Source organism: Phyllostomus discolor, chromosome 4 (assembly GCF_004126475.2).
Source record: "Phyllostomus discolor isolate MPI-MPIP mPhyDis1 chromosome 4, mPhyDis1.pri.v3, whole genome shotgun sequence".
NCBI lineage: Eukaryota > Metazoa > Chordata > Mammalia > Chiroptera > Phyllostomidae > Phyllostomus > Phyllostomus discolor.
This window is the reverse complement of record NC_040906.2, coordinates 171913870-171985958: the sequence shown is the minus strand read 5'-3', so window position 1 is coordinate 171985958 and position 72089 is coordinate 171913870.

Here is a 72089-nt window from a genome sequence, read left to right as displayed (position 1 = left end):
CATTGCCATACTAAAAATGCTGTGGCATAAGCTCCTTTTTTTGCTTTTATGTTGGTGAGGAATAAAGAATGTGGGGAAACACAGCTTCCTATTGGGAGCTAAAATTTAGAAAGACATGCAACAAGTGCAAAGTGTGGATGATCCTAATCAGAGGGAAAATGGTAAAATATTACAATAGAAAGTTGTTCATAAGTTGATTAATACTATGGCAAGTACAATATCTAAGTGGTTCTGTAGGATGTGATACATGTTAGGAAATATTTTAAATTTTATATTTTGCTGTGCAAAATAGAAAGGGTTAAATTAGTGGAATAAAAAACATGACTTGGTCATTAGAAAAAGTGTACTTTGTCCAACAAGCTATTTGGAACATAGATGTGGTGAAGGAGGAAAAAATGGGCAAAGTTGAAATTCCTGAGACTTTAAGAGAGAGGAGAACTGTAATGATATGTAGAAGGAGTCTGTGCAGAGGAAAAAGACTGAATTCCAACTGGGAAAGATTTAGGTCAAAGGCATCAGGTTCGTGACATTCTGAGCGCTGACATGCCTGCTGTTTCCTCCTGGCACTTTCACAAGTGGTGTAAATAAAACAAATATTTCTTTCTTATTGACCTATCTGGAAGGAATCCAGGTTTGGGAGACGATGGAGTGGACGTTATATAGCACTTTATTGCGTAAATCTCTCCATGTCATCTTTTCATGTCACAGACTTTTTTTTTAAATGGTTGCCAAGAAATTCATTGTAAGATCATACCATAGTTTATTAAGTCAAACTATTTTTTATAGTTTTTATAATGTTGTAGGCAGAATAATGGCCCTCCAAAGTTGTGTACCTCCTAATCCTGGGAATTTGTGAATATGTTAGGTTACACGGCAAAGGTGAATTAAGTAGCAGATGAAATTAAGGATAGGCTAATATGTGGGAGAGAGGGTAGGTGGGGCAGGGGAGAGCAATGAGGGAAAAATAGGGACAACTGTAATTGAACAATAACAAATTTAAAAAATAAAAAGATTAAAAAAATGTATCACACATGTTCATTAAAAAAATAGAAAAGGAAGGTTATCTTGGATTTTGGGGGTGGGCCAGTGACCTCAAGGGTCATTAAAAATGGAAAAGGAAGAGAGAGTCAGAGAAGTGGCAGCATGAGAAAAAGGCTTGGCCAGAGGATCTGAAGTTGCTGGTTTTGAAGCTGGAGGGAGGGGACAATGAGCTAAGGAAAGCAGGTAGTCTCTAGGAGAGACAAAAGGCAAAAAAATGGATTCTCGCCTAGAACATGCACACAGGACCCCACAGTTTGATCTTGGCCTTGTAAGATCTACCATATTTTTTGGACTATGAGATGCACTTTTACCCCCAAATTTGGGAGGAAAATGGGGGTGTGTCTTATAGTCCGAATGTAGCTTACCTAGCTCACTGTGGGGGGCAGGCAGCCATGGAGCAGGGTCACAGGTTATTAAATATTTTACCACATTATATGCTTTAAACTTGTTTTTTTCTATTTCCCTCTTCTAAGACCTAGGTGTTTCTTATGGTTCGGTGCATCTTATAGTCCTAAAAATACGGTATGTCAAATACTGACCTATAGAACTATAAAATTACAAATCTGTATCACTTTGCTCTTTCGTCACATCAGCAATAGAAAACTAATACAAGGTTACTTCAGCTATCTAGAGGCTTCTCAGATGTTGGTCTATACCTGCTCCAATTAGTAGTCTTTCAAAATGTGTGTTTTACTACACAAGTCTTCTTAAAACTCTTAAGTGGCTTCAGGTCACACTCAAGGATAAAATTTAAACTTTTTCAAGGACCAAAAGGCCCTGCATGACCTAGTCTTTGCTTACATACTCTCGAATGCCCTTCAAACTATTCTTTTCTTCGTTCTGTTATCCCATCCCATTCACTGTTAAGTTCCTTAAATAAGCCAAGTTCTTCATATCCATAGGCAGTAGGTACAGTGGTTAACCACACAGACTCTAGAACCAAAGTGCCTGAGTTTGAATCTTTGCTCCTCTGCTTACCAGTTGTGTGACCTTGGGCAATTCACTTTAACTCTCTGTCTCTTTCTTCATCAGCAAAATGGGATTTATGGAATATATATACATAAGTATTTATATTTATGGGATATACACACACACACAAACACAGGGTCCTGCACAAAGAACATTCCTTTTTTGTTGCAAAATCATAAGCATGCAATTCTGTAACATAACAATGTCATACTCAAGCACACCATATGACATTTCAGGTGAAATGTTCAAATTAAAACTATAAATTATTACACCCATATTATTACACTACCAACCACACTCATGCAGACATTACTTCTGTGAATATATTTAATATTTAATATTTAATGTACAGTACATGTAATATATAATATATGCTATACATTATATATATACATTATTTACAGCATGTGAAACAGGTCTCCTGGGACACAGTGAGTACTAAGTAAGTGTTTAATGTTATAATGTATAAAAAGGCTTGTTCTTGGACCACTCTTCTTCTTCTCTTTGCATAGATGACCCTTTCTCAACTATGAAGTCTCATCTCAAATGTTATCTCCAAGGGTCCTCCCCTGATCACCTTATATGGTCTGCATTCCCTCTTTCATGGTACTCATTATCTATTCATTACTGAGTACCTATTTCCTTCAAGGCACTTATCATTAATTGAATTATTTCTGCATTTGTTTGTTATGTATTGAATGTGCTTCTCCCTTTTCATTGTAATTCCTGTAAAGTTGGGAGCCATGTCTATTGCTTTAAATTTTTGTGTGCCCAGTCTGAGCCTGTAGTTGGTATGAGCATGTTATAGGATTTTTTGTTTTCTTGGACAGAAGATGCTTATTTTTATCAGCCCCTTTCACTTGGAAAGGGTCATGTTGTAGGCAATGGCTGATGTGACATTCAGTTGACAGTGTGAGACCCTCCTGGACTCTCTCCTATGTTGTAGAAAGTCTTAATGTAGCGTGTTGGGCTGAAGGTGCCAGAAGGTGGAAGCAGGCTGAAATGCTGAGTGATTGCATAGAGGACAGCCTCCTGGGAGAGTTGAAGAGACTCTGTGTGAGGGAGAAATACATTTCTGTTGGAATAGACTCTAGGACATGGGTGGGTTCATCTGTTACTGCAGCATGACCTAGTGTATGGGGCTGGCACAGTTGGTGCTTGTTTGCTAGGGCTATTGTAACAAAGCACTGCAAACTCAGTGGCTGAACTGCAGGCATGTATTTTCTCACAGTTCTGGAGGGTTACAGCCTGATATCTAGGTGTCAGTAGGGGTGGTTCCTTTTGAGGGTTATGATGGAAGGATGTGTTCCAGACCTTTTTCCTTAGTTGCAGATGGCTGTTTTCTTCCTATGTGTGTGTCTCTTCACATCATTTTCTCTCTGTGCTGTCTCCAAATTCCCCTTTTTATAAGGATGCCCACCATTTTGAATTAGGGGCCCACCCTTCTTTTAATCTAACTAATTACATCTGCAACCATCCAATTTCTGAATAAAGTCACATTCTGAGGTGCTGCTGGTTAAAACTTCACCATTTGAACTTGAGGAGACATAGTTCAAATCATAATAGTGGTAATTATATACACATACTGAGTAGATAAATAGATGTTTTTCCCCTAGTATCCATTACCTCATATTCTCTCATACCTGAAATTTTCAAAAAATGTGAGTATCATAAAACCTAAAAAATTTAACCATTTATGAATGAAACCTGTCCTGATGACACCACCCACCCATGGCTGCTTGTTTCTGAAGACTTGTTCTTATCCACAGGGGCGCTGTCTAACTGCCACCTCTTCCTCTGCCCCTGACTCTTGTTCCTGTATTCATCCTGAGTGGAGAAAAGAGGGCTCCTGGGTTTACCATTTACTTTAACAAGCAATTTATATTTTTGAATTTCAGGTTTTGTATCTATAGTATAAAGCCAATAATACTTACATCATAGGATGTCTGTGAATATTTTAAAGAGATAACAGGTATTGTGTCCAGCAGAGGTAGTCACATGATGGATGTCTGAATGTTAGCTGTTAATCATACTAATAATGGTAACAATAATAATAACAACTGCTAACATTTACTGAGTATTTTACTCTGTGCGAGGAACTATTCTAACTGCTTAATAAATATTAGCTGGTTTGATTTTCCAATTAGCTTAATGATGTTGGCTCTGCTATTTCTCTTCATTTTTAGATGAAGCTGTGCACAGAGTGAGCAATCTGCCCAAAGACACAAATATTGTAAGTTGCAGAGACAGGATTTGAACTTGTGTAGTCTGGGCCTAAGACAATGAAAAAAAAAACAAGCTTATTAAAAATTATATACAAAAAAAAGGAAAAAAAAGAACAAAAAATAAAACAAAACAAAAAAGAACTGAAACAGCTGCAGAAAACTTGGGAGCTAAAACACTGAGACTGCCAAAGTTTTGGTCTTAGAGGAACCTTTTACTTCTATCCAAGTGGAGTTCTGTGCTTTTAAAGTTGTGAGAATTGGCGCTGTGACCTCAGGGAACATAGATTTTTTTTTACTCTGTGCCTTCCTACTAAAAGTTTAAATCCAATTCCATCTCCCAGACAGTTGCTGGCAGGAAGAATACATGATGAGTCAGCAGATTAAAATGACAGGACTTAACCATCTGATAAAGGCTTTGCTGTGGCAGAGCCGGCAAGGTGGAGGAGGTGATACCTGACAGTGGGTCTCAAGGTCAGGGTTATTCTGGTTTCTTCTTACAACCCCAGTGTCTGGTCAGCATTTGATGAATGTTTATTGAACTGATTAAGACTAAGTATGTTCCATCCAGTCCTGTCTCATCTTCCCAGAACTAACCTGGACCCAATCCTTCCTTATAATCTGCATTTAAATCTCTGTATTGGATGACACTTGTTATCTTCTAAGAGACAAAAAACATTTGAACAAGGAACTCTAGATCAGTGATTCTTAACAAGGGGAAATTTTGTCCTCCAGAGGACATTTGACAATGTTTATAGACACGGGCTGTCACTTCTGCGGGGGACGGGTTGTTCTACCCAGCAGGTATAGGTCAGGGCTATTGCTGACTATACTACAAAGCCCAGAACCACCCTCCCCACTCCCTGCCTCCAACAAAGCTAAGAGTTGCACGCCAAGAGTAAGATGGTGAGTAACTGTTGAAAGCACAGCACCGTGGTCTCCACAGTTTCTTCCTTGTTAGGTCAGACTCCGGGCAAGTGAAAGGATAGAAGTTCCTCTAAGGCCTCCCTAATTGACCCATGTGTCAATTGTTGATTCATTTGAAAAACTGGCAACTTCGGCAGTGGTTGTAATAGGATATGACAGTAAAAGTAGTTCAGGATTTAAGCTTTTTAAGCAACATGGCTTGTGTTTATATCCCTCCCTGTTCAACATCTAAATTTTGCACTTTGATAAACTCTATTTACCTTCTCTGGGCTTTAGTCATTTCATTACTGAAATGAAGACAAGATATCTGCCTCATGTGGTAGCAGCAATGATTATGTGGACTAATATTTATGAATGGCTTAACAAGTTGTAAGTACTAAATAATGCTACCATATTAGTAATAATAGTAATGATTGCTATTATTAAAATAGTATGGTACATCAGAAAGAACATAAAATTTACAGTTAGAAAATGTTTTCTCATGTAACATTGGGATAATCAAATTACAGAGGAGTATAAAAACTAATAATAATGATAGCAATAATGTTAACATGCATAATACATACATAATCATATTGTGTGTTCTAGGCACTGTTTCAGATTCTTTGCAAGTTTTAGCTGAGTTAATTCTCACAGCAACCCTGTGATGTGGGTGATAAGGTTTAAATGCATTGTAAATCCCACAGTAATGTTGATTGCTCCTGCTGATCACATATTTTAAAGTTTTCTCCCACTGTTACATCTTTAGCTCCATGTGATATCCTGTGAAACCATTAGGTGATATTTGATGTCCCTACTTTAAAGGTATTTTACATCAATCCTGTTGTCCACTGAAAGATACACATACTAATTATTTAATGGAAACAGACACTACCATAAACTCCCCACCAAATGTCAGACCCAGGGCTAGCTCTTTGCTGTCTTTACCCCGGTCTAGGCCCTGGCCCAGGCTTCAAGAACCTTCCTGACAGAAAGCAGACATCGGTCTCAGCTGTCCTTGCTATATCCCTCTCACATGGGTCATAGGGAAAGAATATGAATGACATGGGATTTTGTGATGCTTTCACTATCATGATCAGAAGAGTCAATGCCCACCAAAGAATATCACCCCCATCTCTATTTCAGTTCTGACACTTTTAGAGAAGGAGGAGGGGGAAATACATCTATGCCACTGTCTTCCCCCATAGCTCCACCGATCATGTGGGTGGTGAACTGGAGTGACCGGTGATGACTAGAATCTAGATTCCTTGGGTTCCATGCTGGTGACATACTCCTGTCACACAGTTGCCGCACCACAACTTCTGTTTGATATATCGTTGCATAGTGTTTTGCGAATTTGCTTTGTGGTGACTTAGGAGACTAAGCAAGAACCTCTCTGCCAGATCTGGGCAAACTTAGTCTGGATGCTGAAGGGAATGGAAAGAGATTTTTCCCCACTCTGTATACCCAGGAGAAAGTATTGTTTATACCCTTTTTGAAAGCTGAAAGGACAATCACATTGATGTTATTTTAAAAAGATTGTGAATTGAATGAGTGACGTTTGACCCAAGACAGGGAGAAAAATTTTATCATACCATCTTTTAACATTCTTTAGATGCTGATTCATTAATGTTTTAATTGCTTAATGTTCCAGCAATGCAATATCTCTTCTCATTTTCTTATTCAAGTAACAGTTTTAGATTATAAAACATGTCTGGGATTCTACATGCAGTAGTATGTACTGTCTGGTTATAGTTGATATTTTAACAAGATTTCTATTAGGGAAGGAAATATTTTGAGGTAAAAAGGAAATATTACTGTAATAGTCTGGAATCTAAAAAGTCCCGTGTGGTTTACTCTTCTAGTATTGTAATTTCAAAGTTCTTGTTCTTCCTCTGACATAGATTATTACATATTTTTGGTGTACATTCAATCCTGAATCTCTTATTTTATCTAGAATGTTTCTCCCATTGATGAATAAAGACTGAAACTATGCTAACGAGGCACACATAGTTTTAAATAAATGATTTTAAAAAGCCCCTATGGGGATTTTTCTTTTTGTTTGGTTTTCTTTAATTATAAAAACATACTGATTTTCCAAATATAACTTACTATTTTTGTAAATGTTTAAATAAGAGAATTGATGATTTGTTCCCTTGAATTAATAGTGCCCATTGTGCTTTTATGGTCTGTTGATTTATTGGTGATTGTCTAAACTCTATCTTTGTTGTATAGATATTGTACAAATGATTTTTCTTTGCCTATAATTGGTTCCAGATAATAATACTTGATATCACACCAGGAAATGTCTGTGTAATGTAAATTTCAATGTTAAATTATTTATTGCATATAAATTTTCTATCAGAAGGGGATCAACACACTGAATCCACTAATTCTGGTCTAATAGAAAGTTAATGGCTTATTCCAACAGATTTTGCAAGAACAAAGGGACATGCTAACCTTGATAACAGTATGCAATTAGCCAAATGCCTAGGGAATAGGTTTTCTACAGTCCACATTAAGTCTGCAGAACTACAAAGGTAGTGGCTTCTTTCTAAGCCATATTCCTTATTGGATTATTACCATTAAACCTGCAGAGAGATGGAGCTGAAAATCAGTAATGCATTTGGGTGGCTAGAGGTCTTCTGAGACAAGTTGTCCACTTAGTGAATGCCTAATACTAGCACACGGTTCATACTTCCTTCATACTAGGGAAGTGTGCATGAGAAGTCATTGCGTACTTTTCTAGCTTGGAAATTAGATCTGAGCAGGAAGCATGATGACTAGTAATGCAGATCCAAATTATTGGCTCCTAAACACAGAATTTGGAAATGATTCCACTTTCTTTTGGTAAATTAGAAAGCAAACAGCTATCCAGCCAGGCAGGAAGGATTCTAACTAGGCAGGATTCTAACCCAGCTTCTGCAGGATTTTAACCATGACTCTGGCTTTATCAAAACTAAAATCGTCTGCTCTTCAAAAGACATTGTTAGGAGAGTGAAAGGCAAATCACACACTCATATGACATTTTTGCAAACCACCTGTCTGATAAAGGACTTGTATCCAGAATATATAAAGAATGCTCAAAATGCAATCATAAATAAAAATAATACAATGTAGTCAAAAGATCAGAAGAGAAACTTTATCAAAGAATATTTATACATGGAAATAAGCAAATGAAAAGATACTCAACATCAATAGATTGTAGGGAAATGCAAATTAAACCCAGGAGACACAACTATATACCTATTAAAATGTACACGATTTAAAAGACTGACCTTGCCAAGTTTTGTGAGGATGTGTAACTGTAACTATCATAAACTGTTACAGAAAATGTTAAATGAGGCTATTGTTTTAGTGAATTGTTCTTAAGAATTTGATTATGTACATACATAATATCAAGCATCCTACTCTTGAGTTTTTATGCAAGAGGAACGAATGCAGGTGTCTACACAATGACTGAAATGTGAATGTGAGGGAGACTTTATTGGTAATAATCAGAAACTGGTATCAGCCTGCTGATGAATAGGTGAATGGACAAATAAACTGTGATGTAGGCATATACTGTAGTATTACTCAGCAATAAAAATGAATGAATGATTAATACACACAATTAGCATTGGTGAATTTTAAAATAATTATGCTAAGTAAAAGAAACCAGACAAAAATGAATACATACTGTTTGATTCCATTCATATAACATTCTAAAAAATGCACATTAATCCAGAGTAGCAGAAAGGAGATCAGTGGCTGTCTGGACACTGAGACTCAGGAAGGAACAAGAGGTGGACCTATGCTGGGCACATGGACAGTTTTTTGAGGTGCTGGATATCTTGATTGTAGTTTCAGTTTCATAGGTATATATAGAAAGCATGTCAAAACTGACTAAATTGTGTACTTCAAGCATGTGAAATTCATTGTGTGTTAATTATACCTCAATAAAAGTATTACAGACCTTGAAGAGGCTCTTAAAAATTCATGCTTGAAGAAACAATTTTTTCAAATATGTGATTTTGAAAAAAATGTCTTTTACTTCATGAATTTTTCCTTTATCTTACAATTAGACGTATGGCCATCTTTCTGTGTCTTACCTATCTCTCTACTTACCACTTTCTTCTGTGTTTAGTCGTTGATGTTAATTCACTTAGTTTTTGGCCAATAGTGAACATGTTACCTGTGCCAGTCACTGTTCTAGCTTCTGGGGATACATTAGTGAAAAAAAAAACCAACAACAAAAACCAACTACCAAACAAACAAAAAACAAAAACCAGTGACTTCCCTAATGAAGTTGATGTTCTAAAGCAGGGGTGCCCAACCTCTGGGTCCTGGGCCGTGGACCAGTATGGGTCCAGGTCTGTTAGGAACCAGCCTGAACAGCAGGGATGAGCTTGCATATAATGTGCTTGAGTTATCCCAAAACCATCCCCCATCCCCCATCTGTAAAAAAAATGCCTTCCACAAAAACAATTCTGGTGCCAAAAAGGTTGGTAACTGCTGTTCTAGAGAAACACAGACATTGATACATTTCAAAACAAATTACTGAAACTGTTGTTGAATGTGCTATAGAATGACAAGTGAAGGGCCTTAGGAGAGGTGTCGCAGAGACCTGACGCAGCCTACGGGGTGCTGGAAGTCTTGCTCAGGGAAGTGACACTTGGTGTGAACTCCTGAAATAAAGGTGTGGGCTCCATTATGAGCTCAGAATACATTGCTGGTCTCCAGGTGGATGTTCTATATATGTTTTTGAATTAGGTGGAATATTTCCTTGTATTAAGTTTAATACTTTGGTAATAGTTTGTTTCTCCCCTTTTCAAGGTAACCTCTGAATATTCAAAGCACTATTTAACAAGTCAAAGTGGATTTAATCATATTAAAATTATATTCACCTCTTTACTTTTTTGTATCTCTTTTAAAATGTCGATATATCTCTCTTTATTTTTTCCTGATTTTTTAATTCACCAAAAACTCATGACAAAATTGTACTAATTGAAGACAGATAATTGAGGGGAAAATGTGCTTTATTAAGGAGACTATTTAAGTTACATGTTTACTTTCCATGCTGTACTAATTAATTTTTATTGATTTATATCTTTGAGATGGGTATTTTCTTTTCTCATAATATATTTTCCCCTTAAGCTCAAGAAACGCAAGACTAGAGAACCAAAGTGCTAACGGCAGCTTAGTCTCTCTGGACGCCCTTACTCTTCCCAGCCTCACACCTGAATGACCAGCCGATAACTTCCTCTAGCCAACAGGCCTGCATCTGGAGACTTCATAAAGAAAATATTGTATAAGTTTTCTTTTTCTCACTATGGATTTGTGTCAGGTGTTTTTCAAATAAATTTCAACTAATATTTACTCAAGGTTAATGCTCTACCCAAAATGTTTGTTGTCTCTCACCTAACCCAGACAGGTAAATAAATTCAGGATGCTGTCTTTTTGAAATGATGAATTAAAAATTAGAACTGAAGCTATTTTAGATATGATAATATATTTCAATTTTAAGACTTGCTTCTAAAATCTTACTTTTAATTTTCTTTTGTGGACTTAGATGCTCAGTCCCAAGCTGTAACTCACTTGGAAGATCAGGTTACAGCAGAATTTGCTCTGTAAACTCTGAAACAGCCTTCAGCCCAAAGCAATAAAACCAGAGCTGATCTAAAGATGGGTGTCGAGAAAAACAAGGAGCCTTACTTAATACTCTTCTGCACCAGAGCCTGGAGCAAGGTAAGATGAAATTAGATGTTACTTCCATATTACCAAGGGGGAAGAGAAAAATCTTGCAAAAGAACCATCAAGGAGGTTGGAGGTATAGAACACTGAGAAAAAAAAATTTTAATCAACACACATTTTCTTTGCCTCTCCCTTCCTGATGAGATTCTGACATGCTTTCTAAGAGGATGTCCACCTTATCTCCTTCCCAAACTACTTCCTCACCCCCTTTAATGCTTTAATGAACCTCTCTTACTGAAAGAGGTACTTTCCTAGACCTCATGCCTGTTGGATGGTGAAAAAAAAGGCTAGGGCTACAACATAGCAGAATCAGAAATGGGTAACTCAGTAATCTCAGCTCTGCTGCATATCAGGATCACCTGGGGAGCGTTTGAAACATAGTAATCCCTCCCACTCCCTGCCCCAAAACTGATTTAAATGTTCTGGAGTGAGTCCAAGTACTGTACTTTTAGCAATTTCCTTGCAGGCAGGGTTGAGAATCAATGTTATAAAACTTACCATTATCCTGTTATTCAGATTTTAAACAAATGTTTTTATAGTCTTTATGACCAACACCCCCTTTTTAAACATCCTTTCCTCTCAGTGCTGCTCATTGATCAAATTATATTAGACCAAAGGAAAAGATATAGAAAACTGTTTGTCACCTCTCTGGACACTGGTGTAGCCACCGGCCTGATAGTAATTGCTGTGAGGCTGAAAAAGTGACAAGCCAAGGCACCGCATCCCCATCCCCGCTGAAAGGGCTGCATAATGAGTGATGGGTAGTGGAGTGGCCTGGCCTAGGGCTTGTCTCCGAATGGACAGTCTTCATGAAGGACCTTTGTTTATTGAAAAAAAATTCTCTCTCTCTCTCTTTCTCCCTCCCTTCCCTCTCTAAAAATAAATAAATAAAATCTTAAAAAAAGAAAAAAAACGAAAAAAAATTATCTGAGAACTTGGAGGTGGAGCTATTCATGATATGTGTCCTATAAGGCTATATATATAGCCTTGGATGCTGAAAGAATGCTAGTAGGGAAAAAAGAAAACACCTGACTCACCTCTGAGTTAGAAGTTCAGCAGACTAAGCTTAACGAAACATGATGGAGACAGTAGTGGCAACCAGCGCGAAGGCATCATTGCATAGTGAGTGGGGAGGTATTAGGTTGGAAAAGAAAAGGCCTGAGTTCTCCTCATTGTTTTGTCACAAATGAACCTTGTTACCTTGAGAAGTTCCTTTGGCTCTTGGTGTCTTCTTTTCCTCCACCTAAGACTCCTGGATAGGATTAGATGATATCTAAGATATATTATAGCTATAATATATAATCCTTCAAGGTATATTGGTAAGTGTTTATCTATTGATAAATACAAGAGAGATGTTGGAGAAGACAGACCCCCTTCACCTATTTAAAATGGTCACAGACTGTTAGAGCTGCAGCCGAGCCAGTCACCCATGCAGTAAGCACCTCTTGTGAGTAAAGGGCTGGGTGAGGATGGAGAGTTGAGCATTAAGAGAAGCCCGTTATGGTCCTTGTCTTTCCCAGATTGGCACTACATTGAGGGGCAGAGGAATCCACTGGCTGATTGAATGTCAGCACAGATGAATGATTTAACAGAGGTTCAAGTCTCAATGGGGGAAACAGAGGGAGAAATAAAGATCATTTAACTCCATCATGATGATTAGGAACAGCTTTACAAAACTTGCTTTTAGTCGTTGAAGGCATGGGACACATTCATTTGTGGTGTTGGACACTTTTGGAAAGGTACCTTGTCCTTTTGTTTTGTAAACCCTGTGGGTTAGCCTGGTACCTGTGTTGGCTGGGTGCTCATTACATACTTCTCCTGATTGATTAGAGAATCGAAATTGTTGGTGGTATTGCTTTCAAACCTACGCTATCCAAAAGCAGCATTAGCAATGGCTCGATATCCACTATACAGATTTGTTGTCGTATTACGAAGAGCAAAGCCATCTGGTGGTGCCTCACCCCAGGTCTCTTGCTGTACTGCACTGGATTCTCATACAGGAAGTGCATAGTAATGTCAATGTGTTCTGATGGCACTTTCACAAGCCGTGATGAGGGTGTGGTGATCATCAGACTAGAGTCTGGATGAGCAGCCTCCTATACCTCACACAGCTTCTCCCTAATTGTGGCAGCCACTGAAACTGGGACATTGAGCTCTGTCACTGGAGTGTGGTGACAGTGCCAGGAAGAATTATAAACAGAATGTACCCGAAGAAGCTGGTGGTGCTTGTGTGTGCCAAGAAGAACAGATGGTACCACAGAGGGTGTTTAGGAAGGCCATTAGGACAACTTAAGTTATCGGAAGACTGTGACAGGAGACTCCTGATGCACAACATGACGCGTTTAGGCAGTGGAACGACAAGGAAGTGGGTGCAAAGAAAGGAAATGAAGTTAGGTGGAAAGTCAAGATAAAGATAGCAAAGGCATATTTTGTATTTGCAGTATATGACAAAGTCAAGAACTCAAAGCAATGATACGTACTGTTTTTAAAACTGCATTCATTGGGGCAAGAAGGAATATAGATACAAAATGTTGGCATAGAAGCCTCTTCTACTAGAAGGGACCATCTAGTTTCCAGCTAATAAGGATACCCAGGTGTGACCTGTAGGAAGGAACATCGAATGCAAGGAAGTGGATATGAAACAAGTTCATTATAAAAATGAGCCAGTTAAATGCACAATTCCCTGCTGATGTCTGAGGCCCAGAGACCACAGTAGAGTGTCTGGACACTGGATGATATTAGCTGCAGGAGACTAGAATCTGGATGTTATCGAGATTATAAACCAGAAAGACGTGAGCAAATTTCGGGGGAATCAGAATCACTCCTCACACTTCTCAAGACTTCAGTTCATCTCTTAGTCCTGGTTCTTAGACCCCCTACTACTCACCCAAACTCATGCAGCAGAAGGGCATATACTGAGTATAATCCTTTTACTGAGATGACAGCATTTACAGTGATGCTAACTTTGAAATTAAGAAATCATAGAATATTAGTGAACAGCTCTTATGAGCAAAGGCCTGTGTGTAAGGAAGGGTTTGGGAATGAACACAGAAAGGAGCCAAATATGGCCCCTGCCCCTCCCAAGGGACATGGGAGGGCAGAAGCACCCACTCAAATGGCCAAGAGAAGTCAACTCAGATGAATGGTTTAATAGGCTGCAATGTTCAGCAGGGAAATGAGAGAGAAAAATAAAAGTCTTCTAGATCAAGTTCTTTAATTAATGGATGAGGACTGGGAAGTCCAGATGGTCCCACAGCAAAGTGGTGGCAGAACTAGAACTGGAAACCGTTTTCCCTCAGGGAACTCTGTGAACGTGCCCATCACCCTGTCCTCTGGTTTGGCACTGTAGGTTCTGAGATTATAACATTCGCCAAATTATATCTTAAATGCAGGAATTTTAAATGGAACATTTTTGTTTGTGATTAAACTTATTTATACCTCATTGAGTTTCCATCTGGAAGGGAAGGCATGAAACAAAACCAGACAAAGTTATATTATGTGATATAATCTTATTTCTCGGTCAGTTTGCAGACCACCCTGGCTTGTCCATATCTGAGGCTCATTTCTCTCCAAATGAGGAACCTGTTTGAAGAGCTCACTTCAGATTAGTGAGAACCTTGTTGTTCAAAGTGTTGTCCCTGGACCAGCAATATTGGCATCACCTGACAACTGGAAGAAAATACAGAAGCTCTGTTCTCCCACAGACCTGCTGAATTAGAATCTGCATTTTAACGAAATCCCTTAATGAATACTATGCACATTAAAGTTTTAGAAGCTCTGACTCTGATTCCTCCCCGAATCCAGATTTATAGTTCCCAGTACTGACTTTATGTCTCCATCTGGCTGAATCCGAGGCAGCTTTTATCCCCCTGCAAATGGAATTTATGAGCATTCTTCCAAAGGGGCTCTTCCTATATTTTGAACTCAGTTCATGGTGTCACTTCACTACCCAATCCTAAACTCTCAGCATCAGGGTCATTTTCAACTCTATCTTTTCTTTGTACCTTTCACATCTGTCAGATCCAAATCGAATTATTCCTATCCCTGAAATGCCTCTCTAACCTGCTTAGACTTTCCTTATCACCTCTCTTTCTTTGGTTCAGGAAGAAAATCTTCCCAAGAACAAAGCCTTTTTTTTTTTCAGTATCTTTACTATTTTCCCTGTACACCATCACCACCATCACTATTTTCACCCCATTTAATTGCCCTTAAAAAAAGTATTTCTACTTTTTTTCCCAACTATGAGCCATCTGCCAAAACTGCTATATGTATTTTCTGAGAGCTGTGGTGAATATCAAATTCTTTTTGTTTTATTTTTCCTAGCAAGACACACACACACACACATACACACTCCATCCCCACCCCTTGTATCTCTCTCTGTCTGTCCTTATATAGAGAGAAAAGCAATTGCCCAATCAATTACTCTTCAAATTGAAAAATCGTCTTTTGTTCTGAAATAATAAGAGTACTTTAGTTATGGTTGTGTCATCATATTAATAAAAGAAACAAGCTCTGTTTGCATTGGAACTTGGCAGTTTAATAAAATAAATTATATATTCTATCCAACAAAAAAAAAAACAAAAAGCAAATGAACAGAAAAACCCAAACACTCACTCTTATGGTTTCCTTTCAAGAGAGATGTTGTTATTAAAAATTATTCAGACAATAGCATTTTTTAAAATGAAGTTATTCATTTAATAAGTTTGAATACTACTATATGGGAATGATGGGTTATTTTATAAGGGTAATACATTTAGGACTTTTTTTTTGAAGAAATGGTTTAACATGTGCTATATTGATGTTCCTACTTTGTTTTAATGTAATTCCTAAAATTATTGGAAAGCAAAAACAACAAAACAGAGTTTACTGGGAAATCTTGGTGACTCTTGCATGAATTATGCTGCGTCTCTAGCATTCACTTGTAGTTTTCAGTTGAATCTTTTTGTATAAAATGCACTGGAGGAATTATGATGACTGCATTACAAGCTTCAGAGGGAAAAAAGCAGACGATTTTCTTCACTTGACATGTCAAGGATTTCATCTACTCTGCCTGACCTTTATACCTTTTCCCTATAAGTCATGCCTATGGTTCTCAAGCGTAATGACAACATTGTTTTATTTTCCTTGCTATATGAAATTTGCTTTAAAATGGTTGTTTTGTTGCTGAAGTTCGGTGCCTATTTATTTATTTAATGAAAAACTGCACCCTCTATTGTGACATTCACACATTAATGTTTAATGCAGTGAGCATGAAAAATATATCAAAGGTATTGCTTGTGATAAAACCTGAATCAGATCCTGATCTGCTCAATATGGACAAATGACTCTAGAGTGGTTTTCCAAGGCCACTGCTTGCTCCTCAAGATTTTTAGCCCCAAGCTGAAAATCTTGTCCAAATGAGTTCATCATATCCCTCAGGATTTATTGTATTAGGCTGGCTGACAATGGGTAAGGGACAGATTTGCTCAGACCAACAAGGGCATGCTCTTCCAATGCAGTGAAAAGTAGCCAACACTCCTGGCTTCACATCTCCATTTCCATCTGGCAGAGCTTTTTATGCTTAAAGCCTAAATGAAATTCCAAGCTGTGGTTATGCATTCATTTTCTAACTGAGAAAATACTTTTGTGTTTTTTCTCTATAATAATGCCTTTTATTTGTATAGCAATTTGTGATCTGCACACTTTTCATTTCTGTTATTCCTTGTAACCCTCCCAATAACCCTGGTAGTTATTTTCCATTGTTCTCATTTTTATGGAGAGTAGTAACACTGACGCTCAGAGAGCATAAGTGATTTTCCAAGGTCACATAGGTGGTAATTGAAATCAGAACTCAAACTCAGGTCTTTTGACTCCAACTCTAGCTAAAGGCTCTTTTGACTATAGAACATTTTATAATAGTTTGGGATACCTTGACCTTACAAATTGTAAAAGGTTTTCAGAATTTCTTTAGAACATGGTTTGAAACACAGGGACATTTGTAACAGGTGTTTTTCTTTCAACTAGAACCAACAGTGAGTCATTTCACTGTTTTCCCTTAGAACATTCTCATTTTTCATTTTATATACAAACATTGTTCATTGCATTTGATGGTACTTTGAGAAAACTTGTTTTAATATTAAATATTTCACTGGTGAATACTCCAAGGGCTATGCCTGGCTCTATAGATAACTGCTGTGTGACCTCGAAAAGGTTACTTAACCTTTTTTATGTCTCTGTAAATTTAGGGTAAAATCTTTCTCTGACTTGGCAATTGTAATGCATAATTAATTAGAGCTACTAGAGTGAAATTAAAGACTTTGCTACTAAAAGCAAGGGAAATGCAATACGAAGTCGAAGTCGTATGGAGGTGTAATCACTGGTGCTGACTGCTCTGAGCCAGTGCCCCCAGATTTGGGGCTGAGGTCACCCTGCTGTCATCAATGATGGTAGGTGACACAGCACAGAACTGGAGCTCTTTTTTTAAATCTTTTTTTTTTTAAGTACAGTTTTGCCCTTTCTAGTACAACTCCACATAACACAGAAACTTTCTTAAGGAGTGATTTTATGTCTTTTCTTTGTGCTCGGCCCCTCGCCAAACCTCTTCTACATGTTTGTATTTTATAGTATACCTCTTGAAAATCCTTGTCTGGTCGCCAGAGGGACATATTTAGAGTTTTTGCTGTTCCTCCCTCATTTTTTCTTTTTTCTTTTTGGTCAGTTTGTTAATGGTTTTATAGTGGTGGTGTAGTTGAAGCACCTCGATTCAAGAGTTCTCTGCACAGTCTGTCCCATCATGGAAATGGTTCGGGGATATCTTTTCTCTTTGTGCTGTTCAAATTCTACTGCCTGATGAAAAGAAATTACAGAAATAAGGTAATATGTTTGCAGTTACAGAGGTAACAAATGTCAGGGTCAGAATTTAAGTCTCCTGTTTTCTGATATTATAACCCTTGGAGAACATACAACAAAGTAAAAACAAAACAAAACAAAACAAAAACAGGTATTCACAGGTTGTATGGGAGGACAGAGGACAGGTGGCTTGCCTGTGAAGATGGCTGGTTGGTAATCACAGTGACTCACGAAGGAGTCACATTAGAGCCTCATGAAGGGGTGAGTGTCTGAGTAGAATCTGAATGATGGCAGGTCCTCAGCAGGCGACAAGCAGGGGGAAATGTTGCTGCGTATGGCAGTAGGGGCAGCATGCACAAGGGGCAGTAGAGACTGCTATGCAGTCTTGTTTGACTGAAGAACAGGTGCCGTTAGGGATCCTCGGTCAAACCTTTGTGGTCTATAAGGAGGAGTATGATCTAGACCCCTGACACTGCAGGGCTAATGTGATCATACTTGTGCTTTTGAGGAATCATTCTGTGGATGAAGTGAACAAAATGAATGATAGAAAGAAAGGAGATAATAACATGGAGGAGGCGTCCAGATTGGAGACACATTTACAAGGTAGAGACCCTGAGACCTGCAGAGGTTCAGAGCCATATTCCTTGGCCTGGAAGAGCCAGTAAGAAGTTATAATGAGGAATACATTCTGTCACCATAGCTCACTTAACCACTTACTCTGTGCCTGCACTTCAGCCCTGAATGTGGCTGAAGAAAAACACGGAACCATTTAGACTAGTCCACTTTAAGTTCATGAGCCACTGACAGCTAACACAGGCTGCTTGGAGCTGTTTGGAACTCCTACCACATTTTTTGTCTTAACCTGCTAGATAATTTAAATTTTTATTACAGGATTTTTTTTTGTTTCAGTCATTTTAATGAAAGAATTTTAGCCCTTTTATCCCATTTTTTATGAAGTACTTCATCATGAGTCTCCTAGGAATAAGACTATTCTCTAACATTAACATAATAACTCTATTATTGATTACATGTAAACCTTAGACAATGATATGGTATTACATATTATAGAGTCCACATTTAAATTGCTCCAATTACTCACAAAATGTCCTTTATAACTGTTTTTGTTTGTAAATATAAAACATAGTTAAAAATCTTTTATTAGTTTTGACTTTCATATTTCTTCAGTCTGTTTTATTCTAGAAGAGTCCTTTAACCTTTCTTTGCTTATCATGACATTACAACTCCCAAATAAGTTGTTTTGTAGAATCTTCCTCAATCTGGATTTGCCTGATTGTTTCCTAATGATTAGATTCATGTTGAACAAGTCTATGACGTAGGTGATGTGTATTCCAATTGCATTGAATCAGGAGACACGTGATGCCAGTTTGTACATTAGTCTAATTATCTCTGGGTAAAGGTGAGTCCGCCAGGTACAAAGTATTGGATGAAATGATACTCTGAGAATGTATAAGTATCCCACTTGTCAATATCCTTCACCTGATGAGTTTAGCATCCACTGGTGAACTTCTCGATCAATATTTTATTGATGGACATAAAAGGATGATTTTCCAATTTATTCTGTCCTTTACATTTATCAACTGGCACTGCTCTGATTAGATAGTTTTCCCTTTCCTCTTTTTTTGAGTAAAACTTTTTTTGCATGTTTAGATTTAATTGTAACTATTTATCATCATTCTTCTTTTTAACTTTTGAAATTGTTTCAGATTTGCTAGTGAGAATTTTTTTAAGCTGACTTGATGTCTTTTCACCTTACCTCACTTCTTTGTTGGCAAGAAATGTTGCTTTGCTTTCTCTGGCCTTGACATAAAATCTGCCATTTTTTCAAGGATGGTGTGTTCATTTTATTTATCCAAGAGTTGTTTAACAATTAGTTTTAAAATATCCCTTTAAGACTTTACAGCTTTATTTTTAATTACTAGTTCTATTACACTGTAACAGGGGATTTTTTTTGGTTGTTATTTCTGCCTTATGGAACTCATTGAAGTTTTTCCTGCGACTTAATATGTAGTGAATTATGCTTCATGTCTACTTGCACAGAAAGTATATTCTCTACTTTGAGGATATAAAGTTTAATATGTGTATATGTATGAGTGTGTGTACATATATTTTTTCTGTTGGATATATACACACACATATATATGTATACCTGTGTGTATGTGTGTGTATTTATATAGTGGGGCAAAAGTAGGTTTACAGTTGTTTGTATGAAAAATAATATAATAATTAATATATAATAATACAAAAGTAAACCTTGTGTTTTACATACTCACAATTGCTGGGTCATAGGACAAGCATATGGGTAGACTTAGTAGATACCAGCTAACAATTTTCCATGGAGGGTATACAAATTTACACTTCACTTGCAATATTTATAGGGCTTGTTGCTCCATAGTCTTGATAACATTTACTATTTCTCATTTTGAGCATTCTGATTAGTGTGTAGCATCACACTGTTGTTTTAATTTGCATTTATTGGAGGAAAAGATTGAATGTAATGTCATATATTTATTTAAGTATTGAGTGAAATACATATTTTACTCTTTTGTGAAATTAGTATTTTGCCTGCTTTTTTTTCTATTGAATTTTCTGTCTTCTTACTAATCAGGCATTCTTCATATATTCAGAATACAAATCCTTTTATGATTATATATATTAAAATACTTTCTCTTTTCTTTGTTGTTTTTCACTCTCTTAATGGTATCTTGATGAACAGAAATTCTTAATTTTAATATATATAATTTTTTATATTATTTATTAATAATAAACAATAAGTTATTTACTAATAATTTAATATATATAATTATTTCTTTTAACACTAGTGACTTTGTATTCTGTTTAAAGATCTCCCTCTTACTTTAAGGTCATGGAGAGATTTTTTTCTAGAAACTTCATTGTTTAACCATTCAAATAATATCTGTGATCTATCTGGAAATAACTTTTTTGCATGGTGGCAGGTAGAAAATCGTGTTATGGATGAATTTTGGATATATATTTATGAATATGGATATACAATTAGATCAAGCACCATTTATATTTAAAGGATTATTATTTCCATGTTTTGCCCTGTCATATTTTTAATAATGTGGACAACTATATCTCTGTTCTGTTTTGTTGGTTAGCTCATTTATCATTTTGCCAGATCATACTGTATTAACCAGTTTAACTTCTTAAAATACACATTGATAACATTCAGTTTTGCCCTCCTTTATGCATGCTTTGATTTTCTAAAAAAATTTTGCTTCCATATGAATTTTTAGAAATTTAAAAGTTATATACACACACAGACATTTTACACACTCACATACATAGATTTGCTGGCATTTTGACTGGAGTTAGTTTGAATCTGTAAATTAGTTTGAAGGGAATTAATATCTCTACAGTATTACATCTTCTAATTCATGCTCATGATGTATTTCTCCATTTGTAGAGATCTTTACTATTTCTTGATAATGTTTCATAGTTTTCAGTACACTTTTTGCATATTTTTGTTTTGTTTGCTCTTTGGTATTAAAATTTTTCTTTTATTATAAATTGCATTGTTTAAATTAAGTTTTTATTTACCTATTTTTTAATTTTTAGCTTTTTTAGAATACTCCTTTCAGATATTTCTCTTGTAGAGTGTAGAGTTGAAGTTCACTTTTAAAAATTAGTCTGTAATTTTTTAATTTATCTGAGTTGTCCATTTACATTTTCTATTATAACTGATATCTTTTGTTACAAATCTTTAAAATTATTTTATTATATTTACTCATGTTCTTTTTTATTAGCTACATTTTCTCCATGTAATCTGCTTTCTTCATGTTTATTCTCCATTTCCTCATTTTCTTTCTTTGAGTTTGTTTTTTCCCCTTTAAGTTTCTTAACATTTTGTTCTACTTATGTCTTTGTACATTGTTACAAACAAGTTTAATGCCAGTGTAATTTTCTTTTGCAATTGTTCTTTTATTCCTATAAGGCCAGAGGATTTTTTCTTCATTTTCTAAGTCTAATAGGTTTAATATGTTTTAGAATTGGTCATTCATGATAAATTTTCCAAGTAGATGGTATATTGTCTATAATGTATATATATATATGTAATTTTCTGTTTTCCAAAAGTTTCCCAAAATGTAGCTTTAAATATTTATTTTGTTTCATTGCTTTGTTTCAATTTTTAGGGAGCTACAACTACACATGTTTTGAATTATCTTTCTAAACTCTAAATAGGGCTCAGGGCTTTGGGTCCTTGTAAGATAAATGGAGGTAATCTGACTTCATCATCCAGCTGTCTGGGCAACTAGAAGAAGCAGTTCCCCATAACCTTGAGAATGAGCCTGATAAGCAGTTCTCATAGCCTTGAGACTGGGCCCCATAAACTGTTCCCATAACCTTGAGTGGGCCCGCATGCATAGTGTGAAGCTCTGTTGTATAATATTTGTTGGCACCTTGCCGGCTTTATCTGTAGTTAGTATATAAGAGAGTTAGGGGCTTCCTGCTGAGAGAGGAGACAAGCACCATGCAGGGACAGACAGGTGACATGCAGAGACACAGCACCACACAGGGATAAACAGCTTGCAGCATGCATGCATACTCCCTACCCTGAATAAAGGCATTTTAAGCATTCCCAATGGCTCTGAGAAATTCTTCCGTCTGCCTGAATGCTGTGAACCTGTCCAGCCTTGACTGGTCACAACACAGTTCTCTTTTGTATTTTATCAACACTGCTTGCCTGGAGGTTCTCATCCAGTGCCATGGTTTCAAATGCCACAATGCTGCAACTCTCAGAGCTAATGCTCTAATCTTGACCTCTCTACTGAGTGCTAGACTTATCTGTGCTACTACCCTCTGACTTTTGGAGATTTAATAAGCATTTAAAACTTAAGATGTTCAAGATGAAATTTTTATTTCTGCCCCTGATCCTACTATAGTCTTCCTCGACTCAGAAAGTAGCAACCCCAGCCTGCTTGAAAGTACTTAGGCCAGAAAAATTTGGAGTAATCATTGACCTCTTCTTCTATTCGACTGCCACATCTAATCTATCAGGAATTTTTTTGTTCTATCTTTGAAATATATCCTATGCTCTTTTACTATCCCCACATTATTTTAAGCAATTGTTACAATACCCTCTGACTGGCCTGCCTGCTTTACTTTTGCCCCCTGTAATTTGTTGCTCTCTAAGCGTCCTGACTGATGCTTTAACATTCAAGTCATACTATATAACTCTTCAGGTCAAGATCCTTCAAAGGCTTCTACTTTCAATTGTAAAATTCAAGGCCATCCCACAACCTACATAGTTTAGAGCCTGTTGTATCTAACTTCGTCTTCTATCTTATACCTTTGTTTTAATCACTGTGTCACCCTGGCCTTCAAGCTGCCTTCAGTCTCACCAGGCACACTTGGCCTCCAGGCCTTTACATGTGATGTGCTTTCAGCCTGCCATGCTTTTCTCTGAGACATCTTTATGATCCATGCCTTTAATCCATTCTGATCTCTCATCTGTGAGGCCAGGGAAGTCTTTCCTGATCACCTCTACTACCTCATGTAGAACTCCTCCTTACCAAGTTCTTATCAAGTTCTTTACCTGTTTTACTTTTCTTTATAGAACTTATCACCACTTGGTGTGTATGTGTGTGTGTGTGTCTAAGAACAATACTTGGCAAATAGTAAATCTTCAGTAAATATTTGTTGAATAAATAAAATTACCTTATTAAAATGCATATTTTTCAATTAAATTTTAAAATGTTATCATTAGACAAGACACATTTGCCAATCTTAGTCTGGTGTTCTATGAGTTAAATTCATTTTTATTTAGATTAGACTGAGCAAAAGCACTGAGATCCAACAACCCACATTCATTTCCTTAAAACAGTTTTCCTCTCTCATCCAGATGACACTTCTGGTTAATTTGAGAACCTGGGTCCATATCTGAGGAAGCTAATATTACTACTTAAATCAGAATACTTAAAAATATTGAGCTCACTACATTAGCCCAGACAAGATTTTCAAAACAGTCGTTTCTTCTGAGAGAATAATACTCATACCAGGATACTAATAATTTGGCATCTAAGGTAACAAATGGAAACTATTCTGAAACTATACTAGTTCTGAAATTGCAGAAATAGTATGTTTTAGAAATATATTTGATTTTTTACATTCCACTTCAAGAAGATCTCTTAGCTCATTATTTCTACCTCAACTTCATGCTCAATAGCTGTTTCTCTCATTCCCTTAATTTGAATTTCTCTTTGATCATCCTACTTCATGGTTGTCACTAATCTAGTAAATATAGATGAGAAATGTTATGTATTTTGTAGGAGTGCAGATACTAATGCAAGCTGATTGCTGTCTGGGTCATATAAATGAAAGTGCTGTATAAGTCAAAATGTGCTACATATAAATGTTAAATTTGTTATAATTATTATCATTATTGTGGACATAAACCTTACTCAATGAACTCAGGAGGGCAAAAAATAATGTTATTTCTTATCTTAAAAAATCAATTTAAACTTATCTTGGAGCTCCCCTTTTGCTTAGCTAGCAGAAAATTCAGTCTTATCATTGTGTTCCTCCCCATCCCCCTCAGCCAGATTTGTGCTGAAATTCTCAAGTGTTTGCCAGGGTCAAAGCACTGACTTGGGTCCACTGGTCAATGGCAGTTAGTCAAACAGTGGTTAGTGATGAAATTGCAGATTCCTTTCTGGTTGGGTTGCCTTGCTACTTCTGTGCCATTCTTGGGGCAGAGCAATCTGGGAGCCTATGTGGCTAGAATGGAACCTTCCCATGTCATAAAACATAAGAAGAGTCCTTGCCTCTGAAGTCGTGGTGTTTTATCAGTTAAGAGCTCAGAGTTTCTGGAATGAAATTGGCTCTAGAAAGTTTAAGCAAAATAGATACATTATATGGTAGTAAGCAGCTTAAGGAAGGGGCTGGGGAAAATGAGTTTGCATGCTTTGCAGCCAGCTAAATGCCCAACCACATTATGGGACCATTCTAACAGGAAAGGGAGACATTATTAGGCTATAGAAGTTTATCTTTTGTTTTACTGCTTACTGGTAGCATGATTACCTTTGAGGCAATGAACTTTGAGCAGAATTGAGGCTCTAATCCTGCTGATTTGCCAGGCACCTCCAGAAGATGGTTTGGTCTATCCCATCAAAGGTAACTACCAATTTGGTAGGGGAATAGAAAATTCTCTGAGAAATATAGTATTATTAGATTTACTTAGTAATTTGCCTCAAGTCAAGCTGAATGAAACCTTAGTGTTGCCTTTAGTGATGGAAACAAAATGGCTATGTTATGCATATGCTCTTTATCACTTACATGGACAATCCCAAATAACTCTATTTCATGGTTCAATTCCCAGAGTCATCTGAGGGAACGTTTTGCAGCTAGCTGATCTTGGTTGACCAATCATCTTGAGGTCTGTCCAAGAACAGATGTGCTCTAGTAACCATAAGGCTTTTTAAAGGTTAAAGCCCCTAATTTGTAGCTACTACCCTCAGGAATTTTTAGGATAAAGCTTTCTGTGTCCTGAAAAACTGTGGCTTGAATGTAAGTTTTCATAGGTTTAAGCAGGTCCAAATCGGCTTCCTTAGGAAAGTCTTGGCCTTATCTTCAGATACTTTTGGACTTTTCAGCCTATAAAGGTAAAGTGGCAAGAAGAGCAATTTACATAGTTAATTTTCTATGAGAAAAGTATCAGCTTTCCCCCCTAAGAACTTCTTATCAAGATAATATAAATATCTTTTGAAATAATATAGGACATACAGGCTTCAGATACTTGCCATTCAGCCACAGCTGTGGTTTCTTTTTATTTTTGTTTGCTTTCTTTTTGTTTTGTATAGTGTTTTAAACAAATTTAAGTTAGTTGTTAAAACTTAGGCATTGAGAAAGTTTACACAGAAATCAAGACTTGGGTTTTCTCTTGAGAATTTGGAAGCTTTGGCACTAGCCTTGAGGCTGCATGGCACGTGGCAGCAGAAGGCAGGAACTGAGCAGGTGCTGACAGCCGAAGAGCTTAGATGAGGTTCTGGTCTGGGTCTCCTCAAGCCTCATGGTTTCTTACCGTGTTTCTCCCAGGTCACTCACTCTGTTACCTTTCCCTTAGGTCGTTGAATTTGCAGCCTCTATGGTTTTTAAACCATGGATGTCAAAATGTGCATACCTGTATTTTTCTAGGGAGAAGATTCATAATTTTCATCAATTTTTTACAAAAGCTTAAGAACCATTGGTTTGGATGCCCTCAGTTTCCCTTCCCTCCATACTTTAATGGTCAAATTATGTATGTATTTCAATGTAAATGTTTTAAGTGGCCCTTAAGGTTTAAGTACAATATAAATGATGTAATAGAAATAATGCTAATGATAGATGAAGAAGGAGAGAATATCACCTGGGAGCAGGCTTGTTCTCAAAGCATGTTCTAGTCTTATTCTACATCTGTAAGTCACAGTGTTCTCAGATTTGCCCTGGGACACCACTGATGGACTGTAGAACCTGCAATTTAACAACATTCATTTTGTTCATATTCACTTGGGGGTTCCTCATAGTCTAGCACTCTTCACCTAGGGAAATGTCACTGTAACGAACTGTCTGAGAATTGATTGCTAAAGGGAGGAATGCAACACTTTCATGAGGGAGTCTGTTGGTAGCTGACCAGCCAGGAATGCGGCAGAGACTTAAAAATAGAGAACTGAGGAGGATGACAATGAATATGCACTTCACAGAGCATAGAGAGAAATGGGTAAACGATGACACTTAAATTTTGTTTTTATAAATAAGCACTCAAGCTTGATTACTTTATTATTTTAATGTTCTTAGTTTTGTTAAATTCTGTTCTGTGTTTTGGCGGAGGTTCTGATTCAATGCTATAAATATAGCGATCATTGGGCCTGTGATAGGCGTCAGCAAAGGGGCTTCTTTAGTGACGGCTGATGTTCAAAAGTGACTCACTCCACTTCAGATTCTCTGGCACCAGGTGAAAAGACCTGGCTCTGAGAGTGGGAAATGACTGCTTGAGTGTGCCAACAGCAGAGGGTTTTGCTTTTCAGAATGGATAAAGAAAGGTTGGGTTCAGAGCGGAGAAGAGAGGGAATTTCAGGGGAATTTCAGGGGAAAAGGGGAAGGGTTTACAGGAACTAGTATAAAGGACACATGGATAAAAACTAGGGGTGGGTGGAAATGGGAGGGAGGAGGGGAGGGCTGAGTGGGTGGGTTGGGATGGGAGTAAAAGATAGAAAATTGTACTGCAACAACCATTAAAATAAAATTTTAAAAAAGTAAAAAAAAAGGAAGGTTGGGCAGGGCAGCAGAGCAAGGGCCCTGGGGTGCAGAAGTGGGGCTCTAGGCTAGAGAAGAGCGTGGGGCCTCTGGGGCTCCTAGCCAGGGCACAGGAGCCAGTACACTTCCTGGCTCTGGCTTGATGTGGAGCTGGGCAGAGAGCTCAGCAGATGCACTTCTCCCTATCGTTTCTGTTACTGCTGCTTTCTTCTCTGGTCCTGTGCCTAGCGTCAGAAGCAGGGAGAAAGTCCCGTCTCTCACCTCTGAATGCAGCTCCTTCTGTCAAACTTCAGAGTCAATTCTAGGGTAGAGTGCAATGAATTTGACTGTGTCCAATAATACTCGCAACAGCTCTGACATTTAGATAAGTATGAAATTTTTCTTACCGCCTTAAAAATGTTTATATGGAATTAAAAACTACCCATATAAGGTAATCTTCTTTTGGTTTGTTTTGTCATAAGCAAGATGAAAATGTGCATATATGAGGTAATATAGAGAGGAAGAATAGAGGAAAATGGAAACTAGAAATTAGAAGATCTGCTTTCCAGTCCTATTTGGTTGCTAACTTACCACATTAGGCCTTTTCAAATGTTAGAGTGCACGTGGGAATATTGCTGACATGTGGATTCTAATTCCGAAGGTCTGGGGTGCACCTGGGGTTCAGTATCTCTAAGAAGCTCCTGGGTGGTGGACCCCAGGCCACACTTGGAGCTGTGCGGTCTGAGTCACACACTTGACTGATACCTGCTACCACTCCAGTTCCCTTAGTTCTCAGGTAAAATGTCACCTTCTCCCCGCATCTTCCCTGATCATCCTAACTAAAAGTTATTTCCCCTCTGTCACTCTGGCCACATAGCTGCCTTCACTTGCTTCATTGCCTTTACTCTGTAAATACTGACATATGTACTTATGTATTTATAGTTTGTCTCTTACCAGAAGAGTTTAGGCTCCATAAGGGCAATGAACTTTATTTCTCTTTTTATTTTACTGTACTTTTTTATTTTCTTATTTTATTTATTATTGTGTTCTTGTTATGTAAAGGAGTGCCTGACATGTAGAGGAGTATAACATTAAGTGAGTGAATAAATGAATAGATAGATGGATGAATGAATGAAATTCCTCCCATCATGGAATATGTGACACCTTCCTTGGAGTCTAGGGCTTTCTGAAAGCTTGAATGATCCCACATTTGGACTAATTATAGGCAAGAGCAGTGTGGGTCATTTCTAGGTTTAACTTGTGTAGAATTTGGTGGAGAGAGACTAAAGGGAGTCTGCAACTCTGACTGGTCTGGCTCTTGACACTTTAGAATTTCCATATCACCATGGTAAAGCTAATCAGAGTATAATCTTGCCTGGGGGTATCAAGCATTCTTAATTTTTCTAGGTTTTGAAAGATAGTTTCTCAGGATTGCCTGGATAATTCAAGCTGCTTCAGGGATCCTTCTTCCAAATCATATCAGCTAGTACCAGAAGATGGGAAACCCTCCTGCCCATTTTGCTTATTTTTATCCTGTCTCAACATAGAAGAAATATTGTACAGACAAATTGAGTTACAGTGCCAAACAAGGAAACCTCCTGAGGACACAATCATAATTGCAGCTCTCAGGAGTGGAAGCCATATTAAGCAGATGTCAACCAGAATTGTAAGGTACAATTTGTAAAACACCAGAGCAAGCAAACAACAATTGTAACTGCAAATTAAGGAATTACTGTTTCATTCTGGGTAGAAAGGAGGCAGGAGTGCCTATGGGATTGCCTCTACCACATCATCCTGAACAATGGTAACGTTCATCAAAGTGGCCATCCTCAAATTTCATTTACTTAGGAAATCATTTGTGTGAACACGTTTTAAAGTAAAATTTTCATCATTTTCAGGTCTTTGTATTTTAAAACATCCCCCAATAAAGGTCCTTTCTTCTGTATGCAGTATACCACAGAAGGCAGTAAGTGCAAAAGAGTCTTAGATGATTCAGAGAATAATTTCCTGCAGTATTATAACTCCAAATTTAAAACTAATTATTCTAACTAAATGAATCATACCACAAAGTGCTAGGAAAGAAAATATGAGATTTGAATTAGTCTTTGTACTTGCCCCTTGCTAAGGGTGAAAAAGAGAATGTTATTTTATTTCAGCTAGAATCTATGACTCAGGTATACTAGCAAGGCCATAATTTTATTCAATAGTTTTTTCCTTTCTTCAATTCCATAACATACCTGCTAATTTTCTCACTCGTGGAAAAGAAAGTTATAAGATTTGTGGATAATTGCTTCTACCACAGAAGGCTCTGAACCATCAGTGACAAGAAGCTATGTCACATTTCCAGATTTTTCTTTTTTGAAATCACTGCAGGGAAGTAAAAAGAGAAAGAGCCACAATGAGAATGCAAGCAAATGGTGGGTCTTCTGGGGGGCATTTTCTCTTCTCTTAGAATCTGTTTGAGCCACAGAAACTGGGGAGCACTACCAGGTAAGTCTTACGGATTTATTGGTATGGAAGTTTGTTCTACATGTCGGATTATAACATTCCCGCATGTAGTACTTTTTCACCTACAAATATGAACTAAAGGTGACACTATTGACATTATTTTCTAATATGTACTTGTTGAGAAACGGAAAAATAAATATCATATTCTCATAAAGTGACCACTTTACCAAACCTAGTCACATGCCATATGTGTGAAAAAATATTTTTAATGAGAGAAATTTAAGATGTGGAGGATAACAAGGTAATAAATAAATTAATAAGCTTCTTCTGTTGTGAAAGCCATTATAATTGTAGGCTTGTGTGAAGAGAGTGCCCTCTAATGCAGGAGGTGGTACACTAAGAGCCAAGACAGTGCCATTGACCAAAATAGCAATAGTGGTGAGATAGATAAAACACACACATGCAGACAGACAGACAGACAGGCAGACATATAAAGGCATTTTTCAAAATTCCTAATGACAAGACATTTTTTTTCTAATGCTTCAAAACTCTATGTTGTTAGGTTCAGTGTATTATTGTAAGAACACAGCTATTGGCCTTTACCAGTGGTTGTATTTTTAGTCATGCAATAAATATTGCATAAAATAAAATAGAGAATTTTGCCCAAATAGTCAAAGGCCATTTATCTTTCTGGCTTGCTTCACAGAGCTGAAAGAAACATGACAGGAAGTGTGCTTTCCCTGAGATACTTGGTTAACAAAGCTTTGCTTCAGTGCTGGTAGTTACACAGTCTTGTCCAAGGAGCATAAGCCTTATGATGCCAGCCATGACTGAACAGCTGCAGGGATTTTAAAGTTATGGTGACAGGAGAGTATCAGATGAGGGCTTGTAAGTCACTGGGAAGGGGCCCTACTGTTGGTAAAATAAATTAGATCATAATATTGGAATACCATTAACCACCAGTCAGCAACTGTGCAAAGAGAAAGAATTGTGTAGTTTATTTCTTGCTGTTGATGAAAATGGCTACACTGTTTTGTTTGTTATCTGGTTCAGGGCCTGAGCAGACAGTTTGTTCCCCACAATGACACCCTCTTGGGGAGGAGCAGAGGTGGTTCAAGTATTATTTTTCAACATGGTGACAAATGTGTTTTCTTATACTGAGTATGCAGAAAGTGTGACCAATATTTTTGGTATACAGAATGGTAAACAAATGAAAATGCCTTGTTAGCTGAATAAAAAGACATCCTATTAGGTTGTTTTCATTACATGGCCAAAATCAAGTGTCACATCTGGCCTATTGTTCAGTCACTTTCCAGTCGGGGTTTGTAAGTGATGCCTTCGTGCCATGAAATGCATGTTGAGAGGGCTCCTTTCCACTCTGCTGGGGTTGCCCCCTTGAATTGACATTATACAGTGCACATCACTGCCGCTGTCACTCTCACAGCAGGAGCTGCGCATTTTGGGCCAAACCTTTTTTACATGGATGTCAGATGCCTCCAGCCAGTGCTACATGCTCAGAATTCAGATCTTGTGTTTTAGAAAAACTCCGCCCCCACATTTGGTTGTTTGATTCTTTAATATTTGCTTTTAAACCATCATCAGTGTTGAATATTTGGAGCAGGCTAATACAGTTTTATAGCAAATCAACCATGAGGACTTGGCTAGGGACAGTTCAGTATTTCAACATCTGAGGATACAAGACTTTTTACTTCCATTAATTTACATATCATGTGTGTATGATATATGTGTGATATATATTATCGTGCTTGTATAGAAAATGGGTCAAAGATATTTGTATATAGATACACTCACAAACACTCACTCATACATATTTGGACCACCATTTTCTATATAAACATCTTTTGTTTTCTTCTTTCTAATATAGCAAATGCTTGTGTTATGCATATTATCTTCACATGACCTTAAAAATCAGATAGCTCTAAGATCTATAATTAGTTATAATATAATCAGTTAGATATATTGAGGACAATTTTTAAAATATTTCTATATTAAAGGTCAAAGTTCTGCCCACCAAGTAATAAAACCCAGAAACTTTGGCAAATACCATAATGAGGTCTTTCTTCTAGGTCTGATATTTAATCATGCAACATCGGTCTTACAGGTAATAAGGGTGAAATTTTTATTCAGTGCAGATTTTTCTTCTATGAAGGAAATCACTAGATCAAAAACATTTTTCCCCACCCAAGCTACCATGAAAAAGGCTGACTGATAGAAGATGTCACAAACAGGAAGTATGGTGCAAGAAATGTGCAAGAAATGCATGCTCATGTGGTCAGTCTGATGTAGCCTGCTATCTTAAAACATAAGTGACAGACACTGGGGAGAAATGTGGGCAGGCATTGGATATCAAGGACATCCAGCAAAGTTTACTGACGGTGGCAGGGTGAGGATGTTTCAGAGACAGAAAGAGCAACACCTAGAACCTGAAATCAGGCCACATTCTGTAACATAGTCAAGCTGACAAATGCTGTAATGGGGAAGTATCATTAGGTATGAAGGACTAAGATACGGTAACACGATTGATACCAGACTTGGGTGACCGGACAAGACCAGACAGAATGCAGACTTACTGTGACTTCAGGTGGGTTATGGAAGTTGTTGTTGAGGAAGGAAAAGATAAAAATTCCCTTCACAATTCTGTGAGTTTCCTTGTGATGTGGGTCAACCATGGGCCATGCGTGTCATCTTTGTATCCCTGACACCTACCCCAGTGCCTGACATTCAGTACATGCCTAACAAACAATTGTCATTACAAGATATATCAACTTATGGATTCCAATGAATGATGTGAATTTGATCTTGATAAATCATAGCCATAGAGGTATATCGTATTTGATGTCTGAAAAGTTTTGATAAAATATAATACATTAAAAAAATGACAAAAACTCTGAATATAAAACAGATTTCTTTTGGTCAAATGATGTTTTTAGAGTAATTGCAAATTGAAACTTAAACTTTTTCTTATGTTAGAAGTTGGGCTGCTTGCCTTGGCTGGTGTGGCTTAGTAGGAAGCATCTTCCTGCAAAGCCAAATATCGCCGGTTTGATTCCTGGTCAGGGCACATGCCTGGGTTGTGGGCCTGGGACTCAGTTGGGGGCATGCAAGAAGCAACTGATTGATGATTCTCTCACACATCGGTGTTTCCCTTTCTTTTTACCTACTTTGGACCTCTCTAAAATAAATAAATGAATGAGTGAATGAATGAACAAATAAATAAATAAATGTTTTTTAAAAAAATTGGCCTCTGAATGTAATAACATTTACAAGTATAGAAAGGAAAAATTCATTACAAATAGAACATTTAAGGATAATATTACTTATTTTTTAATGTAATATATTTAATAATTGTCACAAAGCTTAAATATTCTATTGAAATTAGATCACTAAAGACAATGATTTATTCTCTCAGCTCTGAGCCTTTGGGAGAAGGAAATCTGGTCCACATGTACGCTGATTCTATCTTGTGTCTCTAACTTTTATCTGCAGCATTTAAATTTTTTTGTCCTTTCTAAACTAATTGGTTTTTTAAAAAATCTTGTATGCTATCTCTTTACAGTATATTTAGTGGCTCTGGTGAGACCTGAGGTTTTTTATTTGTTTATTTAGCATACTTTTAGAAAGAGAAAAGCAGCTATATTCCAACATCAGATACAGTTGCCACTAAAAAAGGATGGTTATCATAATATATTTTTTCTTAAAGTGTGGGTTTTCCCTTTGTGATTTTGCTGTTTTTAAAAGTCATAGCTACAAACAATATAGATAAACCAACTTTTCATATGATTTTATAGAGGTTCCTATTTCTAATGTCTAATATAAATTGAACATAATAGGCGCAGGGATTGGAAAGTTGCACTTCTGCCTCTCCTTTTTGTACAGTAGTATGGTTACATTAATCTCTTTAACTCATAAACAGTTATACACCAGAACAACTGTCTGACTAATAAATATTACTGATTACCTCATTCAGTGTGACAAAGCACTGTACAGGTGCAGGAGAAGCATAAGGCAATGCTGTCTGAATCCATGGTGCGAATAGATACTAACAAAGTCAGAGGACATTGGCATGAATCTCCTTGGCTTAAGATAACTCATTTTGATTTCCTCTCATTTTCATTCTTTTTTATTTTATTTTTCTCCCCACCTTAAATTTCTTCATCTGCAAAAGATTAAATTTGCAATAGAACTTAAGTTTCTAGCTGGATCATTCTGTAGTTTGATAAATCTGAAGTTTCAATTCATTCTCTTTATTGCATTTTTAGTTATTTTATTATTATTATTATTATTATTATTATTACCACCAAAGGCTTTGCCATTCTTTATTACTCATCCTACCAGTTCATTTCCTTCTTATAAAAGTACAGGTAACACTGACTCCGTTAAGGTAACCAGGCACAAGCTTGCTCAAATAGTCACTCAGCAAACACATGCCACATGTCTACTGGTGTGAAGCTCTGTACTCCGTTCTGCGGAGGGTATGGAAAGCAAGCAGTTCACAATGGTGAGGCACTTACCTTCCAGTCCTGTGGACTCCATCCTTTTAAAGGTAAAGATTCCCCTTTTTTTTCCTTTTGAAAACAATTAGTGTTTATTGAATACATACCATGTGCTAGGTCCGTATGTGCATTTGCTCCATGTTAAGGTCTTAGTATACATTATCTCCTGGTGTGTTTGAATTGAAGTTAAAAAATTGTAGCATGTCAATTTTCTAAAATTGTGGTAAAATAGGTATAAAATTTACCTTTTCAAAGACTTTAAAAAAAATCCTCACCTGAAGAGGTACTTATTGATTTTAGAGGAAGAGAAAGGGGGAAGGAGAGAGACAGGCCGAGCCAGAGCCAGACATCAATGTGAGGCAGAAACATATCTCAGTTGCCTTCCGTACTCACCTTGACCAGGGATGGAATCTGCAGCCTAGACAGTACCCTGATGACCTTCAGTGTATGGTGGTGTATGCAAGCACCACTCCTACCAACTGAGCCATCCAGCCAGTGCAACTTTTCAAACATTTTTAAGTGAACAATTCTATGGAATTAATTTCATTCACAATGTTGTATTATCACTACTATCTACCCCAAATTTTCATTAATCCACACAGAAACCCTGTTCTCATTCACTCCCCATTTTCCCTTCACTCCAGCTGCTAGGATTTTATAATCCATTGCTGTCTCTGTGTTTGCCCATTCTAGGCATTTCACATAAGTAAAATCATAGAAATGTGTCCTTTTCCATCTGGCTTATTTCAATTAGCATTATGTCTTTAAGATTCACTGATATTAGCATATATTGAAACGTTTTTATTTTGTCTGAATAATACTTCATTGAATGTATGTGCCACATTATGTTTAATCATTCATCTGTTGATGGTCACATGGGTTGTTTCTACTCTCCTCTGATTGGTCAAGCTTCCAGTTATTTTAATTGTAGATCTACTCTGTGTCCTGATATTCTCATATCTTCCCAGTGCCAAGTGCTGAAATGAAGCTACCTTCTCTCCATATTTGTCTTCATCTTTATCCTATTCAGAATTAGCTTTTAAAATGCCCCCTTTGTTCCTTTGTTTCTCTTTTTGCTAATGACTGTCCTAGTATATGCATAACTGTTTTTTCAGAAGGAATAATTTTAGCATGCCAGTGTGTTTATATAGTCACCTTGGTTATTACAGTTAAAGAATGTAGGTATCAAAGCCATGATTAAGATTCATTTGAGTTGAATTTCTTCCAGAATTTATTGTAGTGAAAATATAAGTATAAATTAGTTTCTCTTAACTCACTATCATTTTCCCCCCAAATAATAAAGGAAACTATAGGATATCTACAGAGTTTAATGAAATACTAACATTAACCCTTGGAATACTTACTTAATCTCATTGCTGTGTTTATTTTTGTTATAAATACATTTTAACCTTTTATGAGATTATTCTAAATATGATATATTTATTAAAACAAATTGAGACAGGAATGACTAAGGCTGTGCCCATGTGGGAAATTCTTCCACAGTCATTGAAGTTCCCATAAACCCTTATTACCTAACTAAATTTAAGATTTATTTTACCAATCAGGTATTAGTAAATGGGGCTTGGAAAATAAGCATTCCGTATACTTTATTCTCAGGAGAAATAATAGTTTAGACCAGGAACATCAATGAATTAAATTTAATGTGGACGTAGGTAGCAATAATGATGGAGTGCCAAGGTCTCTAAAATGCTACATGCTATTTTTCATTCTCTTTAATTTACACATGAAGGCTTAAAAAGCTGGGGGCAAGCTGCTTCAAAGAAAATAACATCACTGCTAAACCAAAGCTAATGCAAAATTATTTGAAAATGAGAGTTGTTTTTTTTTTTGCACATGATAATGGGGAATGCAGAGCTTTTATGTAAGAAAATATAAGCTTCTCTGTAAAGGACTTTTCCCTCCTCACTGTTCATATCAAGTACACCCAATTCATTTTTTATTCAGTCTAAAATTGTTAAGGCTTTGTAGATGATTTTGTCATAAGAAAGTATGGTGAAAAAATATATTAAAAACAATTCTGTGTTAACAAGAACAGGTTGAATTTAGTTTAACAGTTCTTCTATTTCCACTTATTTTGTGTATTAACATGCATGAAAACATATTCAAATGTTATTTTTCATGATTTTTGAGTGATGAAAGTAAGAAAGGGGAGGAGAGTTTGTGATACTATAAATTATCATTGGAAATCTGATGCCCGAGATTGTCTATACATGTTAGGGGAGTCAGCACAAAGGACAGTTGGTCCATCCTTTTGATTGTCTTCATAATCAATACTGATTTCTGTGGTTTCATTGATCTGGCCACAATTCACACTGTGTCTTAGCTCAAAAAGATTCAACACTTTTTATCACTTTCTCTACCTGACTGCCTTGCACAAAGAAGATACTTGCTAAATTTCTGAAAAGACAACATGAAAAAAGTCCATATTTTTGATGTCATGTCCCAGAGAAAAACATGGCTGAATGGTACTCTACAATCCAATGCTATTTGCATTGTTTATTCTCTTGACTTAATTTCTTTAAAAAAGTGAAATGAAGCACAAAACAACAACATCTCTGTTTGACACTTCTCTGTTAAATATTCTGTGGATGTTCAACAACCAGCATAAAAATATTTTGTGTTTATGAGTTAATTCAATGATATCTATTGTTCATGATAAATATGAGGCAGGTCCAGAAAAAGTCCAGTCATTGTTAACAGAAGGAGAACAGTTTGCATGACATACTGGAATACATGTGTGTGAACAATGACAACTTTACTGTACTACTCAGTGGGAGTGGTGGATGCACTGCATGGCAGTAGCAGTCAGAAAGACTCAGCTAGTAAAGCAATGAATCTGCATCAAATTTTGCATTAAGCATGGATATTCCTCTGCAGAAACTATTCCAATGATTCAGAAGGCTGTAGCTATGGGCAGCTGGCATTGGCAGTTTCATCACGACCATGTGCTTGCTCATGCATCATGTCTTGAGCAGTATTTTGGTGAAACACCAAATCATACAGGTGATTCAGCTTTCCCACAGCCCAGATTTGGAATCCTGTGACTTCTGGCTTTTCCCAAAACAAAATTACCTTTGAAAGGGAAGAGATTTCAGACCATCAGTGAAATTCAGGAAAATACAACAGGGCAGCTGATGGCGACTGTGTGAAGAACTGTGTGAAGTCTCAAGGTGCCTACTTTGAAGGAGGCTGAGGTATCCTTGTCCTATGTACAATGTTTCTTGTATCTTGTATTGTCTTCAATAAATGTCTCTATTTTTTATTACATGGCTAGATACCTTCTGGACAGACCTTATACATAGAGTAGGTTTATGAACCTGGGTTCATGGGCCCCAAGACTGCATGTCAGGTGGTGGTGGGAGCTTCAGGGAGTCTGTGAAGATTCTGAAATGATATGCAAATTTTGGAATGTAATTTTCTGGGACAATATGACTTTATAATGATTGAAAAATTCTTATTCTTTGCAACTGTTCTAATCCCCTTGTGAGATTTTACTCACATGATCTCATGACAACTCCAGGCTGTAAATGTTCCCACTATCTTGGTGTTATATATTAAAAGTGATGTGTAGATATTTCATGTAACTTGCCTAGAGTATCACAACCACTAAGAGGTCATGCCAGCGTTTGAACCCGGAAGTCTGGCTCCAAGGTCTGTTCATCAGCACACACACACTGTGCTATTTTCTAGTAAGGAATATGTTTTCAGCTTTTCAGATTTTCACAGGGGTTTGCAATGAAAAGATAGTAAATATCTACTACAGTAGAGAAGACAACTAGATCACAGGAGTGGTACTTTCATTAGAGAGTCTGTTGCTGAAAGTGCAGGGGTTTTGCTAAGGAAAATAAGGTGTAGTCACCCGGGGTCATTTAGATGTTAGGCATTTTAAGGTCTGTTGATAAATATCCCAAACATTTATTTATTTAGCCTGGGCATCCATGGTGTTATATGGCATACTGCCTACAAGAAAATAATAAATTGTGATAAGAATCAGGTTAAAATGGATTGAGGAAAATCTGGAAGAAACTTAAAATTTAATTAGAGACCGTAGAGTAAGGAAAATATATTTACCTAAGTTGAACCTACAATTTATGTTGTTCAAAGTAAAATGCAAAATATGATCAGTTTCATGAATCACACTGTTTCTAAGAAAATCTACCACTTCTTGAGAGGGAACAATACATTATTTGGTTTGAAGTCTGTCATACATTTTCTGCATGAGCGAGCACACAGTGAATACTGAACATTTTTTTAGTAGCATCTTCTTAGTAAGTGTAATAGTTGCTGTGATAGACTAAATTGTGCTCCCCACCCCCAACCAAATTCATAGATTCAAGTCCTAACCTCAGTACTTCTGAATGTGACTATGTTTGGAGACAGGGCCTTCAGAGAAGTTACTAAGGTTAAATAAAGTCCGGTGATTGAGCCCTAGTCCAATATGATGTGTGTCCTCACAAGGACAGGAGATCAGTAGAGATCCACGTGAGAGAACGCAGGGAGAAGACAGTCCTCTGCATGCCAAGCAGAGAAGCCTCAGAAGAAACCAAACCTGTAGACACTTTGATTTTGGAATTCAAGCCTCTGGAATTATATCAAAATAGATGTCTGTCGTTTAAGCCACCCAGTCTGTGGGATTTTTTGTTTTTATGGCAATCCCAGTCTGTGGGATTTTTGCAGGTTATAAGCAGGTTCCTTAAAATACCATCTATACTTCAGCATCTCTTCTTATATGCAGCTGAGATGTAGTGAAAGTTAGCTAAGGAAATGCCAGTAAAATTCTGAGGAACCCCAAGCAATGCAGCAAACACAGTGCTTCTCTGGGGCACCTTTATTTGGGGATGAGATCTAGACTATTCAGAAGAATGAAAGAGCTCTCTGTGTGGTGGTGGTGGTGTTGTTGTTTGACCTTTTGATAAAACATATTGCTCTGAGAGCACTTAAACTTCATGGTAAGGAATAAAATGAAATGCTGTTTCTGTATTGCTCATTAAGGGTTAAGTTAAACTATTGGGTAAAAGACTTACCCTTTATGAAAATGGAAAGGCCCCGCCAAATGATTGAGTTCCACCAACTAGTCTGTGGTCATCTTGGCTCGTAGCTGTGAGAAAACCCTCGGAGGAGCCAGAGTTTTTATCAGAAAGTGTTGTGACTTAAATCTGACACAGAAGAAGAAAATGAGTGCATGTTAAAGTTATACACCATAAGTTTATACGAAGTATTTTCAAAGCAAGGGTGACCAGAATCACCATGAACAAAGAAAATCTCATTAATGTAGGCATATAAATGCAAATAAAAAAAACAGACAATGTGATTAGTTGCATAAAATGGTTCAGCATGAAAGTGTCATAGTAATCAATGAATATTATAAATAATTTCACTTTTTATACCTCTATTATAACATGTCGTCAGGATTGTGATTAGCTGTTGAATTGGTTGTGTCCTCACTATTCAGTCACCTTTTCGAGAGCATGGATCCCATTCAATTTGATTTTGTTTATTATCAGCGATGCTCAATTCATGTTTGTTGAGTGATTAAGTACATAAAAATAAATAATGAACACATGAATACTAAAATTTGTATAGCAATTGGATTCTTAAACTTTTCATTTAATAATAATTATGTCATTCAATAATAATTAATAAAAATTTTGTACCCTTTTTTCCATAACATAAAATTTGATGCAATTTTTTTTAAAAAATCACTTTTTGAAAGATGATTGAAAGATGAGAAAATGCTCTCAGTATAGTGTTTAGTGAAGAATAAACACTATATTTTTTTATAGTGCCTCAGTCCCTGAGGACTACTGATATTAAACATCTTTTCATGTGCTATTTACCATTTAGGTATCATTTTTTATTAAAATTCTCTGTTCACATTGCTACCTATTAAAGATTAGGTTGATTGTTTTCTTAGGATTTAGTCTTTTTTTTAAATTTTTTAAAATTTATTTTTAGAGAGGGAAGGGAGGGAGAGAGAGAGAAACATCAATGTGCGGTCGCTGGGGGTTATGGCCCACAACCCAGGCATGTACCCTGGCTGGGAATCGAACCTACGACACTTTGGTTCGCAGCCCACTCTCAATCCACTGAGCTACACCAGCCAGGGCGGATTTAGTCTTTTTATACCATTATCAGACATGTGTTCTTCAAATATTTTATTCTAATCTGTGGCTTTGCTGACCGTCCAACTGATGGGGCAGTTAGAGGCTCTGCCCAACCACTCCCCCCAAGTCCTTGGAATGTGCAGTCTGCTTGCCTTCTTGAGCTAGAAGCTGCCCAAGGAGGCAGTCTTGATGAAGTAATGGGTTGTTGAGACAATCTGGATGGTGTACATAACTGAACCCGGTTAAAACCTCCATATGAACTTTTAAGATTTTGGCAGGCAGGTGTGGAGATCTACTCATCTTTCAGCTGCCCAAAGCAAGTTCCCTTGCTTATTAAAACTGCCACTAGCCCACCTGGAGTGGCATGCCACTTTTTTCAGGTCTCTCCTTATCCTTCAGGTATGGGGTTAGTTTGTCTTTTTATTTTATTACAGGTTTTATTTGAAAAGCAGATTTTAATTCTGATGAAGTCCAATTTATCAACTTTTACTTTCTGTTATCATATTTTTGGTGTCGTATTGAAAATATTTTTGCCTAACCCAAGGTGACAAAATTTTTTCCATGATTTTTTTACTAGAACTTTTATATCTTTAGGATTTGAATTTAGGTCCATGATCTATTTTGACTTAATGTTGGCATAGAGTGCAAGGTTCATTTTCTTTCATATGTATATCCAATTGTTCCAGTACCATTTGTTAAAAAGATTCACCACTGAATTGCAAATTTATATTCAAATTTACTGATTCTTTTTCTTTAGCTGTACTGTGTACTGGTGAACTCATTGAAGACATTCATCTGTTGCTGTATTTTTTGTTCCTTGCATTTTCTTGTGATTCTTGTAGTTGACTTTGACTTGTTTTTTTACTTAAATTGTCCACCTCATCATTCCTATCCACCTTACCCATGAGAACCCTGTATGTATTGATCATAATTATTTTAAATTCTCTGCTTGACAGTTCCAATAACTGTGTCAACTGAGTCCAGTTCCCCTTAACAAGGTTTTTTTTTCTTTGATGTTTTGTGTATATTTAATTTCTGACTAAATGCTGGAAATCTTAGCTTAAACAGTATAGAATTAGGTAAATAGTATGAGGGGGGGACCCAAAAAATCGGTGTTTATTTATAAAAAATTGTGTATTTATTCTTACATGTTTAAACTTCAGCCACCTTCAAAGTACTCACCGTTTGATGCAATACACCTATTTAGATTTTTTTCCACTGCTCAAGACAGTTTTCAACTAGTCAATTTTGATGCCTTTTACTGCTTCTGCCATTTTTTTGTTTCACTTCTTCCACATCAGCAAAACATTTTCCTTTGAGGATTTTTTTCTTCTGGGGAAACAAAAAAATAAGTTACTCAGCAAGATTGGATGAATATTTTTATTATTATTAGTCTCCCTATTAGACTGTAAGCTACAAGAGGGAAAGACTACAGGCTTGAAACATAGTAGGTGCTTAATATTTATTATATAAACAAATGACCAATGGATGAATAAATGACAGTTTTTGCATAAGCAGTTCTATGTATAATTCATTACTTCTTTACTAAATATTAATTAGCTTTTAGAAGACCTGTTGGAAACTTCTCTAGGTACTTCTTCTCTGATAGATTTTATGTTGGGTTTTGGACCCATACTCAGAGTGGAAAGAGGCATTTGGCTCCAGGTGAGGAAGAAATATTCTGACTATAATATACAATGAACAAAGTAACAGGTAGAAATAGTGAGGAAATTCAATCAACAGATTAATTTGAATAACAGATGCCAGATAGCCAGTTGGTTTGATGTTTGCCCCTCACTGAATTGACTTAATTAACAACTGGTTTTCATACTGCCCAGCGGTCTCTGTGTTGTTGACACAGGATTATTGTCATGGTAAGCAAATGGTCTCCCCTGGGAAAGGGAGTCTGATTGCCCTCCTCCTGTATGTGCCCCAGGTTAAAATTTCTCATTGTTTTTTAAATATCCATGACTTAATGATTTTGCTCTTGGTGTGCAGTAAAATTTTATCCTCTTAAATGTTCACACATGAAACATAAAATATCTTGTTTTTAAACTTTAACACGTATGTATGTTTTACAATAAACTTCAGTCACTTTGGATATTGTATGAATTTATAAGTAGACAGCAATGAGTTATGTAGATTTAACTCTCTTAGTTTCTCATGGGCTTATAAAACTTGAGGCAATAAGCTGCTATTGTCTATGAAATCATACAGTGTAATAAAATTATTTTTCTCCCTGATATTTTTCTGGGTTTTTTTTTTTTTTGGTGGGGGCGGGGGAGGAACTAATATTAGGGAATAATTTCACTGGCATAATATTTTTCTTACTTCACTCGAAGTTACAATAACAATAGGTTAAGGTCATTGTATTCATCCTCTGATGATGATTTTAGCACTATTGATTTATAAGCTTGTGATGTTTAAAAATAACATGGGATTCTATTTTCCTCTTATCATGAGTGAGTATAAGGAGGTATAGCAGGGGCTGAAAATTCTGTAGACTGTCATGTTTATAGGTCTAGTTAAGGCAGATGATGTAAACGATGGCAGCCAGCTAGATGTAGCAAACAGAACCCTTGCCTTTTAAATGAAGCCCCTGTTACCTGGCTCCAGCAAAAATGCAGGATGCAAAGACCTTCAGACTTTCTGCTTCTGGTTCCTATTTTTTCCTTTTAGCTAAGAAATGAATCTTAACTTAAAAACAAAACAAAACAAAAAAATGCCCTCATACCTTAAAATCAGATGGAACAATGTGCAAACCCTGGCTTTGCCACTTAAAGCATTTCTCTCCAAGACCATCAAGCTCTGAGCATTCAGTGAATAGTAGTTGTGAATAGGAAAACTAGCACAGCAGCAATGAATAAAAAACTAGGACAAAGTAACTTCTGTATTGCACAAGATTTCTTAAAACAAAATATCTAACTATATACTCTGACCAGAATGTAGGGGTTATATGTGTTCACATACATATGAGAAAACAAAAAAAGGAGTTACTAGCATTTCTGGAGAGATACAGATAAAAACTGTGCAAAGCCTAAAGAGTAATGACAATAAAGCACATTTTCTGCTAATTCTGTGAACTTCCCACCTCAGAAATGAAGTGCCATGCTCATAGTGTCCCATTAAAATACATTTGTTATTTGCCCATGCTTGGCTACCTCGAGGGTCTTTCTGAGTGATTGAAAGTAATCTGATGAGTTAAGGTTCTAATGGCATGAAATTGCTTAATGTTCTATCTCTTCCAGGTAGCTTTTGCATGTTAACCCAGGCCTTCGATGCGTTAACCTAGTGGAGTGTATAATAGGATTAGAATGACCAGACTCAAGGCCTCACACCTGAAAGAGTGCAGCAGTCAATGTCCATAGATTAATGTGAGAGTTTCGGGTATGAGCAAGGCCGGGGACAAAGCATTTTGAAGAAAGAAGACTTTTGAATTCCCTTCTAACCTATGTGTGGGTACTACTTAGAATGCTCTCTAGTCTAGGTTGAATATATTATCACAAAAGTCATTAACAATTTGGTGTTTTTCAAAATGTTTTTTATCAGTTATGTTGGACTTGCACAGGCAGATTATTAGAAGACAAAAAAGAATTCATGAGACAATCTCTCTTTTTTAAGCTCCATTTTTCGCTGGTATTTTGTGCTTTCTCTAACCCCATGAGTATAATCTTACAATGAACATTTCATTGGCTTTAATAAGCAGTATTTAATCATCTTTTTCAATCGCAGGACATCTCCCTTCCAAAGGTCCCCCAAGATACTTTGGGGATACCACACACATGACCTCAAATCCATCCAACGTGGTGTAGACCTTGATCTTGTCTTCTGCTCTGCTTTGTCTCTGCCGTTAAGTCCAAGATAACTGGGAAGCTGTGTCTTACTGTTTCTTCCAGTGACTTGCATCCCACTGGGAAACATTTCTTTCATTGTGCACTAAGTAGCTTAATTAGGTACTGCAGTCACCTCCATGCCCCATCTCTACCTCCTTTGGGCCCTGTATTTTGGACAGGCATTGCTCACGTCACTGCTGCTGAGGTGGGGCTGCAGTGTCACAGTCCTCTTTGGAGTCCTTGGACCCCCGAAGTGAGGTTACATTCTCAGCAGCGATGGGCAGGTAACCCACTCCTCCCTTTGCTGTTCTACTTTGTGCTTTGTGCTTCAAAGCTTCAAAGAGTTTGAGATAAAATAATTCTCTCAATTTTAATTGTAGATCCTCTTTTCCTCAAGTCTATTCAAGCATAAGTTAAGGAATACACTTGAGTGAGGTATCAAGTCTTGTTTGGAATAGATGATCTTTTTTTTTTTTTATCAGCAAAGTATTTCTTTTGACCATATCTGTTCACCTGACTTCCCTTTCTTTAGGAAATGTTCTCTCTCTAGTGGGGGTGTCCAACCCATAGCCCACAGGCCACATGCAGCCCAGGATGGCTATGAATGCAGCCCAACACAAAATTATAATTTTACTTAAAACATTATGAGCTTTTTTGTGATTATGTGTTGCAGTGTATTTAATGTGAGGCCCAAGACAACCCTTCTTCTCCCAGTGTGGCCTAGAGACGCCAAAAGGTTGGACATCCCTGTTCCACAGACTGTGTATCCTAAATAACACCAGGCAGCTACTCTGCTGACTGTCAGACACAGCCACACCCTGGCAGGGACACAATTTGCAGTTCAACTTGGGTTCGTGCACACCTTCTATGGTGATTTTTCTTGGGACCAAAATTGGGTCTCTGTACTTAGATTTTCTAATTTGCACTTGTTTAAGTGGAGAGAACTTGTAGGAGTGTCTCTCTAAAAAACAGACTTTTCCCCTCGATTTATCAATATCTTTAGAGGTATTTTCTACTGTTTTGTACAAATGTTCAGCTAGACAATGAACAGCAGAATAAAATTATCTTTCTCAAATGTATGCTGTCCAAGAGCAAGCACAGAACTTTAATGGAGAAGATAAAAGACCCAAAAGAGTCATTTTCATTTTTTTCATCCATAAATCAAAATAGAATCTGAAAGCCATCTAAGATCTTATGTTCTAACTGGCAAAACAGAACAAAACAGAACAAACCTCAATACTGTTTGTGTGATCTGTATTGATAGCCTACATAACAACCATTCTATCTTCATCCATGTATCAGAACCTTTTTCTGTGGTAATAAGATCAGCCCCAAGGAACAAATTCAATTAATTATGTCTACTCTATCCCCTTTAGGTAATGGTTGACTTAGGGATAGGTGTATGGTTCAGTCTGACTAAAGAGATAAAAGGAAAATACAGGAGCCTTCTGGAAGATTTTTTTTTCCTTCCTTATCAAAGAGGAGTTGCAGATGAGGAAGGCTCACCCTCAATGCTCTGACAGTATTTATGCTTTCTGTAGTTAGATGTGGACAATTTTGGATCAAATATTTGGAGTGGTGGCAGCCATTTTAGGATTCTGCGATCGAGTCCCAGAGCAGCGGTCAGACCCAGTACTAAGACTCTCGGAGCTGCTGAGAAACTCCCCACCTGCTAACCTCCAGAGTTCACTTTATATAAACAGGAAATACCCTTATTTGGAGTAAGTCATGGATTAGCCCATGACAACCTACAGGTCAAATCTAGTCCACTACCTGTTTTTATGAATAAAGTTTTATTGGAACATAGTTACTGCATTCACTTATATATCATTTATGGCTCCTTTCACAGAGTTAGGTAGCTGTGACAGGTAATATGGACTGCAAAGCTTAAAATGTTTATTATCTAGCCCTTTACTTAAAAAATATGCAAACCCCTATAATGAGTCAATATTGCTGGAATTATCTATTATTGTGACTTCATTGAAAGTAATGAAGTAATAAGACCTAACTCTAACCATGTACATTTGTTGAACAGACAACCACATTTTATACCTTATATACTTTTTAGAATGCAAGTTTTTTTCTAAATGAAAAACAGATTAAAAAATTAATATCAAGTATTTAGGATCTTATGTCTCTGTTTTAATTCACTCCCAAACTCCAGCTGATTTTGCACTGAAATGAAATCATCATCTTAATTTAGTCTAGTAGGACTTAAAATAATTTGACTTTTTTCTTTTCAAATGAGCTGTTTAATGGAAATGTGTTAAAGGCCCATGATACTGAGAAACACTATTGTTACAGCCATTTCAAAGTGACATTTTTGCAGACTACATAAAACTTTTATAGAGTTACTAAGTAGCATCCTACGGCCACCCATTTATCCTTTCTGTAACAAAAGAACTAATCATGATCAAATCTCAATTTTTTAAAAAGTTGCTTTTTTAGCATATTGCCCTGGAGCCTAAATAAGTCAGATTGCTGCATACTCTTAAAAGGACTTAAACGCCAATTTCTATACCTAGGAATTATAGTCGTAAATTAGAGTGAGCTTGTGATATTTCTTGGGGGTATTTTTTTCTTTCCCAGAGGTATTCTTTCCTATGAAAATAATTAATTAAGGCTTACTGTCTCCTTCCTGTTTCCTAATGTACATGACACAGAAATATACACTTAAGATGAACAATATTAACGTGTTAGTCAGAGTGCAGAATAGGGACTGACTTATTTTCTCCGCTGTCAGTGGGCCACCTTTCTCTATGCACTGCCTTCCCCTGCTTAAGCTCACTTCCACCTTTTGTGATTAAACTGTATTGAAAGATTTCTTCCATGATGCAAGAAGATTGTTTTCTAATATTTATTTTACTATGAGAGAAGGATATGCTCATTCATCATCAGAAATGTTGTTAAAAACAGCACTTCTTATCAACCATTGATGATAGATGAGAAGATCTTTTCTTAGTATGGGAGAGAATATTACACAAATCTTCTTGAGTTTTACCACAAATCTCTCAATAAAATTCAGCTCATCAGTTTGCTGAATAAGAATATGTCTTCAGTCATAAAAGGTATAGTGACAATGGAAGATGGTTCAGAGAAGATCCTGTTTTTGTCCCCCACCCCCCACTATGCTTAGGCTTAAAGTAGATAACAAGCACAGAAGCAATCCTATTTGTTTTTAACAGAGGAAAATGCAGGCTGATAAAATTTGTTGTAAGTGGACAGCCTGTCATTGCATAATCTCTAATATTTATTTGCTGTCAATGGAATGAGTGAACAATTCTAGACATTGGGAGATTTTTAAGAGCTAGAGGAAGCTACAGTACATGTTAAATAAAAGATAGGGCTATGCCCATAGAAATGAGTGTGTTGCTGCAGTGCTTTACTGGTTATTGAGCACCTGCCGCATATTGGATGCTGATGACCCAGAGGTACAGCTGTGCACCGAGCAATGCTCATGCTACTATGGAACTCACGTTTAACTTATCCCAGGGGTCCTCTGTTTGTCACGTGAGAATCTAGCCAATAAGTGGAGTAATATTTCAAACATGCACAGATTCTTTATAGGTTGGCAAAAATATGCCTTTCTATTTTTATTAAATGCTATTACATTATATGGTAAAGAAAATGTTGAGGAACAAATTTGAATCAGATACTATAGTCTGAATAATTTCACTGCTGCTAATCATCCTCACATAAGGATCTAGAAAGCTAATCTTGAGCCTTAGAAGCATTAGTAATTCATGACTGAATTCGTGTCAGAATCTTCATTCATTTAGCTGATCTCCCAGGGCTACTATTTTGCAGATCAGGTGTGCAGCTGGCAGACGGCATTGCAAAGTTAAGTTAAAGCATGATGCAGATGGAGAGTAAGTGAAAGCTGTCATCACAGCACTGAGCTACACACCTTCGAGGGTCACCAACGCTGGCCTGGGGAAATTGTCACTTTACTATTCTTCCTGGAGATTGGGACCAAGAACCAAAAATCTCAGGCTTTTTCACCAGCTAAGAAAAAAATGTTTGAAAGTTATGGGAGATAGAATATCTGAATGTTGTTGAACTTGCTGGGGAAATTTCGGCAATTCAAATTGTTTTCAGCGTAAACAAACAAGATGCTTTGTGGTGTCTAAGGTCAGCCCAAGGTCTTCCTCTTGTGTCCATTGTGTCCAACCTGCATTTCCACTTCCTATAGTGCCATTTGGTTGCATGTATTTGTTGCCTAGAATCTCCACAGGTGCAGCATTTTGTCTTCAAGCCTTCGCTTGCAACAAGGAAACAATACATTTAAAATAAAGATTTCAATGAAACTTTTACTGTGGTAGGAGTCCAACTGGACATACTATTAAATTTCTTACCACAAGCTATACAATGTCTGTAATGGAAAAGAAGGGGAAAAAACCCCAAAGGATATATCAAATAAAATAATTCAATGAGCAATTATGACAAGGTATATAACTTTGCATTGTCATGATTTACTTTTAAAACCTCTAGGATATGTATGAAAGATTACCTACTATTTATGTGAATAAGCCTTTATATGGCTTGTGCTATAAAAAAGAAGTGAAAGTCCTTCTGGACTCATATGGCAGCATATGAAAATATGTGACGTTCTATTAATCAAAATGTAATATTTAGCCATAGTTTACTACTTAAAATTAAATAGGTACAGTAGTTAAATAATCCAGGTATAAATATTGGCCCATAAATCAATCTAGTTAACCCAGGGTTTCTTAAACCTAGCACTTGTTACATTGGATCATGTAATCCTTTTTCACGAAGGGCTGTCCTGTCCCCTATGGGATGTTTAGTGGCATCCCTGGCTTCCACCCACTAGATGCCAATGAAACTGTTCCAAGGCTAACAACTCACAGTGTGCTCAGATATTACCAAATATTCTCAGGAGGGAAGCACTACCCTTGATTGAAACCACTAAGTTAAATGAACCCTTTTTAATCCTACTAGTATAACACATGCTATGATAACGAGAACAAAAGAGAGGAGAAGTTGTGAATGGAGTATAATAATTACTTGTTCACATTTGTAGAAAATAATTGCAGTCTGAAATATGTTACCAATTTTAAGGATGAGAGTACAACAAATTCTAGCGTAGCATTAAAACTAACAAGAGTATAATTATATCTTATTTCTATTGTTGGAAAAGTACTTAAGGTTCTTGTAGCCCTGGAGAACAATATTAGTAATCTGATCACCATGCTGTAGGTTATGTAAGAGTGCAGTAAATATAATTGTAGAATTGTATCCCCAAATATAGAGATAATAGTTTCACTGTCTTCTATACTTATTAGAAGACATATAGGCTATTATGTAGGGTTCTGGTAAATCAATCAAATCTAGTATATTTTGGTAAGAATAGAGAGATTTCAAAGAACACCAAGTTAAAAACTTTTAAAAACATGTCTAAGACATCATGTTGGAGGAGGTGTACCAGGGTATGAATATATAGAGAAAAATAGATGGAAAGTTAGGCTGTACAAATTTCTGTCAATAATTTGAAACTTTCATGTGGAAGAATGAGTTTACCTACACTATTTTACTCAAGAAAGTAGACAATTTGATATATGGTATTTCTATGATGGAGGTCAAATTTATTCTACTCAGCCTGGTTGACTCCTCATTCCTTAGGTTTGTTTCAATGTCATTTTTTAAAAGATGTCCTCCCTTAGTCCTTTATATAAATCAACTCCTCTATTATTATTTCTCAAAACATCCTATCTTTTGCTTCACAGAGCTTATCATAATGTGCAATGAAATGTTTACTTGAGTGATGATTTAATATTTGTTCATCTACTTACATGTGAAGTCTTAAGGAGGCAGGTGTTTATCTCATTTGCTCACCACTGAACATAATAAACATGTCGCTTGGGATCTGGCTCATTGTCTGAGTTCACTAAATATGTGTTCAGTTAGTACACGTGTACCATGAGTAATGTGTTTAGGACAAGTTGTTTAATAATAATATATTTGGCACAAGGGTGCCCATGCAAATGTTATAACTGTTTTTATCATATTTCAGAAGTGAGATAAAGTTGTGGGTTGGAGTGAGCTCACATGACTCATGAGAGCCATTGTGTGTCTTCCCAACTTCGAATGCAGTAATGTCAGGAAGACAGCTTAAAATTGATTGAAGGAGGGAACTGTTGACATCATAGAAATAAACAAACACTATAAATCAAAGATTATTTTTTTTCCTGGAAATCTGGTTAAACATTTATCAACACATCACATACTAAGGTTGAGGATATTTCTGTACAAAATTGGCAGCACTAGAGTTCCATTTCAGAAAATGGAAGGTTACATTGTTTGAGACAACTCTCCTACAGGAAACAATTGGAAAAACTGAAATAATATTTAAATAGTAAAACAAATTGTTTATATTTAAAGACAATAGAATGCTACGAAGGTAGTGAGCATTTATGGGTACAAGATCATAAGAACAAGAAAGCCAAGAGAGGTGAATCGACATTTGGGTGCTGATTTTCTCAAGGAAATTAATGATTCCAACTTTGAGCTGAGTAGTTCAAAAGCTGAGCAGAGAACTGTAAAAGGCAGGAAGTATGAAAATTGAAGTCAAGATCCTACCAAAAATAAAGATCCTTGTCAAATACCAAGATTTTAGTTCATAAATAAGAATGAAGGTAAGCCTGAAGTAGTATAGCCTTAACAAAAATTGAAGCCCACTTTGCAATCATCTTAATCCTTGATTGGACTGCTCTTAACCTAGCTGTCTGCCTCAAAAAAATTAATCTCTTTTGGAGTTTCACATTTGCACACTTTTCACATCTGATATCAGATATTCAAACAAAAATAAGAGAAGAAATACAATAGACACAGACATCTAGGGGTATTAGTTTTTGGTGGCTGCTGCCACAAGTAACCATAAATTTAGTGACTTAACACAAATTTAGTATTCTTACAGTTCTGGAGATCAGAAGTCTGAAATGGATCTTATTGGACTGAAATTAAGCTATGAGCGGGGTTGTGATACTTATTGAGGTTCTGGAGGAGAATTCATAACTTTTTGTTTTCCAGATAATAAAGATGGCCTGGTCTCTTCTTTTTATCTTCATAGCTAGCAATATTAGGCATAATTCTTTTCTTAATGAAATTCTCTGGTTCTCCCTATTTTGCCTGTCTCTCTTACACTTATAAGAATACTTGTGACTGTGCTGGTTCCAGCATAATCTACCCACCCTAAGGTCACTATTATCTCTCAATTTCAAAGTATAGTAATCTCTTCATCAAAATGTTAACTAATTTAAAAAGCTAGATATTAGCTACTGTAATCGAATCATCAACCTTAATTTGTTTCTTGTTATATAACCTAACATATTCATGGTTTCAGGAATCAGATTTAGACATCTTTGGGAAACTACTATTCTACCTGACACTCAGGCACTAGCCAGTGTGGATCAGTTGGTTGGGTCATCATCCTCTGAATTGAAAAGTCATGGGTTTGATTCCCGGTCAGGGCACATACCTAGGTTGTGGGTTCAGTCCCCAGTTGGATGCATATGGGAAGCAACCAATTGATGTTTCTCTCTCATACTGATGTTCCTCTCCCTTTCTTCCCCTTCTCTCTCTCTTAAAAAAAAAACAATGAAAAAATGTTCTCAGGCAAGGGTTTAAAATGAATAAATTAATTAATAAATATTCTACCTAACACTGAGTATCCAAAAATTAAGTTATATGACACATATTGACATCATTATGATAACTGTATTTCGTCAATTCAAAGACAAGGTAAAGAATTTTAGCAAGTAAATAAAAAGGAAATAAAATAAGAAATAAAAATTATGAAAGATAATAACTGGAAATTATTGAAATAAAAATTATAATAACTGAAATTAAGACCTCAAGATGCAGGCTGAAGAGCAAGTTATTCAGAACTAGAGACCAAACTGATGAGGAAGAATATAGGTCAGTAAAAAACCCAGAATGTAGTAGAGAAACACAAAAGTATATATGATAGAGGACAAAACATAAATGACATGCAGCAAATGGTGAAAGATAATGATATTTATGTATTAAGAGTCCCAAAAGAGCCCTGGCTGGTGTAGCTCAGTGGATTGAGTGTGGGCCTGTGAATCAAATGGTCACCAGTTCAATTCCCAGTCAGGGCACATGCTTGGATTGTGGGCCAGGTCCCCAGTGGGGGGCACGTGAAAGGCAACCACACACTGATGTTTCTCTCTCTCTCTCCTTTCCTTCTCCTCTCTCTAAAACTAAATAAATAAAATATTTAAAAAAAAGAGTCCCAAAAGAAGAGGAAAGAGACCAAAGAACAAAAGAAATACCTGAAAAGATGACTGAGAATTTTACATAATTAAAACATTGACAGCTGACTTCTTATGATAAACAATGAAAATCAGAGGAAAATAGAATGATATCTAGAAAGCTCTGAATAAAAGTTACTTGCAACCTATAATTCTATATTCAGTAAAAATTATCTTTTAGAAAATAGAGGCAAAATATTTTTTGAAAATATATCTAAAGAAATTATTTCCATAAATGAACTAAATAAAAAAACTCAAGAATGTTCTCTAGGCAAAGATAGATAGATAGATAGATAGATAATCAAAGATGGAAGTTTTGAGATGGAGAACAAAATAAAAATCAGTAAAAAAAAACCATAAATATATTGGTTAATTTAAATAAATATTCACTCTACAAAAATTTATTTTGGGTTTCAATATATTTTTAATTAAAATACACAACAAATGTAGCACATAAGTTGTGAGGACAGAGAAAGTTTATATTATTCTGTACATATATTCTATAGAAAGTAGTAAAAATATAGCATAAGTCCTGGTTTGTATGTGACTCTTATTTAAAAATAAAGATTGGTATCATCTTATTTCACTCTCAGAGTATTCTGATTTGGGTGATAAAATAAATGTTTCCTGTTTAAGACTGTTAATTTTAACTAAAGGTTGATAAATCAAGAATCCATGTTATAATTTCATGAGTAAACACTTATATAATAGTAACAATTTAATAGAAGGGAAAACAAAAACCACTAAGTAGTGTTGAAAGAGGCAAGAAAGAAGGGAAAGACCATAGAATATGTAGTAAAAATATAAGTTAGAGATGTGGAATTTCAAAACAGCAGACAAGTAAACAAAACAAAGCCAAAAATACAAGAAATAAATTCGTGGTACCAGAGGCAGGAGATGGAGTTTGGGGACTGAAATGGGTGCAGGAGGTCAAAATAAAAAAAAATATGCACATGAACTTTGTTGATTTCTCTGTAGAATTATCTTTGCCTTACCCATAGCTAACATGGAGTTCCAGAGTTTTCCAGTTCTTCAGGGATAACGCTTTCTTCCTGGACATAGTTAAAGTAATGGTGCATTGAGGGGACCAGGGAATGATGGGCAGAGAATTATTTTGCTAATATAAGCAACATCTATATTCACTTTTAAAACATCTCAAACAGATCCTTTCCTACATTACAGACGTGTTCTCTTGAATTGGATGCTGCCAAGTTTGGCGTGGGTGCCAGACATCCCGTATTTATTTACTTTTCACTTGGAATAAATGGGTCAAAACCTAATTCAAAGCCAAAAGTTGAAGGGAAATACTTGGAGCTTGATTAGAGAAATTTTATATTGCCAATTAAGTCTAGGTTCATATGCTTTGAAAACAAGTTTGTGAGAACAATGTGGTAAGTTTAAAGCAAAATTTATTGACATTTTGTTTAAATGTGAATGAACTATAAACTCCAATTGAAAGACAGAGTATCAGACTGAACATAAATATTAAATAAGTTTTACTTACAAGCTGCTTACAAAAGATATCTTGTTATTAGTAGGTTCCAGAATGTTTCAAAGCAAAGAATGCAGGAGGAAGTTGTCATAATAAAATACTATGAAAATCTAAAGCAAAGTTGACAGAACTAAAAGAACTATACAAAAGTACAATTACAGTGACAGACTTTTAAAAATGCAATAGAGAAGATTAACAAAGATAAAAGTTGGTTTTTCAGAAAAATAAATAAATTTGGTACACCCTAGTGATGCTGATCATGAAAAACTGAAAGAAGACACAAATAACTGCAATGAATAATTTTTAAAAGTAGCATAATTATAGATCCTACAGGCATCATAAAGATAAATGGAGAGATTACTTTCCAGAGTAATTTATGTGGGAATGTTATGTATACCCTCAAAATCGGAAAAGCATATTTATAAGATGAAAGTTAAATTCCAGTATCTTTCATGAGCATATAAAAATTCTAAACAAAACATAAGCACAACAAATAGAACAATATAAGAAAAGGAAAATACTGTAGAATTGTGTCCATTTTAGTAATGCAAGGTTAATATAACATTTAGATATCAATCAATATATATTACCATATTAATAGACTAAAGGAGAGAAAATATTCACAGTAGAGTCAATTTTAATTGTCAAACACTACAAGAAATTTAGATGTTCAATAGTAAAATGGACATGAAGGTTGTACTATAGTCATACAATGTAGCATTCCTCAGCAAGAAAATGAATGCATTGCCTCAACAACAAAGAAAATCAAGCAAAGATAATCTCAAAAATATAATATCTAGCAAAAGAAACCAGAGACTTCTCTGCATGACACCATTTATATAAAGTCCAAAACCAAACAATATTAACTTAGGCTATTCAAAATAGTGTTGACAGTTATGTGATATTTTAATATTTCATTTTCTTGGGACATACTTAGATAGATGTATCATTTTGTGGTGATTCACTGAGCTATACATTGTAATTTGTGCATTTTTATCTATAGATGTTATTCAAGTAAAATATTTTACTTTAAGACATGCCAGCTTCATGACTGGTTTACTTCTCATTTGATTTTGACTAGTAAAATTTTTTTAGCAGTTTAACTTCTGGTACTGGGTTAATCTTGTCAAATTTATGGAACTAATTTAATTGGTTAATTGGTTAATTGGTTAATTGGTAGACATGGCCTTAGGGGTAGTATTACATCTTTTCTAATCTAGTAAACATTATATAAGCCTGAAATATTAGGCAATTAGAGGGATATATGGAGCAGATTGATCTATCTTATTATGAAGCAAAATTATTCAATAGTTCTAATGAATAATACTCTTGTACAATAAATACCAATTTTAGGGGGAGGCGTTTGTTATTTTCAAGTGCTTATCCATCCTTATGGAAATTTTACATTATTTAGATTAATTCTAGAACAAAATTTACATAACTAAATATTCAGTGTTGATTTCTGAGCAAGGAGATCACCGGCACTTGCTTCTTAGGAGGTGCCCCAGGTTTGAGAAGTAAGCACTGATCAGCAAGTCAGGTTGTGTGAATCTGGGCTGTTAACATTGGTAGACCTTCAGGTACCATTTTTTAAAAAATTATGACATGTTCTTGTAATAGCAGCACATATAGACAGCTTTCTTCAAAGAGCTGTGTACTAGAAAGTACTTTCCTTTAAAGAATTTTCTATTCTGTGTTTTTCCTCTGGTTTATGTATTGTCGGGACTGAGGACTCAATAGGCTGACAGTTAAAAACAGCAGCAATAAGATAGAGAAGTCAGGTGTTTGTTCCTTCAAGTAATATGGAATAAATCATTCTTTCATGAGAATTTTTTTCTTTTTTTTTCCTGGTAAAATGCACACTAATCTTATTTTAACAGGGAGCAGAAGGTATTGCTTTGGAATTTCAAACTTCTTATTGATTGTACTGAAGAACAATCGTTGAAAGCTGCTCGGCAGATTGAGCTCGGCTCACACCTCCACACAGAAAATGATAATCGAGACATCTCTCCAAAGCAATTTCAGTGACATGGCAGCAACAGACTCTCCCTGCTTACCTAAGGGAAGTCCTTTCTAGGTCACACACAGGAGACAGACGTTTATTAGTTTGGGCTTTCAGATCACCTTCCCACCACCTGAAAATCCCATTAAAGAATACAGTAGTTATTTCAGCTTCATGACTGAGGCAAAGGTGCACCTGTCTGCAAAGGAGCATGTTTTCAAGACATCCCTTCACTTGATTTTATGAGAAATGACTACTGGAAGAAAGGCAAACATTCTTCACTGGAGGAAGAAAGCACTTTGACTTTTTAAGCAATGGCCTTCTTCAAACCATCTAGCATAGCTGACAATTATTTTCTGTTTACCAAGGTACTACAATCATAGTATATTATATTTTAAAGCATAAAGGTAAGATTGGAACCTCTGAGGTGGAAATGCCAGCCTCCATCAGCAGGGCGCATGCTATACTTTACCTCATTTTTCACAAAGGTGGTTTTGGAAACTGGCTTCAGAGGAAGCTTTGGCACTGTTAATAGACCTGGCTCACAAAACCGAGGCTTCTCCTCTAAGTTTCACATTTACCTTTTTGAGATCTATAATGTTTCAAATGAAAATCCAGCATCATCTTCATCTAGAGAAATTTATTGCAAGTAAAGAAGTATCTCGATTGTTGAGAAAATGTTGAGGTCTGACTTACAGACTGGTAATTTTGCAAATATGTCACTTTTCATTGTAGTTTGATGGACTACTCCAGACATGGACTTTTGTCCTTGTCCCCCAACCCAGTGACTTTTCTGAGAAATGAATGCTCATTGTCAGGGATGCTGTGATTGAATAAGATCAGGTTTACAAAAATAAACTTGTTTTTTAGTTGGTGAATAAAAATATAATCTGTTTTGTCAGCTTTGTTATTTCTTCAAGCTGTAATAAACAATCAACAATGCTTTGTAGGGACAGGAATGCCTGGAGTTATACAGATAGGACTCCAAAATGAGGGAGATTTGCTCCCAAGGTTTTGGTAAAATTTCAGAAAAAAAAATAATTTTTCTAAATATTTCACTGAAAATATGGCCTTTGTAGCAGTACCACAGCAGCTGAAGGACTTAACTACAGAAGAAGCAGGAGAGAGCCAGGCCCTCTGGACTTCATATCAGCAGATCTGAGCTGGGTTCTCTGCTTTCCTGTTTAGTAGTTGAGCATGCAACTCAAAACTTTCTGAACTTCCTTTATCTTATCTCTCTCTTTTTCATTAATGTATTTTATTTTGTAAAATATGTGTGACTGTGTCTCTCTTTTTTAAAAAATTCATTTTTCAATTGCATTTTACAGTCTCTCTTAGAAGGAGATGAGGACAACTCCTCTGGCTTTCTCACGGGGATGCTGTGAAAATAAAGTTGGATAGGATGAGTCTACATAAATATACTTTTCTGTTTGTAAGCTGTAGTGGAAACTGTCATGCTGTTCACAATTTTCCTCCCCTTTCACTGGACTGAACTCTAGAAGCTTCTACCTGAGTCAATCCTTGGAGGACCAATTTCCTATATTAAGACACCATCTTCTCCCCACCTTGCAACCCTCCAACCTGGCTGCCAGGTTTGAGGAAAACTTCCAGATGAGACATACAAAACAAATTCTATACCAGTAAGTTCTGCCTTTTACTGGTTACCACAGCTGTAAGTTCAACCATAGGAATCCATGTGTCCCCTTTTAAATAGTTAGCCCCCAAATCAACTAAAATCTTTTGTTGCCCTTGGCATAGCTGAAAAAGACTGACATTTTCAAAAGTCACTATAATGAAATCATTAAAAATGCCAACAAAACCAAAGCTTTTTTCACAAATAAAAAACTATGTTGTTGGTTTCCATATACTGGGAAAGCCATGAAGAGATCCTAAAGAGGAGCTCTGTAGCTTTTTGAATAACAGTGTAAATGCCCCTTTATAATAAAATATCCATTTATATTTATAAAGTAAGAATTACCCATATACAGTAAGTGGGGCTCATTTTCTTATACTTGTAATCTCCTGTTACTCCTTAAAGTCGCTGTCCATTTCTTCTGCACTTGTCAGGAGTCTAACACACCTTCGCTAACTCCACTTCTTCCCTCTCCTTTGGTCATTAACCCTGTGACATCCGCGTTCTGTTGCCAGCAGTTTACTGATTCCAGCTTCCTTCAGGCCACCTGTGGACAAGCTGCAAAACCTAACAACTCCTTCTCAGTCCATATGCTTCTCCATATCTCCTTGAGTTAGGATTCTGGGTTGTTAGTGGCAGAAACCTTACCATGAAGAGATGGAACAAGGGGAAAAGCAGGCATTTATTAGAATGATTCTTGAACCATCTGCAAATTAAAAGTAGTGGTGGAAAGTCAGTCTTGGGAGAGTAGGAACAAGGTCAGCAATAGACCCTTGGAGACTGGAACTCTCCCAGGACTCTCCTCTCATCTCCCTTTACTTTCCCCTTGAGTATCCTACTTTGGACTAGAGCCTCCAAATGGTGAGAGACAAAGCTGTTAGCTCCAAGTTCCAAGCTCCTATTGTCAGAGTTTTTTCAACCTTTAGGAAATTTTTTTTTTACCTTTCCTCCAAGCTGTATAGGAAGTATTTTAATTGATTAGAATTTGGCTCCATGTTTGAGTTCCAACAGTTGTACACAGGGGCTGAAGTACCCTATTTGGCCCAGCTGGGGAAGTATTACATCTGTGTCTCAGGAGAGGACACACAGGGTATTTACCTGGGGTAAAACTGATGACCCCAATAAGAACCACAATTGATGTTGAAAAGTACAACTTTTTCTGAATGCTATTAGGTTCTGACCTGGACTTCTTTTACTAGACTTTTTCTGCTTCAACCCAGACTTCCTACTGATGCCAGAACAATCCGTTTGAAGTGCAGCCCTATTCGTGCCATGATTAGAAAGAAGGAACTGGAGTAGAAAGGTAAAGGGAGGTGTAAAGTTGGTGGGTGATCAGATACAGACTTTTTTAAATGTAACCTTTGGAGATCAAAGAGTGCTTATACCAAATACACATATTCTTGAGAGTTTGGGGTTGATGTGGCTAATAAAACATCTAAAATGATGTTACTACACACCCAACTAGTGCCATGTAATTCTTCATCTTGAGGAAAAGAATGGTGAAATGCACTCCTCTTGTGTTACACCAATCCAATTTAACTAGTGCAGTTGCTCAAAGCAGACAGGGATGTTGAGAGAGAGCTCATAGTCTAGAGTTGGGAAATTCCATTGGTTCTTGGTCCTCTAATCTATAGGTCCTCTAATCTATAGATGTAAAACTATTTACATCTTCATCTCAGTTACTGTGCTGTAAAGTGAAGATTACTGTATGAATTCATTTATTAAATAGTTACTATTATTATGTCAATAATGTATTGTGTGATTTATTGTGTGGGTAACATATATATATATATGATATAATATATGATATATATATCATAGAGAACAGTGCTTACAAAAGAATAGTAATAATAACTGACATTTTATGAGTGATTACTATGTATCAGGTGGTATTCTAAGAACTACAGTAAATAGCACATAAAATGCTACTTAATCCTAAAATGCTATTCTATATAATGTCCCATTATTACTCCTTTTTTATATACAAGGAAAATGAAATGCACAGATATTAAATAACTTTCCCAAAGACATACAGCTAATATGTGACATGATCAGAATTCAAAATGGTAATCATACTCAAAGCCTGTGAATTTAAACTACATACTATATATTTCCATGCTAATGATAACCACTTATACTTTTCTATCTTGAATGTGCAATTATTTTGCATCTCCAGAATTGCATGAGGCTGGAGGTGGGATTCAGCAATGCTCATTCTCATCAATCTTTAATGGCTTCCCATTGTCTGCAGAATAAAATCCACAGTATTTATTTAACTCAGGGTCTTTTGTAATCTGGCTTCAACCTGCCTTTACAGCTTTATTGCCTTGCAGTTCGACAAAAACATTTCTACCTACCCCCAGCCCCCATTTCTTAGTTTTGTACCTTGACTCTGCTGGGAATGCCCCTCAACCCTAATATATTTTACTATGAAAATGTTTCACTCCCTTATGGCCCAGCCAAAATGTTCCCAAACTGTTATTCTGCTTGCCAATAGCAACATTTTGCAAACATTCAATGCTATTGATTTTAGCTATTAAGAGAATCAAGATTATACACCTTTATCGTAACCATTTCTCTAGAGTTAACATGTTTTGAGCTACTGAAGCATTGCAGAAAAGTCTTAAGTTCCCTGAATTGTTTTTATAGCTAGATGGACCAAAGCAAGACAGTGTTCTGCAGAGAAACAGTTATGCTTAAAGCATCCATTCACTTCTCAGAGAAGTGATTAGACTTAACACCTCAATTTTGAAGTTTTTTTGGAAAAAAGTCTTAGCATAGAGTTTAAAAGGATTAGCCAGCTGACTAATGGGATAGTAATTTTGGGAAATTAGAGGATTCCCCTTTTTAGAAGTTTGGGTAGAACATACTTTGAATTTATCCCAAGGGAACTATACTTGAGGAGTTAATTAGGGTAAATACTTTGGTAATGGTTAGGGTTCAACACTAAGGAAATGATTTAAACATTTCTGGCAAAAAGATTTCCTCCTGGGGCCCTGCTTAGCCTTGAGCTATTGATCAGATGTTTCAAGGCAGCTGAAGTTATAGAACTACACCCAGTGAGCTCCTCAATCTCAGAAATGCATGGAGATCATCTTTAGAGTTATGTGGATTAGCTTGTTCAATTGCTGATGAAGACGAAGGCTCTGAATTTATCTTATTAAAACTACAATGCTGACAACAACCTCAGTTCTGCATGGGTCATTGCTGCTCATCTAAAACTCAGTCACCCATTGATAACTATTAGTATCTGTTTTACTTTTGATAGTATGATTACTTATAAAAAGATCCCTTTTAAAAACATTGTTGGCTATTATCATGTAGAGGTTTTCACAGAGGATAACTAAATGTATCTCCTTACAGAAAGACTGCTGTCCTGAGTTGGGGAGTTGTATTTGTTTTGTGCAAATGTACAGGTTTGGGAAGAACACCAGTGGAGATTCAAGGAAGGTGCTTCCCATTGAGCTGGCCCAGGTGGCTGAATCAGCCTTGTTGACCAGTGGATTGAGATATGGCCCCTGTTGTATCTGCTCACCTCTGGTGCCCCCAGATGATTATCACTTACTACGACTAGATATTTTTTCCACGTGCATTTGGCTCTTTGATAGATAGAGCTAAATAAACTCTTTTCCTTGACTATCTAGGAAATACTGTATCTGGATACAGTAAATGTGTTAGTATATAGTTAGAAGGAAACATCTTGAGATGAAAATGAAGAAAAGTGCTATATATTTTATAGACTTCAGAGAGGTGCCTGCAGAAGGGGAGGAAAAATAAAATAAAGAGCTCCCCTTCTTATTTCTCCATAATTGACTATTCCAGATGTATGTGTGATTAAATATAGGGACAGCCATGGACAAAGAATATATTTTTAATGAAAGCTTTCTACAATTAAGCATAAAGTTCTGGTAATTATAAACTTTCTTAAGTTGTTTTCTAAATAATCTGCCTTTAGAATAATCTGGAATTTAACATAGCTGCTTCCATGTCTATGCTACTAGGTATTGAATGCCTTTGGGGTCAAATATGAAGTGGGATGGCTTTTTGAAATCCTTAGTTTCTTTGAAATGTTCTTAAAGGTCTACTTATATTCATATCTTTTGGGCTGCTAAGTAAAAATCTGGATACCTAAAGTCTACCTTAGACATAAAGAGTAAGGATTTGGGGAGGTGGGTCTGGGAAATAAGCATGTTTAACAAATAAGCATTTTTATCTTTAAAGTCTTGTTCTGAATGTTTGAAAACCACTTGTTTAAGGAAATCTAAATATTTGTCTAGGATCTCAAACTACTACTGATACAGACAAAATGGGAACACAATCTTCTTTGGTTGGAAGCAATAGATTTCTTTATGTTTTTGAGAAGAATATATTGTAAAGCTTAATGATGCTTTTGGTAAACCTACCTATAGGAAAGGTGGCTTTAAGGTGGCTCAGAGGAGAAATTGTAGGTGGTATTGCCCACCCTGGGCTGGAAGAGAACTCTCTCGTCGTGAGGATTGGAAGAGGATGCCCATGTTTTTGGAGTAGCAGTCACGCTGTTGCCCCTGAATAAGCATAACTCTGTGCTGGGTGCTAGGGGTACGAAAACGAATATGACAAAATACCATCCTCAAGGGGCTGACATTGTTTTGGGAAGACTGACTTGAGAACACATAATGGCTACAACAGAATCAGTCACAAGGACAGCACAAAGGAGGGCAGGATCAGGGAAGTGTCCATTAAATTAATTCTTGAAGGATGAGTTGGAATTTCCAGGTGATTGGTAATGGAAGAGTGTAGGTGACAAGATTGAATTTTAAGCCAAAGGATGATATGTGTAAAGGCTCTGACATCTGAAACAACATAATGTGTTTGCTGAACTGTAGATAACGTGATGTGGCAGAAATGTCCGGAACTGCGCATTTGATGGATTTTAGGCCCGAGCCACACAATGCTTAGAATTCCGAGTAGGCTTTGTAAAGTAAATAAATTTAAGAGACGTCTCTGATATGTTCTTCCCCGTTGCTGTCAGTCACTATTTTGAATTCTTTTCTTCATCTACACTTTTTCCCTAAGTGATCTTATCCTGCCTTATGGCTTCACATACTAACTCTGTTGAAGACTTCTGATGGATATTTTCTGCCTACATCGCAGATTTGTATCTTATTTTCTATGCCCCTTCTCCTTTTGACATCTTAAGGATAAGACATTCAAGATGGAACTCTTGATTTTACCCTCAACCATCTTCTTCTACCTGCAAAATATGTTCCAGACAAGTCCCTGTTGCTCCCCTGGTTGTCGTCTCCATCACCACAGCCATTGTCAGTTCTGATCTTGTTCTTTTTCTTACCTCTGATAATCTAATTCCCTCCGTTCAAAGTTGTTTTTACGTTGTACATCAGAACAGTCTCCTGGGTCTTAAAACCATTTTTATTCACTTAGAATAAAAGCAAACTACTCCCATGGTCTCCAAAGCCCTGCTTCATCTGACTTCAGTTTACTTCTTGGACCCTACCTTATTCCCTCTTTCCAATAGTGGACTTCAAATCACAAGAACCTTTCTGTTTCTCCTAGCTGAGAGCTAGGTCTTACCCCAGGGCCTTTTTCTTGTTCTTCCCTTCTTCCTGGGAAGAATGCTCTGAGCAGGAATGGATTTTTCACATCATTCAGGTTCAGCTCAAATGCTACATCCCCAGAAAAGACTCACCGGATCACTCTGTCTAAAATAATAATTCTGACAGCTATCTAATTACTACTCAGGACATGTCCCCACTCTTTTCCTTTATCATATTTATTGTTGTTTCGAGTTTTTTTGTTATGTGACTTCCCCCACTACTAAGTTCTCTATAAAAGGGTCTATTTCTCCCTAATTTACCATTGCATTCCTTTCAGCTGGGACTGTGCCTGGCCCAGAATATACCGGGCACCCTCTATAAATATCTGTTGGACAAACACAAAAAGGAGATAGAATTTTCAACTGGACAATATGGTCTCTAGAATTATACTGTTCATTAAGCAGCCAGTAACAATATGTGGCTATTTAAATTCAATTTAAAATTAATTAAACTTAAAAAATCCTAAATTCAGTTTCTCAGTTGCATTAGCCACATTTCAAGTGTCCAATAACCATATATAGGTAATGACACCCAGATATAGCATGTACTATCTTTACAGAATGTTCTCTTGGACACAACTCTGTTCTAGAGAATGAATGTTTAAACCATAATATGTAGATGTTAAAGGAGAAAAAAATGCTAAACAAGATGATTTATATAAAGGAGTAGATTGAAAAGCATAGTATTTTCTTTTTTAGAGCTCTCTTAAATGGGATAAATTTTCAGGTTCAGAGAAGGCTTAGCACCCAGATGGCCTGAAGGTAGGTCTTTGGAATTTTGACACCCCCCCAAGTCCCTTTTGAATCTGCACATAATTATTCTTGATATTTTAAGTAAATTTGAATTGTGCTGGCCAAGAACTAAACCTTTCACATAACCCACAGAAGACATGGCCTTCGATCACAAGGAATTTTTCGACTCTTTTCAAAGTATATTTAAATAGATCAGTTTGAAAGGGCTTTACTAAAAAGATTTGTGATGATGGATGACTCTGAGAAAATGTACCAGAGCCCAAGATTTCAAAGCATTTACTTGGCCTGCTTAATTTACAAATTAGAAGAAATTTACTTATTCTATTTAATTTGTAAAATCAGAAACTCTCTAGTTTAAAGTACTAACAATTGTAGACATGTTTTATCAGATCTTTATCTTAGACTTGTCAGAGTTCTAGCTGGCTATTGTATCTTCAAGTTCATTCCGAGATTGCATTAAGGCTGCCTCCCTTGTTATAACAACCAGTCAGAGCTCTTTGGAATAGTCCCCAAGTCGATATTTTAAAAGAGTGTTTTACTGGGTCTGAATACAAATGTACCCAGGGGGCTTGCTTGGTTTTAATTCAAGTCAAATGACAAGAGAGGACATTGCTTGTCTGAAAAACTGAGCTTATGGTTCAGAGCCTTCTTCTGTTCCATATGCAGCGAGTATGTTGAGAAGGAAGCAAGAGTGGGAACAGAAAGATGGAAAACTTGTGTTTGGAAAACCAGCTCTGGCCTAACTTTACAGAGTGGTGAGTCTGCATGTGGCTTCTACCTGGAGAAAGGCAGCTTACTTGATATTCAGAGGAATGAAATAGTATCAGAAAAAGTATTTGCCAGCTGTTTTCATCTTTGCTGGCTTGCAGTGTCATCATGTATTTCGGGCAAATGGAGTCTGCATCAGTTCAGTTGACAGAACTTCATGAATTTTAATATTCTGACTCCATATTCATGTTAGTGTTGATGTATCCTTGCACCTTTATCTCCTTCATTTTTTTTTTGGTTAAAAGGCTGGATTTGTGCCAAAAATACAGAACACTGCCAGGCTGTAAAATATTTGAAACAATTAAAGCAGGTTAAATGAAAAATTGCATGTTTCTGAAATTTATTCCAACAAATTCATCAGCTATAGCTTAGGTTTTATTTAAATGAAGAAAAAGGAAGATATATTTTATTATTTTGCTCCTAGGCTCCTGGACTTGTTTAAATTTGGATACCTTAACAAAACTTTCAGTCTTGAGTTTAGACAACCAGAGCATTAGTTTGTCATATCACTGCAAGAGAAATTAAAACTCTTGTGCTTACAGAAAAACTGTTTATGCATTTTAAGAATTATGCTCAGATATAAAAAAAGATGAATACAAAACTGTACAGATACTACTTGGTTATTTATTGTCCTGAGACCTGAGTTTGACACTTTAGAATGATGTTTTTGCATGAGTAACTATGGTTCTCCTTAGTTAACATATTCATAGCTGGTATTTGGTCACCCACACGTTCAGTTATCCCATAAGGGAACATGCGAATTATAATCTTAGGCACAGAGAAATATAGTACAAAAGAGAAAGGTTATGCTGATAGGGAAAGATACACAAATTCACAATTGCATGAAAAAAAGTTCAATCAGCATATTTGTTTTCCCATTCTGCATCATATTACCATAGGGAAGACAAGATTTGTTTCTTGAATAGGCAAAGCCAGAACAAATTTCTATTTTTGCTACATAATAGATGTTATTTAGAGACACAGAAGTTCATAAATAGCTGAAAAGTTGCAGTTCTAGATACAATAATTCAGAAGACTTGAACACAGGTGTAGCATTGCTGTATTTGGTATTAAGTTACATTGTTTTCATATCAAATTCCAGCCCATCCTAGGAAATTCAGACAGATCTTTTACCAGTTTTCATTGAATTCAGATAGTTGTTAGGTTTCCTGTGGACTGCAGTGTCTTAAAGTTTAGGTCACAAACTCAATATTGTTTCCCTAAATGCACTGACTAAATAAGGTTAACAATGAGCATATAAAGGTTGTTGTGGCTTTCTGAACTTTTGGTTTAGAAAGAATAAAATAATTTCTGATTTAGAAGGTAAGACAATTAAGTTCAGATATTTGAGTTTATATTAGAGAATACATACACTTAAACCCCAACTTTCAGAAAAAATATATTGGTATATAAACTTTTCCTTATCTTATTAAATATGTATAATATTTTCAGCAGTGACTAAGACTTTTCAACCAGTACTCCTTCCACAATGACCACCTAAAAATGATCATCAAACCCAAATGTCAAAAACATTAAAATATTTCTGTGCTTACGGATAAATTATTTATTTTGAAAAAGGGAAAGCTGGAACGTATTTTTCTTTTAATCAGTCATTTCAGAAATGACAAAGGCTTTTACTTGACATCATGGTTCTATATTTATGAGAGTTTGAGGCTATAAAAAAGAAAAGGCTAATTAACAAAGGGCGAGAGCAGGATACTAAATAATGGAATGCTTAAGTGTAGCCATAGAAGTTGAAAGCTGAGTGGGGTTTAGCGATCTTTGTACCCTGGAATCTGAACCCAGGAAGGAAGGGGCTATGACTACCTTGCTTATTGCTCACCCTGTTTTCTTGCAGTAGCTGGCACAGTGTTAGAATGCATTAAGAGGTTAATAAACATTTGTTTAATAAATAAAATGAACTTAGAGGAGGGAATGGATTTTCCAAGTTAAAACCGAATTTTACAGTAGATTCAAGAAAATTAAATCTACGTCCTTTGTAGTTTTCTGACTTCTGGTCTGATGGTCCTTTATAACTCTGGAACTCTCTCTGATTTCTGGAAGCAAACCTTAAAAACCTGTCCACAGTCAAATTGAACAGTGATATTATAAGCAACTTTCTTTTCAGTGGAGTAAAAAATGAGCTTTTATTGCAATAAATCTTTTCTTTAGGGGGGGAAGCATGGGGGAAAAATCACCATTTAAGGTGCAATCATGTAAGTTCTAAGTTCTAGCATGACCAGTTAACATCAGTTTGTCCACAACTTTCTGTGTTCCAACATTGAAAGGCCTGTGTCCCAGGAATATCCCCATTCCTGGACAAATCGGGATGGCTGATTACCCTGCTCAGATCTAAAAGAGGCACAACAGGACCAGGCAGGGTTCTTGTTCATATTAGAAACACGTAAGAGTTTCTCAGAATATCTATCTTGTGATATTTTGGGAAAAAAACATCATTCTATCTTTAAAGATAAAAGCAAGGTGTCAAAGAAACATTCAGGATATACCTTAAAATTTTGAGCTTCTTAGCTGTGTAAAAAATATTTGATTGAAAAAGTTTGAGAAAGTTTGATACCTAGGTTAGACTGGAAGAGTATGAGTGAATGCAATGAGTGAATGAAAGTTTGTAAAGTTGAAAGGTCTCACATGACTAAATAAGGCATGCTCACATAAGGCTTTAATAAAGATTAGGTATGTGGCATGGCAGGAAAAACAAAGCACAGGTAGTTACTGAATGGTCCGAAACTTCTGGGGGCACTGCCCAGTGACGTCTTGGGCAGGATGGACATGGTTTGTCTTTTAATTATGAACCATCCAGGATACGTGAGAGGTATTTTGTTTTATTTTCAGGACGTCTCAGACACTGGTTTACTAAATTAGGTGGTTTTTTTTGTTTGTTTGTTTTTAATTCTGCTAAAGATGCAGCTAAAACTAGATTGAATAACCAATGAAACCAGGTACAAAACGTCAAGCTACACACCCTAAACATTTCAGACAAACTGGTATAGGACACTACCAAGGGAGTAATGCACTCCTGTGCATAATGGACACCCACATTTTTGGCCCCAAGTTTCAGGAAAAAAATCTTTCATTTTAATTTTTTAATTCAATATTTATTTATTTATGTATTTTATTATTTTTAAAATATATTTTATTGACTATTGATTACAGTTGTCCCATTTCCCCCCTTTATTCCACTCTGCTCTGCACACCCCCTCCCACCCGTATTTCTTCCCTTTAGTTCATGTCCATGGGTGAAGATAGAAGAACAAAGAACATAGAAGTTCTTTTGGCTTCTACATTTCCTATACTATTCTTAACCTACCCCTGTCTATTTTCTACCTACCATTTACGCTACTTATTCTCTGTACTTTTCCCCCTTTTCTCCCCCTCCCTGCTGATAACCCTCCTTGTGATCTCCATTTCTGTGATTCTGTTCCTGTTCTAGTTGTTTGCTTAGTTTGTTTGTTTTTCTTTTAGGTGTGGTTGTTAATAACTGTGAGTTTGTTGCCATTTTACTGTTCATATTTTTTATCTTTTTTTTCTTAGATAAGCTCCTTTAACATTTCATATAATAAGGGCTTGCTGATGATGAATTCCTTAAACTTGACCTTATCTGGGAAGCATTTTTTCTGCCTTTCCATTCTAAATGAAAGCTTTGCCGGATAGAGCAATCTTGGATGTAGGTCCTTGCCTTTCATGACTTCAAATACTTCTTTCCAGCCCCTTATTGCCTGAAAGGTCTCTTTTGAGAAATCAGCTGACAGTCTGATGGGCACTCCTTTGTAGGTAACTGTCCCCTTTTCTCTTGCTGCTTTTAAGATTCTTTCCTTATCTTTCATCTTGGGTAATTAATTATGATGTGCCTTGGTGTGTTCCTCCTTGGGTCCAACTTCTTTGGGACTCTCTGGACTTCCTGGACTTCCCAGAAGTCTATTTCCTTTTCCAGATTGGGGAAATTCTCCTTCATTATTTGTTCAAATAAGTTTTCAATTTCTTGATCTTCTTCTCCTTCTGGTACCCCTATGATTCCGATGTTGGAGCCTTAAAACATGTCCTGGAGGTTCCTAAGCCTCTTCTCATTTTTTTGAGTTCTTGTTTCTTCATTCTGTTGTGGTTGAATGTTTCTTTCTTCTGGTCCACACTGTTGATTTGAGTCCTGGTTTCCTTCCCATCACTGTTAGTTCCCTGTATATTTTTCTTTATTTCACTTTTTATAGCCTTAATTTTTTTATCTAATTTGTGACCATATTCAACCAACTATGAGCATCCTGATTACCAGTGCTTTGAACTGTGCGTTTGATAGGTTGGTGATCTCTTTGTCACTTAGTTGTATTTTTTCTGGAACTTTGATCTGTTCTTTCATTTGGGCCATTTTTTCTTTTTTTTGTCTTGGCACGCCTGTTAAGTAGCAAGGGACAGAGCCTTAGGTGTTCACCAGGGTGGGGCAACCCACATTGCTGCATTGTGGTGTTGTGTGTGGGGGAGGGGGCCTAGAGGAAACAATGCCAATTGCTCTGCTCTCTGCTAGTTTTCAGTCACTTCCCCCACTTCCCACAAGCAAATTGGCCCCTGATGGTGCTGATTCCCAGGTGAGTGGGCTTGTGTACACGCTAGGGCCCCATCGGTCTTTCCTGTGAGACTGGGAGTTTCTTCTGCTGGCACCTCAACCCCCACAGGTGTTTTCAATCAGAGATTTGAGGCCTTATTTCCCCAAGCTGGAACCCTGGTTTGTGCAGTCTTCTCACTCCCCAGTTGTTCCTACCAGCTAATCTGCATGCAAATGTGGGACCGCCCATTCCACAATTCACCACCTCACCTGGTCCTCCAGCCACTGCCTTGCTGCGAGTCCTCTCCACCCTGTTGCCCATCTCTCCCCCTCCTACCGGTCTGTATGAATGTTTCTTCTTTAACTCCTTGGTTGTTGAACTTCCACACAGTTTAATTTTCTGGCAGTTCTGGATGTTTTTTTGTCTTTAAATTTGTTGTTGTCCTTCTTTTGGTTGTGCGAGGAGGCACAGCGTGTCTAACTACACCTCCTTCTTGACCGGAAGCCAATTTTATTTATTTATATTTAGAAATGAAACTGATCATTGTATTCCAGAATATTATTTTGTATATGGATATCATTATTGCTTTCTAGAGTTACACTTTTAATGCATAATCATAAATAAAATAATTGAACACATGTATATAGATATGGAATTAGTACTACCTATGTGTAATGCGAATCTTTATTTTTCCCTCAAAACTTTGGCCAAAAAAGTGCACATTGTACAGCAAAATATGGCACTTAGCATATTTTATCTTTATCCTGGCCATTCCCAGAGATAAGCATAGAGTTATTTAAATCCTGCTAACCAGTTAAAAGTTAATGCTAACTATGCACAGTGGATAGTTACTTAAGGCTACCATTAGTATTTTCATAGTAAGAAGATGAATTTGGAAGGGAGTTATGATTAATAGCTACAAAATAATGAACATAATTGGAGATTGATTTTCAGAATACTAGAACTAGGAGATACTTTTTGATACCTGACTGTTAATTTAGAATAAATGAAACGGAGAATTACTTTGTGATTCAGGTAGTAAACCCATGTAACTTAATTTTACTATGAGAATATTTGAGAAGATCTCATCAATAATTTAAAAATGGGTTTAAGTAACTCCTGATGACCTAATCTTGATGAGATTTTAAGGAAAAGAGAATGTGGATCCTTGAACTCTGAGATTGATACCAAAAGGCTAACACACATCTCCATCATAACTCCATAGATGCCCTTTTAGAGAATTAGCATTCTCTATACAGATCATATATAATGCTCAAGGTGGCATTTCTCCTGTTCTTAATTTATTTTATCAAGACTCAGAATTTGAGTGGTGGCAGCTAGAAAATCTGGCAAGTTAGTCTGTGTTAATGGGTTAATCTCAAAATTAGGCCCACTTACTTTCTTTTAAAGATATTTAAGCAGAATATATTACATTTATTAGTTAATTACTTATTTTATTGAGGTATAATTGGCATATAACATCATACTAGTTTCAGGTATATAATATAATAATTCAATATTTATATATTAAGAAATGGTCACCAAAATAAGGGCAGTTAACATCTATCACCAGTTTATAATTTTTTCCTGTGAGAGAACTTTTAGGATTGATTGTCTTATAACATTCAATGATATCCACGACTGTTCCTTTTTTGTCTGGCCCCTTGCTATTCTTCATTCTTTATTACCTTGCATCCCTTTACACCTATCCCTGTTGGTCCACATTGGGCGAGTCACTGTTCTCTGATCTTCCAGGCTCTTTTTCACATACTTGCCTTTGAAAAGGTAATTCTATCTTCTTGGGAAATTGATCATCCAGCATCTGTAGTCTCACTTTGTTTTCTGTGGCATCTTTTGTTATGTCTTCTCTCTATACAAGGGAAAAGCCACACTGTGGCTGACCCACTATAAATGCTTAACAATCACAAAAAAATGATTGTTAAGTAAATGAATATATACAAATACATTTTACTCCAGATAAACATACATATATTTCAATGTAAGAATTTCCTTACACATATGAATGATCTAAATATATATATTTTTAATTAGGGAGGAGAAAAATATTTTTAGTTACATGGAGTCTCATAGTAAGGTTCAAATGGCACCCTCTGGGAGATGTATCACAATTAGTTGCCTTCCCCATTTGTCACCCCGATGTTTAGGAGAATCTGGCAAGGTTGGGTCATAGCAGGCTCTAGACTGCTCACCATCTGAGATGCCTGAAAGTGTCCATAAGAGAAATAAATAGAAAGACTCCAGTAAGGTATATGCATAAATTAACAATTTTTCACAATATAAAAATGAAAAATTGTCATTTCTGAAGAGTGTTGTAAATATGACTGTGAGTGCATTGTTTTCATCATCAGGTAAAAATGTAAATAAAATGACACCATAAAATTATGAATTTAAATACTCAGAATATAAAAATCTTATAAATCTGTAAATATGAATTAAAATCTAATTTCCATTTGTAATTTAAAAACACTGGTTTTAGTTCTGTATATTATTTATAATTTCTTTCACAAAATCTCTATCATAACATACAGATCCATTCATTCCACCATTCCATCCACCTAAATAACAATTAAGTTTATGTCTGACCAACTTTAAGCAAAGAAATAGGACACAGTTAATAATAATAAAAAAAAGCAAATAACTCACATGTTCTCCTGCAGGACCCTATTAGGTCATCCACACAGAAACATCTCTGCAGCAACTGGTAAAAAGCTTTTTATCCAGAAATAGCACACACTGGACTGAGCATTTAAAAAGGATGTAGAGCTTATTCCCAGTTCAGCCCAATTGATTTTCAATACGGATTTATTCACATGTTCTCTCATCCTCTTTTCAGTAGAAAGCTTACCTTTAAGCATCAGTTATGTCAACATCCTTTTGCAATAATGTAAAGATTTTCAAGAACTTGAACCCCAGCATTTAAAGTTACTCAGAGAACAATTTCAGGTTGGCTTTAGTTTCCTTTTATATTGATTCTTTTTTTAAGGGGAGGGCAGGGGCTTTGACATATTCTTTTGTTTATTCTGTAGGCCTATTTTCTAAATAATAGTGTTATAACCTTTGTAAACTCAGTGTTTTTTTCCCATTGCTTGCCCTTTATGGCTAATATCTGCCA